Source organism: Macaca nemestrina, chromosome 1 (genome assembly GCF_043159975.1).
Source record: "Macaca nemestrina isolate mMacNem1 chromosome 1, mMacNem.hap1, whole genome shotgun sequence".
NCBI classification, from domain to species: domain Eukaryota; kingdom Metazoa; phylum Chordata; class Mammalia; order Primates; family Cercopithecidae; genus Macaca; species Macaca nemestrina.
In genome coordinates, this window is record NC_092125.1 from 98386559 (window position 1) to 98448681 (window position 62123).

At 46.3% G+C, this 62123-nt stretch overlaps 3 protein-coding genes across 10 annotated transcripts; 1 reads left to right on the forward strand and 2 right to left on the reverse strand.

The window, feature by feature from the left end:
• Positions 1–1304: 1304 nt before the first annotated feature.
• On the reverse strand, positions 1305–26771 carry LOC105498212 (Purkinje cell protein 4 like 1). Its single transcript, XM_011770178.2, has 3 exons — positions 26529–26771; positions 3032–3086; positions 1305–2417 (listed from the first exon to the last, which is right to left on the reverse strand). The coding sequence occupies exons 1-3, from the start codon at positions 26535–26537 to the stop codon at positions 2275–2277; spliced, it is 207 nt and encodes a 68-aa protein (XP_011768480.1). The 5' UTR covers positions 26538–26771; the 3' UTR covers positions 1305–2274.
• Positions 26772–26995: 224 nt separating this feature from the next.
• On the forward strand, positions 26996–56691 carry LOC105498210 (nuclear receptor subfamily 1 group I member 3). 6 transcript variants are annotated; one of them, XM_011770167.3, is made up of 11 exons: positions 26996–27446; positions 44197–44290; positions 48544–48686; positions 49792–49931; positions 50425–50555; positions 53000–53169; positions 53393–53532; positions 54862–55007; positions 55091–55219; positions 55428–55548; positions 56431–56691. In XM_011770167.3, the coding sequence occupies exons 4-11, from the start codon at positions 49825–49827 to the stop codon at positions 56558–56560; spliced, it is 1074 nt and encodes a 357-aa protein (XP_011768469.1). In that variant the 5' UTR covers positions 26996–27446; positions 44197–44290; positions 48544–48686; positions 49792–49824; the 3' UTR covers positions 56561–56691. The 6 variants fall into 6 exon arrangements, with proteins under 6 accessions (XP_011768469.1, XP_011768472.1, XP_011768471.1 ...); XM_011770170.3 differs by lacking the exon at positions 26996–27446 and having other exon boundaries at positions 44036–44290; positions 55443–55548; XM_011770169.3 differs by lacking the exon at positions 26996–27446 and having other exon boundaries at positions 44036–44290; positions 55103–55219.
• Positions 55547–60356, reverse strand: LOC105498211 (translocase of outer mitochondrial membrane 40 like). 3 transcript variants are annotated; one of them, XM_011770176.2, is made up of 10 exons: positions 60216–60356; positions 59748–59897; positions 59397–59464; positions 59003–59095; positions 58617–58718; positions 58367–58472; positions 58048–58170; positions 57852–57928; positions 57538–57640; positions 55547–57402 (listed from the first exon to the last, which is right to left on the reverse strand). In XM_011770176.2, exons 2-10 carry the CDS (start codon positions 59860–59862, stop codon positions 57263–57265), a joined length of 927 nt encoding a protein of 308 aa, XP_011768478.1. In that variant the 5' UTR covers positions 59863–59897; positions 60216–60356; the 3' UTR covers positions 55547–57262. The 3 variants fall into 3 exon arrangements, with proteins under 3 accessions (XP_011768478.1, XP_011768477.1, XP_011768479.1); XM_011770175.2 differs by having other exon boundaries at positions 59748–59997; XM_011770177.2 differs by lacking the exon at positions 59397–59464 and having other exon boundaries at positions 59748–59997.
• Between the last annotated feature and the right edge of the window lie 1767 nt (positions 60357–62123).

Genomic DNA, 62123 nt, shown 5'->3' on the forward strand with positions numbered 1-62123 from the left:
GTTTTACCATGCTGGCCAGGCTGGTCTCGAACTCCTGAGCTCAGGTGATCCACCCACCTTGGCCTCCCAAAGTGCTGGGATTACAGGCATGGGCCACTGGGCCCCACCTGACTTCTATATTCTTAAATCAAGAAGGGAAGGGTAAATATGAAGAAGTAAGGGGACTTAGAAATAGGAAGTAGAATGGTCATTGCCAGAGGCTGGGAAGAGGGGAGATGGGGAGTTATTGTCTAAAGGGTATAGGTGTAGAGTTTCAGTTTTACAAGATGGAAAGAGTTACAGAGATGGATAGCGATGATAGTTACACAGTATTACTGAACATATTTGATGCCACTAAACTGTACACTTAAAAATGGTTAAGATGAAAAATTTTATGTGCATTTTACCACAACAAAAACAATTGAAAAGGAAAAAAGGCCAGGCGTGGTGGCTCACGCCTGTAACCCTACCACTTTGGGAGGCAGAGGCAGGCAGATCACCTGAGGTTGGGAGTTCGAGACCAGCCTGACCAACATGGAGAAACCTAATCTCTACTAAAAATAGAAAACTAGCCAGGCATAGTGGTGCATGCCTGTAATCCCAGCTACTCGGGAGGCTGAGGCAGGAGAATTGCATGAACCTGGGAGACAGAGGTTGCGGTGAGCCCAGACCACACCATAGAATTCCAGCCTGGGCAACAAGAGCAAAACTCCATCTCAAAAACAAACAAACAAACATAAAACCAGATCATTCTTTGCTCAATCTTTAAACGTTTGACTTCTGGTTTTAGCATATAGAGGTAATTTCTCAGCAATTTAAGCTACTTGAAAGCCATAATTTTATGTAATTCGTGGATTAAAATTTTAGGGTAACAGTGGTGCTCTCTAGTGACCAGAGTCTTTTCCTTCCCTTCCATTTGATAAACAAGAGGGAGGGGAGGGGAGAATGTGGGAGGAAGACAAAGCAAGAAGGAAATCTAGGATAGGTCATTTGGGAATCCGGAGCAAGGTTTGTTTTCAGAGGGGTTTGTTTCAGAGGGATGTGTACCCGGCACGCGCTCAGCTGGAAGGCGAAAGGGAAAATGAGCACTCTTGCAGGTGCACCCTGGGGGCGGTGACAGCAGCACAGAGACAATGTGGGTGGCAAATCAAGGTGAAGGCAAGGTTGGTAGGGGTGGGGAAAGGGAGGGTTGGCTTCAGTCTGAAAATTGCTCAGGCAGTGTTAGTTTCTTGTGCCACCAGGCAATCAACACAGTTGCTCCTCCACCCCACTCCCTGAGGCCAGCTCAGGCTTATAATCACGTTCCTCCCAAGAGAAAACATTAGTAGAGGTTAAATGACCCCATTTGTGGGGTGATTTATTGTGAAAATTATTAAACATGCTAAAATCACATGGAGTGGCTATTCCACTTTTCCCCTGACTCCATAGTGGGGCAAATGGGAACTACAGGAGTCACTTGGTTTGTATGGCCTCTGGGGATGGCTAGACTTGGGGGGTAAGAGGTGAGCAGGTTAGCAAAGCCCCAACAATCCTTCATGTAATACCCTTTTCCCAGCAGTAACGTGTGGCTTCAGAGATTTCCCCCTTCTTCACTTTTCTTTCCTCCCTATATGTGCCGTACTTCTCATTCCCCTGCCTGTGACCCTGGAACCTCTTCTGCTTCTGCCCGTTATGGTCCTAGACTAGATGATGAGGGAGGCTTTTCCTTGACACCACCATTCCAGTCTCCCTTCCTTGGAACTAATCTACTCAGCATGCACTATTGTGATAAACTGATTGATTTAGGTCTGCTAGGGGGAAAGGGAGGCTCCAGTCCCCACTGTGGCTTAGATCCCGGGAGGGGAAGTTGGAGTTGGTGCAGAAGGATCTGAAGGGGAAAAAAAAATGTTACCTAAAGTGTGAATGCTGTAACTAGCAGAACAGTGCATATGTCCCACCCTCAGGCACCCTACTCTGAAGGCCTTCCCCTCCTTCCCACATTGTTCTTTGGGGAGACCTCTCAGCCTCGAAGCCTCTGTTCAACCCTACAGGGCAGGCATAGCTACTGATCAAAGAACCTTATCCCAAGAAGAAATTGTTCCACCCTTAGACAAGTGACTGCTGATTGAAGTCTTCATCTTCTCCATCTCTCTTGTGCCTCTACTTCTGTAATGGCTTGAGGGGGCCAGATACAAGAATATATTAAGAGTTGAACTTGCCTCAAGGAAAGGCTAGAGGGACAAGGGATAAAGATACATGGGTGTGGAGAAGGGGAGAGAAGGGACCAGGGTGAAGGTGAAGGGCAAGTCTGGCCATTCAGGAGCTGGGATCCTTTTTCCTTTTCTGAAATCGCCGGAACTTGCCCTGAATAGCAAGGGCAGCCTTCTCTGTTTCGGGTGCTGTCAGATCAATGTCAATCTCCTCCTCCTCCTCCGCCTTCTTGACATTGCCAGCTTTTCCTGCAGATAGTTGGGAGACTCATTAATGAGTTAATCTGACCTGCTCCAGACCCTTTCTCCAGGCCCCCAATACAGTGGGTAAGGTCCACCTTGTGCCAGACTCTGGGGTCCCCCAATTTTTGCTAGGCTTATGAATGCCTGATAATTCCCCTAGAAGTCTGAGTCAAGGTACTAAGGCTGGGAATTAGCTATAGTTACTTAGGGGAGCTCTGCTATTCTTGGACCAAACAACAAATGTCTTCTTTCATCACTTATTCATAAATCCTACAGTTCAAGTTCCAATGCACACTCACTTTCCTCAGCTTTCCCTCAATTTCTGATGGGGATAATGCTGGGACTTTTGATGAGTTTCTTCTTATCTTGTACCTCTCTCCCCCAACACTCCAGACCCAGTTTCTAAAATCAAGGAGTAAATACTGATAGGTTTACTTCCTACAAAAAATAGAAGGAAGCCTATAGATATAGTACTATAGTTCTAACCTAGTCCTTTGTTTCACTTATCCACATTCTTATTCCTTTCACGTCTGACTTTAGGAAATTACAGACTCACTCTACTTGTCTTCATGTCTCTGTAGTCACTTGCTCTACAAACTGCCTAGCCCAACCCCACTCACCTTTTTCCTCTGGGCCAGCTGCCTGGTTGGTTGCTGGGGACGTTTTGGTATTAAGCTGGAAAAAATATTAGAATATCAGAATATTAGATATTCATGGAAGTAATTTGAAGGCACCATCACCTCAGACCTCTTATATACTCTTAAGCCCTCCTATCACCAGGTGCATTTCCTTAGTCTTTTGAGGAAGCGAGTCTTGAGATCAGAGACCAGAGGAAAAGTTACCAAATTCATTCAACAAAGATTTATTGATGCTAGAAAGTGTAGAGGACAAAACAGACAAAGAAATTCTGCCCTCAAGGAGCTTACATTCCAGTGTATATAGAGACAAATAAAGCACATAAAATGACTACTGTGATGATAAGTGCTATGGAGAAAAGGCAGGGAAGGAGGTAGTAAGTACTAGGGTGGAAATGGAGGAATACAGTTTTAGATAGAGTAGTCAGGAAAAGCCTCTCCGAAAAGTTGCATTTGACCAAAGAGCTGAAGGAGATGAGGAAGTAAGGCTCATAGATATCTGGCAGGAGTTTTCAAGGGCTCTGGGTTGGAAGTGTGACTAGCCTGTTTGAGGAATAGCAGACCAGTGTAGTTGGAGTGGAGAGAGGAAAGAGGAAAGATTAATGGAGATGAGAACAGAGTTAACTGGGGGTGGAAGCAGATTATGTAGGGCTTTAGAAGTCTTTTTAAGGAGTTTGACTGTTACTACAAGTGAGATGAGAAGTCACCAGAGACCTCTGATTTGCATAAAAGGGAAATGAGAAAGGAGGCAGAAAAATCTGTTAAGAGGTTATTGCAGAAAACCAAGCAAGAGACGATGGTAGCTTGATTCAGCATGGTGGCGATGAAGATGGTAAATGGTTGGATTCTGGGAATATTATCCAGCTATGACCCATATGATTTGTTGATTTGATAAACAGCATTGTGAGAAAGAGATGGGTCAAGGACAATTCCAAATTTTTTTGGCCTGATGATCTGAAAAAAATACAGCTGCCATTTCCTGAGATGTAGGAAACAGGGAGAGGAGGTTTTAGGGGGAGGATAAGGCGCTTATTTTTTAACAAATTTGAGATGGCTATTAATCATCCAAGAGAAGATGCTTTTATTACCAGTTGAATATTCAAGATGAGTTAAAGAGAAGGACCTGGACTACAGATATAAATTAGGGAGCTATTGATATATGGATAGCATTTAAAGCTGTGAGACTGAATGGGATCGCCAAGAAAGTGAGTTCAGACACAGAAGAGGATAAAATCCTGAGGTATCCCAGTGATTAGAATTGTAGAAATTAAGAAAAATCAACAGGATGGAGAAGAAGCCAGGTAGGAGAAAAGCCAAGAGATTACAGTAATGTGGAAGCCATGTGAAGAAAATATTTCAGGGAGTAGAGAATGACTGTGTCTAATTCTGCAGGTAAGTGAAGTACGATGAGAACTGGATTGACCATTTGAGTTTTGCTATGGGGAGATCACTGGTGACACTGATAAGAGAATTTTCCATGAAGGAGGGGAGAAAGGGGAGGGAATGATTGTAATGGGCTCAAAAGGGAAAAGGAAGAGAGGAATTGCAGCAGCAAATATAGAAGGAATTCCAAAAATGGGGATGGGGGTATAACTTCTGGCAGATATGAGGTCACAAGAAGATTTTATTTAAAATGACAGAAATTACAGAATGCTTGTGTTCTTATGGAAACGATCCAGTAGACAAGGAAAAACTGTAGGAGAGAAAGAGGATCATTACTGGAATAGGAGAGAGGGGGTGAGATCTAGTGCATCAATAGAGGGCTGGCCTTGAATAAGAGCTAGACTAGGATACCCACAGGAACTGGAGGGAAGGCAGAGTTTACAGGCCCAGGCGAAAGCAGAGGGAACATTTGGAGGGAGACCTAATTGCTTCTATTTTTTTGAAGTAAAATATTTAACAAGGTCATCATCCAAGAGGAGGAGGGAAGACGTATTAAAGAAAGGAAGGGAGAAATACTCACCTAGGCAAGTAGGAGAGTAAATGGACTAAGGAACAGTGATAGGATTGCTAGAGACATTCAGGCCCCTCATAAGGCAGGAGGTCATGAATTTGAAGTGAGAATAATCAGCTGATATGTATGCTTTTTTCCAGGTTCCCTGCTCAGATGGAGAGTTAAACGTAATAGTAAGGCCAGGTACAATGGCATAAACCTGTAGTCTCAGCTATTTGGGAGGATCCCTTGAGCCCAGGAGTTCAAGGCCAGCCTGGCAAGACAAAGCAAGACCCTAGCTCTCTAAAAAAATAGTAATTCCCCTTCCTCAAAATTATATTAATAAGGCTACTTCATCTGGACATTCATCAGTCTCAAGGTATGGTTCATCTGGAGACAGAGCCACTCTTGCACTTGGTACCTTTGGAGTCTGTTTATTCACTTCACAATTTTAAGTACTTTATATTTAACAAAATACAAAAACTGGGTGCTTTCATAAATGTTTTCTCATCTAATTCTTGAAACAGCTTAGTGGAGTATTTATTATCATCCCCTATTTTACAGATGCAAACCTTTGTTGAATGACTGCCAGAGGTAAGGGTTTTGCTTTAAGAAACTGATAGAATCCAATTTATATTCTGTAGATTATGCTGTTTCCATCTCACTTCAATAAATACTTATCAAGCACTTACTTGTGTTCAACACTGTTTTATAAACTAAAGAGGTATAAAAGAAGCAAAAGATTCATTCAACAAATACGTCAGTGCCTAATCACATGGCAAGTATTGTTATAGGCGTTGGGCATACAGCAGTAAGCAAAAGAAAGTCCCTGCACTTATTCAACAAATACATCAGTTAGTGACAAATGCCATGAAAGAAAATAAAGCAGAGTAGTCTAGGGAAGTCTCTCTGAAGACTGACATTTGAGTAGAGGCTTTAATGACAATGTAAGAACAAGCTATGTGAATGTGTGGGAAAAGATCCTCTGGGCAGATGAAAGATCAAGTAGAAGGTCCTGAAGCAAGTTTGTGCCTGTTATGTTCAAGGAAGAGTAAAAAAATCATCACGGGCCAGATGCAGTGGCTCATGCCTGTAATCTCAGCACTTTGGGAGGCCAAGATGGGTGGATTGCTTGAGTCCAGGAGTTCGAAACCAGCCTGGGCAACATGGTGAAACACAATCTCTATAAAAACTATAGAAATTAACCAAGCTTGGTGGCATGCACTTGTGGTACCAGCTACTCAGGAGGCTGAGATGGAAGGATCACTCGAGCCTGGAAGGTGGAGGTTGTGGTGAGCTGAGATCGTGCCACTGTACTCCAGCCTAAGCAACAAGGGTGAGGGAACGGGAAGGGGAAGAGTAAAGAGAAAGAGAGATCATCATGGCTGGAGCTATGTAAGGGAGAAAATATAAGAAATGAGGTTAGGTAGATGGCCAGAATATGTGTCTTTGGAACAAGACAAAGAATTTAGATTTTTTTCTGAGCTGATGAAAAGACATTACAGGTTTGGGGGCAGAGGAAAACATGGTCTGTCATGTTTTTAAAGGATTATTCTGACAGATGGGTAGAAAAAAAGACTACTGGCTGGGTGTGGTGGCTCATGCCTATAATCCCAGCACTTTGGGAGGCTGAGATGGGAGGATCACTTGAGCCCAGGAGTTCATGACCAGTCCAGGCAACATAGCGAGACCCCATCTCTATAAAAAGAAAGAAATAGGCCGGCGCGGTGGCTCACGCCTGTAATCCCAGCACTTTGGGACGCCAAGGCGGGTGGATCATGAAGTCAGGAGATCAAGACCATCCTGGTTAACATGGTGAAACCCCGTCTCTACTAAAAATACAAAACATGGCTGGGCGTGGTGGCTCAAGCCTGTAATCCCAGCACTTTGGGAGGCCGAGACGGGCGGATCACGAGGTCAGGAGATCGAGACCATCCTGGCTAACACGGTGAAACCCCGTCTCTACTAAAAATACAAAAAACTTAGCCAGGCGAGGTGGCAGGCGCCTGTAGTCCCAGCTACTCGGGAGGCTGAGGCAGGAGAATGGCGTGAACCCGGGAGGCGGAGCTTGCAGTGAGCTGAGATCCGGCCACTGCACTCCAGCCTGGGTGACAGAGCGAGACTCCGTCTCAAAAAAAAAAAAAAAAAAAAAAAAAAAAATACAAAACATTAGCTGAGTGTGGTGGCAGATGCCTGTATTCCCAGCTACTCGGGAGGCTGAGGCAGGAGAATGGTGTGAACCCAGGATGCGGAGCCTGCAGTGAGCTGAGACCGAGCCACTGCACTCCAGCCTGTGCGACAGAGTGAGACTCCGTCTCAAAAAAAAAAAAAGAAAGAGAGAAACAGAGAGAAAGAGAGAAAGAAAGAGAAAGAAAGAAAGAAAATAGAGGGGCAAGAGAGAAACCAGGGGAAACAATTAAGAGGGTCTCACAGTGGTACAAGCAAGATGATGAGGCCCGGGGGGTGGTAGTGATGGAGATAATAGGAAGTATTAAGACTTGAGACAAGTTTCATGGTAAAATAAATTGGATCTGCCTGTATATTTTTCAGTACAGAGAGCTCTATCAAAGATTCTTTCTTTAAAGGGTGGCAGAGGACTTGGAAGTTAGTTGGAGATGAATGTTGGGTTATGAGAAGGCTTGGTAAGATGGAGGATTTTAAATGCTGATGGAAATGATTTAGTAAGGAAGAAAAAAAACTGATGATACAGGAGAGGGGATAATTACCAGAGTGATGTCTTAAATAGGCAAGAGAAAATAGATCTGGTGCATAAGTGGAGGGGTTGCCCTTTGATAGGAATACAGACAGTTTATCTACAATATAGGAATGCAGGCATAGAAACAGGAAAGGTGGCAGATGTAGAAATGTATAAAAGTTTTCTTCTGATTGTTTCCATTGTCTTAATGAAACACAAAAGACAGTTGTCAGCTGAGAGTGAAGAAGGCACAGGAAGTATTACATGTTTGAGGGAAGAGGAGAATGAGTCAAAGGATTATCTAAGAAGGAGAGTGAGTGAGCTGGTGAGATATAGGATGAGGCAGGAGGATCACTTAAGCCCAGGGGTCTAAGACCAATCTAGGCAACACAACTAGACCCTGAAGATGTAGCAGGATTACCAGATAGCACAAAGGGCACACTGGGGGTTAATGGCCATGAATTTAAGGTGAACCCAATCAAGATACTGTTCCTATCTTCCAGGCTAAGTGATTTTAGAGAAGATAAAAACCCAAATAATATTTATTGTTTATTATATATCAAACATTATCCCATTTAATCCTCTGAAATCTCTAAGATGGCACCCTATGTTATAGTTGAGGAAAACAGGCTTAGAAAGATGTTGAGGAACTTGCCCAAGTCAAATCACACAATAGGAAACAGTGAACCTGGCTTTGGAGCGCAGGTAGACCGACTCCATACTCCTAGCCAACAGGCTGTACTGTCTCCATAAGACCAAATATTGTCACATGCTGACACAAATATGCTAATATGTTAACAATTACTGAATCTAAGTGGAAGACATATGGGTATATATTTAACTATTTTTTCTTTCCTTAAGGAATTGCTTTAATTTCCTTTTTTGGACTTTTCATTGATAGTGTTTAGAGACACCATTGATTTTTAGATATTGATCTTATATCTAACAACTTTGCTGAAATCATTTATTAGCTCTAATTATTTGTTTGTTCAAGATGGGGTCTCACTATGCTGCCCGGGCTGATCTCAAATTGGTGGACTTAAGCAATTCTTCCTCCTCAGCCTCCTAAATAGCTGAGATAATAGGTTCAATGCCACTGCACCTGGCTTGAACTATTCTTTCAATTCTGGTAAATGGTTCCAATAAAACATTACGGGGAAAGAAAATCATAATTTAGAAAAAAAATTATTTAAAATGCTAATGCAATATTGTATTTGACATGGGCAAGTTTTTCAAACTCGGTTATGGTCCAAATTTTGTGTAAGATACATATGTGTGTGTGTATATATATATAAAATATTATATATATATATATTTTATATATATATACACACAGATTTTCCTTTTTTTTTTAAAGAGATTAGTCTTGCTTTGTCACCCAGGCTGGAGTGCAGCGGCACAATCATGTCTCACTGCAGCCTTGATCTCCCAGGCTCCAGCGATCCTCCCACCTCAGCCTTGCAGGTAGCTGGGACTACAGGCACACCATTACAGCTGGGTAATTTTTGTATTTTTTTGTAGAGACTGGGTCTTACTATGTTTCCCAGGCTGGTTTCAAACTCCTGAACTCAAGCAATCCTCCTGTCTCAATCTCTCAAAGAGCTGGGTTTACACGCACAAGCCACCGTGCCAGGCCCATATACATTTTCATTTTAAAATCTGGAAGAACATATATAAAGGTGTTCCTGAAACCCTATGGAATTCCTACTTGTTCCCCTTTGACCAAAAGAAAGATTTCATGACAGGAAGGACTGTTCTGAGACTTAGGAGACTGGCCCAGTTGTTACTCTTTCTCTCCCCATAATACCCCTGTGGTCAAATGTTTTTCTATTCTTAATTTTGCACATAATCGATAAAATGTCCCAATAGTTACTGAGGTGACACCTTCCACAGGAATATTGTCATCACAAGAGGTTTGTCCACACTGTAAAAGTATGACCCGGCCGGGCGCAATGGCTCACGCCTGTAATCCCAGCACTTTGGGAGGCCAAAGCAGGCAGATCCTTTGAGGTCAGGAGTTCGAGACCAGTATGGCCAACATGGCGAAACCCCATCTCTACTAAAAACACAAAATTAGCTGGGCGTGATGGCAGGCAAATGTAATCCCAGCTACCGGGGAGGCTGGGGCAGGAGAATTGCTTGAACCAGGGAGGTGGAGGTTGCAATGAGTTGAGATCACACCACTGCACTCCAGCCTGGGTGACAGAGCAAGACTCTGTCTCAAAAAAAAAAGTATGACCTAGATGGAGTATGCAGTTAATAGGATAACAGCAACTGTCCAGACAAGAGGGTCATAGGTTAAGAAGCAAGTTCTATAGTCTCATGATCTCTGACTTCAAATCCTATGCTCTCTTTTCCCAGTAAATCTCGGACTCTGATCCATGATTTAGCCATTATCCCTCTGTCTGACTCTAAGCCTATTCCCTTAATCTATCAGATCTTTTCTCTCACCCCAACCCCTCCTCTTTGAAGGAAAATCTGGACTGATTCTAAATATCTTCCCTTAGGTGGCTGTTTCCTCTACATTCCTTCTCATAACAGCAGACCTTGAGAATAAGCAGGAATGTGTGTCAGGACTAAACCACACAGGCTGCCACCTTCCCTCTGCCCTGCCAGCTGCTTCCCTCCCAAGTCTCTCCTGATATCTCTGGCTCTGGAATGGAGCAGTGGCTTAGGTGCCATCTGGTCCCCCCACCCCGGGGTTTCTAGCTCCATTTAGGTTACATTTATGAGAGATAATAATCTAAAAGTGGGGGTCTCCACTTGGGAAACCAGAAAAGGATGCTGTAAGGAGAAGAAAACTCCTATTACTCACAATGCCCCTTGAAATTTCCCTTTTACCTTCCACTGAAAGGGCTGCAGGAGCTTTTACCTCCTGACCCTCTTCTCTCTTTCTCTCTAGCCAGTTGTCAAAATAGCCACTGTAGACGCTCTTCTGGATCTAGTTGTTTATGATTTGCTGAGGTTAGGGGTGGGGGAAGTTAGATCACAAGTTGTCTGCTCCCACCCTCTATGTGGTGCTCAGTCCTTTATTAGTCCCTGATCTCTGCCTCAACCCTCCTGTTTATCTTCCAGAAATGCAGCAATTTTAGATGAATTAAGGTCCTCTGGTATATGCATCTGCAAGCCATCAGACTAACCATATTTCACATAAACAAAGGAGGCATGGAGGTCCACTCTGGGTGAACCAGAGACCATGTACTCTAGTGTTTCTCACAAAAACTCATACCTCCAGAGGAGTGAGGCTGAACTGCAAGAGCTGTAACAGGTCAGCATTTCTCAGCTCCTCATTCTAGCCAGGTATGGATCACAAACTTCTCAGGTGCTCTTCTACTCTTTTTTTTTTTTTTTTTTTTTTTTGAGACGGAGTTTTGCTCTTGTCACCCAGGCTGGAGTGCCTAGCCTTCTACTCCTTTCGATACTGAGCTTTTCCAACCAGAAATAACAACAATGAAATGATTTAGCAAATCCTTCCTTCTCCTTATAGGACCCAACTGGGGGAACTGGAAGAAATCAAGGATTTCAGAATGTCTCTTCACTTTACTTTATGAACAATCATATATAATACACTATGTGCCAGCTACTTTTCTAAGCACTTTATAAACACTAACACGTTGAATGATTATTTTAACAGCCCTATAAAATAGGTATAATTATTATTTCTATTTCACAGAGAAGGAAACTGAAGTCGAGAGGTTATCTTGCCCAAAGCCATAGAACAAACAAGCCACAAAGCTAGGATTTGAACCCAGGCAGTCTGGCTCTAGAATCCATGCTCTTGATCATTATCCTATGCTATCTCTTAATCTCCAATCAAAAGTATGAGCATGTATGTGCATGCATATACAATGCTATCTTCACATATACTCCAAAGGGAACTTGGGGAACAGGGTCCAGTCGTGCCTGCCATTATGGGGCAATTTTACATGTTATTAATATTTGACAACCTGATCCCAGACCATGCCTGTCACTCACATTTCTGCTCTGTTAATTGATCTAATCACTCTGATTCTGGTTTTCATCTTAATGTTTGCTCAGTGGGCCTCCTGACACACGAGACTGACTCCCGGAGGACAGCCACAGTTTACATATGTGTTCTTTACTCACAGAGCCAGAACCCAGCCCTTCAGAGTCTGAGAATTCCATGTGAAGGATCATTCTACTGGCTTCTATTTCAAATGCCTCCCTCACTGTCATTCAAGCCTGTTATTCCAAGTTTCTAGTGAGCTTGGAGCTTGGTTCAGTTCAGTCTCACTGCCCACACAGGACTGAATGGGATTTCTGGGGTTTTGTTTTTTTTGTTTGAGACACTCAAGCAATACTCCAGCCCTGGCCTCCTAAAGTGCTGGAATTACAGGTGTGAGGCACCTGCACCCTCCCCAGCCAGGATTAAATGTTTCTCGTTTCTCAATAGATACCAAACACTAATTAGCAACTGCGAGGCCCATCAACTCATTCTTTTCCTTAATTTATTTTCCCTAGAAGGTTTCAGTTGCTTTCCTTACCTACTTTCCTATATTTCTTTTTCTCCTTGCTTCTGAGCCTGATGTGTACCAATGTTCCATTCCATCATCTTGATGATGCTGCCAATTCCCCATGAGTACTCTTTTGTTTCCTCTGCAGCTCAAAGTTGCAGATTCTCCCTTCCCATGGGGAAGAAGGAAAAGAAGGAGAGTCTTGTTGGCTTAAGGGTCTTTTTTTCTTTAGGCTTTGAGATTGCAGAGAGGAACATGACATAGTAACCTTCTCCCTTTCCCTAATACTTTCCCCAGGAGTACCTACCCTTTTCATTTCCTCCCACTTCCAGGAAAGAGAAACACCACACATTTGCCTATCCGCCTCTTCTCAGAGCATTTGTCAGATGATGTCTTGTCCTTCTATCTGAGCTCTAGATCCCATCACCCTTCTCCTCCCAGGAATCTTGACAATCAGTTCCCTTTACTCTCTTATATATAAAGCTTCCCTCTCTCTTTAAGAAGCAAATAAATATATGACTTAGGATGTCAGTTAAAAAAATAAATAAATAAAATAAAAGCCTCCCTCAACCTGAATTTCTTTTCCAACTACCATTAGAGAGGAAAGAAGCAGGTCTAGGACAATAGGAATTGTCAATATTGAGGAAAAACTTTTGTGTTTTTTTTTTTGAGACGGAGTTTCACTTTTGTTGCTCAGGCTGGAGTACAATGGTGCGATCTCAGCTCACTGCAACCTCCACCTCCAGAGTTCAAGCAATTCTCCTGCCTCAGCCGCCAGAGTAGCTGGGATTACAGGCGCCCACCACCACACCTGGCTAATTTTTGTATTTTTAGTAGAGACAGGGTTTCACCATGTTGGCCAGGCTGGTCTTGAACTCCTGACCTCGTGATCCACCCACCTTGGTTTCCCAAAGTGCTGGGATTACAGGCGTGAGCCACTGTGCCCAGCCCAGGAATACCAATGTTAAAAGTTTAGGGAAATGCTTTAAAAAAGAAAAAAAGAAATCAGGATCTAGAAGAATTTGCTTAAAAAAAAAAAAAAAAGGTTAGGGATTACCCTGATCTGATCACTACATGTTATATGTATCAAAACATCACTCACTATGTAACTCTATGAATATGTACAATTAGGCAGGGCACAGTGGCTCACGCCTGTAACTCCATCATTTTGGGAAGCTGAGGAGGGCGGGTCACTTGAGGCCAAAAGTTCGAGAACATCCTGAGCAACATAGACTTTGTCTCTACTAAAAATAAAAAAAAAAAATTTAGCCAAGTGTGGTGGCATGCACCTGTAGTCCCAGCTACCTGGGAGGCTGAGGTAGGAGGACCAATCACTAGAACCCAGAGATCAAGGCTGCAGTGAGCTATGATCACGCCACTGCACTCCAGCCTGGGTGACAGAATGAGAGCTTCTCTCAAAAAAGAAAAAAAGAAGATCAGGCACAGTGGCTCACACTTGTCATCCCAGCACTTTGGGAGACTGAGGCAGGCTGATCACAAGGTCAGGCATTGGAGACCAGCCAGGTCAACAAGGTGAAACCCAGTCTCTACTAAAAATACAAAAATTAGCTGGGCGCGGTGGCATGTGCCTATAGTCTCAGCTACTCAGGAAGCTGAGGCAGGAGAATTGCTTGAACCCTGGAGGCGGAGGTTGCAATGAGCCAAGATTGTGCCACTACACTCCAGCCTGGAGACAGAGCAAGACTCTGTCTCAGGGGGCGGGGGAAAATAAAAGAAACAAACTACGGACTAGAAGAAAATGTTTGCAAATCAAATATCTGATAAAAGGCTTGCATCCAGAACAAGTTTTGAAAGAACTTCTAAATCTCTATAATTAAAAACACAGTTTTTTAAAATGGGTATAATATTTGAACAGACATTTCACCAAAGAAGATACATGAATGACAAGCACATGAAAAGATATATGACATCATCCTCAAGTGGGAAATGGAAATTAAAACCACAATGAGATATCACCACATATCTATTAAAAATTTTCTGTTTAGTGGTGATACCATGTGGAGGCAAAGCTATAGAGCAACTGGAACTCTCATACGTTGTTGGTGGGAATGCAAGATGGTATAGCTACTTTGGCAATTTCTTAAGCATACATTTACCACACCACCCACCAATCCTATTCCTATTTATCCAAGAGAAATTAAAACTTATGTTCACACATACATCTGTAAATTAATATTTATAGCAACTCTACTTGTAATTGCCAAAAACTGGAAACAACCTGAATTCAATGACTGGTGAGGCCCACTTGCCATCTGTAGACGGCCGTCTTTTGCTATATCCTCACATGGTAGAAGAGGAGAGGGACCTCTTCGGGGTCTCTCTTCTTTTTTTTTTTTTTGAGACAGAGTCTCGCTGTATCACTGGAGTGCAGTGGCGTGATCTCAGCTCACTGAGACCTCCACCTCCTGGGTTCAAGCAATTCTCCTGCCTCAGCTGCCCAAGTAGCAGGGACTACAGGCACATGCCACCATGCCCAGCTAATTTTTTTGTATTTTTAGTAGAGATGGGGTTTCACCATGTTGGCCAGGATGGTCTCAATCTCTTGACCTTGTGATCTGCCTGCCTCAGGCTCCCAATGTGCTGGAATCACAGGCATGAACCAGTGCACCTAGCTTGAGGTCTCTCTCTTTTTTTTTTTTTTTTTTTAGCCTGGGGTCTCTTTTATAAGGGTACTAATCCCATTTATGAGGGCTCTGTCCTCATGACCTAATCACCTCCCAAAGGCCTCACCTAGTATCATCACCTTGGGGATTAGGATTTCAATATATGGATTTTGGGGGTACACAAACATTCAGACCATTGCACACCCTAACACAGTTGGCTCTGACATGAGCAACTGTAACAACCCAAGTGGTTACTGATGCTCTTGGGATAAAAGATGAAGTTCTTTTTCATTTTTATTTTATTATTATTTATTTTTTGAGGCAGAGTCTCTCTCTGTTGCCCAGGCTGGAGTGCAGTGGCATGATCTCAGCTTACTGCAGCCTCTGCCTCCTGAGTTCAAGCAATTCTCCTGCCTCAGCCTCCCGAGTAGCCGGGATTACAGGACGTGCCACCATGCCTGGCTAATTTTTGTATTTTTAGATGGGGTTTCACCATGTTGGCCAGGCTGGTCTTGAACTTCTGACCTCAGGTGATCTGCCCGCCTTGGCCTCCCAAAATGCTAGGGTTACAGGTGTGAGCCACCACGCCCAGTCCTTTATTACTATTTTTTTGAGACAGGGTCTTACTCTTGCCCAGGCTGGAATGCAATGGTACAATCTCAGCTCACTGCAGCCTTGGCCTCCTGGGCTCAAGCAGTCCTCGCACCTCAGCTTCCTGAGCAGCTGGGACCACAGGCACACACCACTACACTCGGCTAATATTTGTATTTTTTGTAGAGATAGGTTTTTGCCATGTTGCCCAGGCTGGTCTCAAACTCCTGGGCTCAGGCAGTATTCCTGCCTCAGCCTCCCAAAGTGCTGGGATTACAGGTGTAAGCCACCACACTCAGCCCCAAATCCTTAATATGGCCTAAAAGGCTATACATTACTCAGCCTCTGATTACCTCAGTGACCTCATCTTTGGAACATACTATGTTCCTTCCCACCTCAGGACCTTGGCATATGGTTCTCTTATGCCGGCCTCCTTTTTGTGTCATTAATTCCTATTGATTGTTTTTGATCCTTTACACATGATTTACACTAAGTCTTTTTTAAATAAATGAGGGGGGCTCTCTGTTTTATTTGCAACATCATCTAAGTTTCTGAAATCAAATTTGCTTTCAGACAGTTGAGGGCCTCCATTCTGTAGCCAGTTCAGAGGTTATAGAAAAGGGATTCAGAAGCCAGGTTACTGCTTTCCTTCACATTAACATATGTGCCTGAAAAGGAGCTGAGAATGAAGGAAAGACCTTCTCATGAAGTATATTTCATATTACCTGTACTACAGGTAATATGTCTTACCTCCCCTTCCCTACCCTCAGCACCCTGCTAGATTTTATTTCCTTTGAAGCACAGTCCATGTTTTCCATTTGTTTGTGTCTAGCCTACAATAACTACAACCTGTGTCTTGTAATAGTAGGTACTTAATGGATATTTATGTGAATTAAAATTTGCTTAGGCCTTATCGTCACATAGAGGATGAGGATAAATGAAAAAAATAAAATAAAATTCTGTTAGGCTTCAAATTCCTGGGAGCAGCAATGTGGCACACTAGTCAGACAGATCTGGATTCATACCCTGGATCTGCATTGACTATCTGTTCAAATCTCAGCTCTGTCATTCCTAGCTGTGTGACATTGGGTAAATTGCTTAGCTTTGCTGTGCTCAGATCTCTCATCTGCAGGGGAGAGGTAATATCTATCTTGAAACGTAAAAGGGCAGGGCACAGTGGCTCACGCCTGAAATCCCAGCACTTTGGGAGCCCAAGGCGGGTGGCTCATTTGAGGCTAGGAGTTTCAGACCAGCCTGACCAACATGGTGAAACCCTGTCTATACTAAAAATACAAAATTAGCCAGGCATGTTGGTGCATGCCTGTAATCCCAGCTATTTGGGAGGCTGATGCAGGAGAATCGCTTGAACCCAGGAGGCAGAGGTTGCAATGAGCTGAGATCACGCCATTGCACTCCTGGCAACAAGAGTGAGACTCCATCTCCAAAAGAAAAAAAAAAAGGTAAAAGGAACCAGAGAAAATGTATGTAAAATACCTAGCACATATTGCAATAAATAGTTATTATTCCAAAGTAATATACCCTGGGGTTGAATATAAGAATAGGTTTAGGTCAAGATGCTGAGGTATTTACTGCAGGGTTAAAATACTAGTGTCAGAGAGTGGAGTTGCCACAGAGTAGTTCTTCTCGAAGTGGAACTGAAAGAGGAAGAGAATACCTGGGATTGCTCGAAGGGCCCTGGAGGCTTATTCTGCTACTGAAGGAGTTTCATAAATGCTCTTTTTTTTTTTTTTTCCTCTAAACAAGCCCTAGAAATCACAGTCTCCCTGTCTTCCCAATGTCTGCCCCCAGAAGTGCTGAGAATGGCTCTAAACCTCTGGGAACCCTGAGACATCTCTTGTTTTAAGTTATACACCACAAGGAGAAGGAGATTAGCACTCAGGAGTAAACAAACTATATCTCCTTGATTGAGTCCTTTCGTCCACTTTTGTGTCATGAAGATGATTGTGTAAGTCTATTCCCTGCCTCACCAGATAGTACTGTTGGCCGGGTGCGGTGGCTCACGCCTGTACTTCCAGCACTTTGGGAGGCCAAGGCAGGGGGATGACCTAAGGTCAGGAGTTTGAGACCAGCCTGGCCAACATGGTGAAACCCTGTGTCTACTAAAAATACAAAAATTAGCGGGGCATGGTGGCGGTCACCTGTAATCCCAGTTACTCAGGAGGCTGAGGTGGGAGAATTGCTTGAACCTGGGAGGCAGAGGTCATGGTGAGCCAACATCGCGCCACTGCACTCCACTCCAGCCTGGGTGACAGAGCCAGACTCTGTCTAAAAAAACAAAAACAAAACAAAAACAAAAATGAAACATAGTACTGTGGTAGCAAGCACCTAGACAGTCAAAATGGTAGCAACTTTGGTGCTGTTTTCCTGCTACCACTACTGGGGAACAGATACCCTATAACTCTAGGCCCAATATTCCCTGCTCCCTTCTTGGGCTGTGTTTCCTCCTTCCTTTGTGGCTTTCATCTTTAACAGTGTTGCCACAGCAACCATTGTCACCGGAAAAGGGAAGATAGTGTCGCCCCTTCTGCTCCAAGCAGTGAGTTAGAACCCTGGAAAGGATACTACTCAGATTTCCCCATATTCCTCAGCCCACTGGGCTCTTTAAAGAGAGATCATGGGCTGTTAACAGCAGCAACAAACAGGAGCAAGGATCACCTCATCATACCTAGACTACTTATACCTGTATTTGCATGACATAGTTTGGATGCTGTGTAAATAAAAACACATTATAAACACATTTTGGTACTTACTGCCAGAATTACTTAGTTTAGATGAATACGCACAGGAACTCAGAATCCTGTCCTACAGTCCAAGGCAGAAAACCTAAAAAGGGACTGAATCCTAAAAATCCTAAATACTAGCCTTTAAAAATCCCTTTCCTTGGCCGGGCGCGGTGGCTCAAGCCTGTAATCCCAGCACTTTGGGAGGCCGAGATGGGCGGATCACAAGGTCAGGAGATCAAGACCATCCTGGCTAACACGATGAAACCCCGTCTCTACTAAAAAATACAAAAATCTAGCCAGGCGAGGTGGCGGGCGCCTGTAGTCCCAGCTACTCGGGAGGCTGAGGCAGGAGAATGGCGTAAACCTGGGAGGCGGAGCTTGCAGTGAGCTGAGATCCGGCCACTGCACTCCAGCCTGGGCGACAGAGGGAGACTCCGCCTCAAAAAAAAAAAAAAAAAAAAAAATCCCTTTCCTTGCCTTTGTATTGACATAAATCCTAGGCTTCCTAAGCTCCCTGCTAGAGGTGCAGGAAGTGAAGGGGGACAGGAGTTAGTGGATCTGCTTCCAAGTGGTGACAAAGAGGCTTTGCACCCTCCCACTCCAGCCCTGGGACCCTTTTATCCCTTCTGACATATTCTCCTCCAATGTTAAATGAAGGTAACTGCTAAAAAACCTTATAGAGGCTTCTGGGATCCTCTAGTGCCCCTGGAAGACCCTAGACTGCTGTTTTTGCAGCACTGTTGGAACTGTTTCAATTCTTTCAGTGCAGCAACCAGCTGCAGTCCTTAAACAGCTTCAGAAAGACTTGCTCAAGGTCACCCTCAAGATAACAGAAAAAGAACTAGGAATCCTTACTACAGGTTCTACATACACACATTCCTCTCTTAATATATAGACTATTTCCCCAATACCCTATATCTCAGATGCATCCTAAGACAGAATTAGAACCTAAACAGCCCTAGCTCCCAAGCCCCGTTGTCTGATCCTCGCCTCTTAGCCACCCCACCCGTTTCCTGGAATAGAAGTACCCCCAACTGGAGTCAGATGCAGAATTCCTTGGCCATGCCAGCTTATGATATGCAGTGAGTCAACAGCCCCAGCCTGTTCCCCCTAGCATGGGCTGCCACAGTTTAATGAGTGGTTATTTGTGGCGCTCTGCACACAGCTTAAAGCTGTGCCTTCACCCCACACTGGGGTATAGGGAATGGGGGAGAGAGAGTAGTGCCAAAGCATCATTTATTACTATAATCTTCAATGTGCATCCCACCCATGGTTAATGTCCCAAAATAAACGTATTAATCCCCCTGCAGCCTACAAAGCAAACACTCAGCTGGAGGGCTTTGTGTGGGAGGGAGGCAGCACCAAAGACAACGGAATGGTAAATGGCACCCTTTTTCCCTGGGTGGGGTACTGGGCATGCCTTCAGGAATAAGCCTAGAGGGAAATAGAAATCAGGCTTCAGTGAGGACACTGTGACAAGGTCTAGATTTCTAGGTCCTTGTTTATGGGCACCTTTCTGGGATGCAGATCTTTTAGAAAAGTGGTTTTGAGGCTGGGCGCAGTGGCTGACACCCGTAATCCCAGCACTTTGGGAGGCCAAGGCAGGTGGATCACCTAAGGTCAGGAGTTTGAGACCAGCCTGGCCAACATGATAAAACCCCGTCTCTACTAAAAATACAAAAAAAATTAGTCAGACGTGGTGTCAGGCACCTGTAATCCCAGCTACTTGGGAGGCTGAGACAGGAAAATTGCTTGAACCTGGGAGGTGAGGTTGCAGTGAGCCGAGATCATGCCACTGCACTCCAGCCTGGGCAACAAGAGCAAAACTCTGTCTCAAATTAAAAAAAAAAAAAAAATGTGGTTTTGGATCTGCTCTCATTCAGCTTACTTTTGTAACTAAAATAATTCCAGCCGAGTCAAGCCATTTTCAGCAGCAGGTCTGGAGTATGGATTTAGAAAATCATGCACTCAGGATGCTTGAATCCCAGTAAGATTTCATCACTTACCTTGCCAGCCTCATGCATTCTTCTCATTCTTCTTTCCCCATCTTCTTGCCCTTCTTTCTCCCCCCCGCCCCAGAGACAGGGCCGTGCTCTGTTGCCTAAGCTGGAGTGCAGTGGCACGATCATGGCTAACTGCAGCCTTGACCTCCTGGACTCAAGCAATCCTCCCACCTCAGCCTCCCAAGTAGCTGGGACTACAGATGCACACTACCATATCTAGCTAATTTTTCATTTTTTGTAAAGACAGGGTCTTGCTATGTTGTCCGGGCTAGTCTCAAACTCCTGGGCTGAAGCAATCCTCCCACCTCAGCCTTCCAAAGTGCTGGGATAATAGGTATGAGCCATCACATCTGGCCTTACCATTCTCTTTCCAAAGCCTTTGAACTCCCAACTTGGAAGTCAAACGGCCAAACGAAAGAGGACGGAATATCCAGAGGCTGTTTGGTCATCGGGTGCACCAATTTTACTTAGACACCTGCTTTCCTGCAATTACGGGAATCAATGATGAACATCGAAATTAAGAACTCATGAAAAGAGGGCCTTCAGGCTCCCTACTTCCTTCACTCCTATCAGCTTACCTACTCCACCCCATTTTCTGCACCCACTTTTAAGGTGACTAGGCATCCTGCATAAGGATGGATAGTACCTGCCCTGACTAGTATTCTACCAGACTGAACCCTGTTGATAAAATATTATCTAATGTTGGTCTCTTGTCTCTCTCCTCTTGCTCAGCATTATTAGATCACACTGCTTATATTTCTTTTGTGTGTGTGTGTGAGAGACAGGGTCTCACTCTATCGCCCAGGCTGGAGGGTAGTGGTGCCATCATGTTGCCCAGGCTGGTCTCAAACTCCTGAGCTCAAACAGTCCTCCTGCCTCAGCCTCCCAAAGTGTTGGGATTACAGGTGTGAACCACCACACTCAGCCACATTGCTTATATTTCTTTTTTTTTAGATGGAGTCTTGCTATGTGACAGACTGGAGTACAGTGGTGCTATCTCGGCTCACTGCAACTTCTGCCTCCCAGGTTCAAGCAATTCTCCTGGTTCAGCCTCCCAAATAGCTGGGATTATGGGCAGCTGCCACCACACCTGGCTAATTTTTATAGTTTTAGTAGAGACGGGGTTTCACCATGTTGGCCAGGCTGGTCTTGAACTCCTGACCTCATTATCCACCCGCCTCAGCCTCCCAAAGTGCTGGGATTATAGGCATGAGCCACTGCGCCCAGCCTATATTTCTTATAGAAAGTACTTGGGGCTAGGCATGGTGGCTCATGTCTGTAATCCCAGCACTTTGGGAGGCCGAGACAGGTGGATCACTTGAGGCCAGGAGTTTGAGACCAGTCTGGTCAACATAGTGAAACGTCATCTCTACTAAAAAAAATACAAAAATTACCCGGGCCTGGTGGTACATGCCTGTAATCCCAGCTACTCGGGAGCTGAGGCAGGAGAATCGTTTGAAGCCAGGAGGTGGAGATTGCAGTGAGCCAAAATGGTGCCACTGCGCTCCAACCTGGGTGGCAGAGTGAGATTCCATCTCAAAAAAAAAAGGAAAGAAAGTATTGAGGCCAAGCATGGTAGCTCATGCCTGTAATTTCAGCATTTTGGGAGGCTGAGATGGGTGAATTGCTTGAGCTCAGGAGTTTGAGACCAGCATGGGCAATGTGGTGAAACCTGTCTCTACAAAAAATACAAAAAAAATTAACTAGGCATGGTGACATGTACCTGTGGTCCCAGCTACAAGGGATGCTGAGGTGGGAAGATTGCTTAAGCCCAGGAGCTTGAAGCTGCAGTGAGCCATGATCGTGCCACTGTACTCCAGCCTGGGTGGGTGAAAAGACACTGTTTAAAAAAAAAAAAAAAGTACTTGAAATATATTAAGGGATTGCATGCTAATTAAATAATTCTGTGGCCAGGTACGGTGGCTCACCCCTGCAATCCCAGCACTTTGGGAGGCTGAGGTGGGCAGATCACCTGAGATCAGGAGTTCGAGACCAGTCTGGCCAACATAGTGAAACCCCATCTCTACTAAAAATACAAAAAATTAGCCAGATGTGGTGACAAGTGCCTGTAATCCCAGCTACTTGGGAGGCTGAGGCAAGAGAATCGCATGAACCCCGGAGGCAGAAGTTGCAATGAGCCAAGATCGCACCATTGCACTCCAGCCAGCCCTGGCAACAGTGCAAGACTCCAACTCAAAAAAAAAAAAAAAAATTCTGTATTTACTGAAGTAAAATGTTAAAGGAGTCCTATGGAATATTCTTTTGGAATGAGAAGTCAGAAGTACTGTGCCCTAGTCTTGGTTCTAGTATAGTATAAACTTAGATAAGTTTTGGGCCCCAGTTTTCTCACCTGTAAAATGAGAATATTGGACCAGATGATCTTCAGTGTTCCTTAACAAATCTAAAATCGCATCACTAAAATGTTTTGACATTTTATTTGAGGTTTTCTTGGTGAAAGATATATTTTTCTATTTTGAAGAACTTTTTGCAGAACTAAGTTTATTTTTCTCTATGATAAAATAGACTCGTGAAAGACAATTTAGAAACATAGAAAAGTAAAAAGAAAATAGAGGGAGGCATTCATAGAACCACCACCTTGAAGAGACAATTATTCATCTTTCTTCATCCTCTCTGCCTGCAACTCTATCTCCACCACTTCCATCAGTTAGGAGCCTCCATAGGCAGAGGTGAAAGACGCATCAAGTTTGTGTATTTGGACTTCAGCCATATTACTTACGGCTGCCTGACCCTATATAGATGACATTCTAAGAGCTAAGAAATCACAGCTGTAGTTGAGAGAAGAAATCATCCATATTTCCAAGTTACAGGATGACAGTCATCCACTTCTATCAGCTAGAGGCTCCTGCCTAAGCAGCTAAAACCAGCAACGTAAATGGGAGACTAAGAAAGGGATGAGCAAGTTCTCATTTTCCTCACTCCAAAGCAGATGTTTCCAGAGGTAGAAGGCATTTCTTTTTTTTTTTTTTTTTTTTTTTTTTGAGAAGGAGTCTCGCTCTGTTGCCCAGGCTGGAGTGCAGTGGCGTGATCTCGGCTCACTGCAAGCTCCGCCTCCCGGGTTCACTCCATTCTCCTGCCTCAGCCTCCCAAGTAGCTGGGACTACAGGCGCCCGCCACCTCGCCCGGCTAATTTTTTGTATTTTTTTAGTAGAGACGGGGTTTCACCTTGTTAGCCAGGATGGTCTCCATCTCCTGACCTCATGATCCACCCACCTCGGCCTCCCAAAGTGCTGGGATTACAGGTGTGAGCCACCACGCCCAGCCGGTAGAAGGCATTTCAATAGCAGTAAGTGACTAGATTTTCTATTTTGTATATCCAATATAACCATAATAAAAGTAACATACCAATGAGAGAGATAAACTTGGATCTCCTCCAAGTCCACACCAGGTTCCCTAACAACTGGTTCACAGGAGACAACAGAATAGTATCATTCTGACTGAACTTGCCTTATTAAGAAGGTGGCAGATGCAGACACATGTGCACAGGAAAGAGAGTGTGGATCTCCAAAGTGTGATATCCCATTCTCATTAGGTAAGAAGACAGCAAGCAGGATAATGAAGGAGCATCAGGTTTAAGCTGTCCCCTAAATGAGATTTCTAGTTGATCTGTCCCTGCCCCAGTCCCTGCCAGCCAAAACACAGGACAGACACCATGAAGACTGTCACTAGTGGTCCATGACTCCCATTTCAGCAGAATGACTGCTGAACCAAGGGATTCCCCCAGCTAGGCTCCTCGCAGATGAGAAATGCAACAGGATTACAAAAGAACCTGCAATTCTGCTTTAAGCAGCCAGCTACACTGTGTGAAAAAGGACTACAGGAAGGAGCCCTCAGGGACTGAACACATCTCCCATTCCCACCCATCACTGAAACTAGGGAAAAGTTATTAAACCACAGGAGATAGAGTGTGATCCACAGCAATCAAGTCCTGCCTGCAGCTGTGAATGCAGACAAATTGGAGATGAGTCCCTGCAGCTCCTTCGTGCATGAACGCGCACACACACACTTACAGGGAAATGCTCTACTGCAGTAATGAGTGACAGTAAAGAGCCACAAAGGCAAGGCAGAGTCAGAGATCCTCCCCAGCAGCCCCACCAGAACCCCTGCATTGTTGGTTGTTCTAGGTCTGGAGACTCCTCCCTGGTTTTGTTCTTCAGTTGAATTAGGAGTCTCTTAAAGACATCCCAAATTGCCTCATTTTATGCAGTTTCTCTGAAGCAAGAAAATAAGCAGTTGGGGGAGGTGAAACTTACGTAAGATTCAAGGTACACAGGGCTTTCCTGGGCCGGGCTCTTCTGCCTGAAAGAGGAGCCCCATGGGGCTGGGCTGAGAGAAATGAAGCAGATTGGAGTCTCCCTAAGAGCTCTGGGCAACACTTCCACCTTTTACCATAGCTTTTACAAGAGGAAGAAAACAGGCTGGGTCGCAGCCCCTAGAGAAGCAGAGACCCCTTTGTGACCTGATTCAGAGACAGCTGCTCTTGGATTTTATAAGTACTCATCCCTGAGACCAGGCTCAGCTCTGTATTAGGAGACAGCTTCTATGACTAAATTGCTAGTTAAAACGAGTTCACACTGATAGCCTAGGAGGCTGGGCATACTTGGGTACACTGACAGTCTCCATCCGTGGATCCTTCTCTCATCATTCTACCGAGACCCTGATGAAGGCTAACCAAATGCAGCTGCTGAGTCAGGAGGGCGCAGACTTGACTTACCCCTCAAACACCAAATTGTTTCCTTTGCCACAAAACAGGCTTCTCATTCCACCAAATACTACCCTAAATGCCAGCCCCTGTAGTGTGTCCTACAAAGGGGCTGTGCACTTTCCCCAGAAAAAACAAGCTAACCACAATTCCTCACGTTGGCATAGCCTTCAGATCACAAACTCCCAGGGGATGGCTTGGATTACAGCTTTCAGATTTAGAAATGCTCGGGGTGGGAGGAGTAGTATGAACCCTAGACCTCAGTGAAAAGAGGGCAAAGAAAACCTCTCTTCCCACATTAGAGCTGAAAGAGGAGGTTGATGAGTTTTTTTCTTTTCTTTCTGAAAGACTGCCATCATCAGAGTCACAACCAGCTGAGGGACTGGAAATCACTTTGGTTCATCTGCAGCCCCCAGACTAGCTGAATTTTCCAGGATAAAATTAGTGAACATGGCAACCAAGACAACACAGCAGTTGGCACTAATTAGCTCCCTGGGTGACAACTTTTGGTAGGAGTCAGTAGAGATCTTCATTTTTACTATCTAAACTGGAACCTAGGCTCCAGGGTCCTATTCCTTCAGTAATCTAATGTCTTTGGGAATTCTTCTGCTAAATTTCTGTAATATTCTAATGGAGGAGGAAAAAAACAGTAAGATACTAGCTAATATAGTTTGAGTGCCAGGTCCTGTTTGAAGTATTTGGCATATATTATCTCATTTAATTATTACAACAACCAATATTATCCCCATTTTACAGATAAAAAATGAAACAAAGGTTTTGTACTTTGCCTAAGGCTACATCACAGGTAAGTTGCAGACCTACATACATATCTGACATATAGCAGAGGAGTTAGGTTCAACACAACGATGTGGGTACTAGGAAAGAGGTTGCAGAGGGCAAGCGTGTGATGCCAGTAACCAGACTGACTTCACTTGGGAAGGCTGATCCTTGTTTCTGGAGATGAGACTGTGCCTACAAATAGACAATAGGAGATGTCTTTCCAAAGTCTCTGCTTTGGCCCCCTACTCCCCCACCCCAGGAACAGTGTTCTTTGAAAACAGTAAATCAGTTAATGGACTGGGTCTGGCCACGATGAACACCACAGAGCCTGCTAGAAGACCTAGTTCGTAACAAGCACTGCAGAGGGAGGTCTATTCTTGAAGGGGAAATTTCCCCAGGAGCTGGCAGGGGCTTCTAAATACCCGAAAAGATCCCTCCAACGTTCCTGACTGAATGAGTGGAGGGCAGGATGCCACCTTTCTAAAAGGGGCATAGTGGCCCTCCCCAGGGGCCAGGGATGGAGTTCTTGTTAGATGCTACGTAAGGAACGTGAGTGCCTTACATCCCCAGGAGAGAGAGGACAGAAGCGAAGTGAGGGGGTAAGGGGAGCCAGACAGATGCAGGGGGCAGTATCCCAAGGGGATGACGAGAGCTCAGCATCCCCACTTCCCGACTCTACAGCCGATTCCAGTTACCCCCAAAAGCACCGTTCACAGTAGGGAGACTGAAAGCACCCCGTCTTCCAATCGGTTCCCAGCGCCCGGAGGTGGGAGCTTTCCTAGGAGGGCAGTGGTGCGCCCCTGGAGGGTTCTTCGCGGCCACGGTCTGCCTCACTCTCCCTCGCCTCCCTGGCATCCCGAGCCTCAGCCCCCTCCCCGCCGCAGCTCTGCCGATACCCCCGGGGGCGCGCCGCTCACCTCGCTCATCTCCGCAGCTGGACAGGGCGCTCCAGGCGCGGCACGCACAGGTGAGGCGAGGGTCCCTCGGGGCTCCGCGGGCGACAGCTGAGAGTTGCCGGGCTCTGCGACAGGGGTTACGGCTCACCAGGAGAGGCGAGTTAGTGCAGAGAGCCGCTGCTCTGGTGCTGGCACCCGGGATTCTCCGTCTCCGGCCAGGAGACCCTCTTCGACCCGTCCTGTCAGAGCCTCTCGGCGCGCCGCCTCCGGCCCCATCTTTTATACTCAGCTCGGTACCCGCCTCCAGCCCGACCAATAGAAGCTCCTCCTACCGTAGCATGACAGCCTCTTGCATCCAATGCTGGCAGGTTTAGAGGTCTGCTGCATTTCCAAACTAGGGTAAGACAGAGAGCGGGAAGGAGGGGGAGACCATCGGGGATGTGCGGACGGAAAATGAACCAGGGGGAGCAAAAAAAGAGAGGAAGGAAGGAGATGTACACGAAGAAAGCAAGGGGGGGAGTGGAATGGAAGGAGTGTGTGAGTCTGAGAAAGAGAAGAGCTGGAAGGAAATTAAGAGGGTACACGGAAAGCAGGAAACAGTGAATGAAATGGGTAAAGCCAAGAGATGTTGCAGATTAAGATTTTGTAGTAAGATAGCACCGTGGACCAGAGAACAGCACAAGAGAGGGAGGAAGGCTAGGGGAAGAGAGAGAGAGAGAGACAGAATGAGAGAGAGAGAGAGACTGGAGCAAATGGACAGTGTTCTTCCGCAAAGAACAGAGAAATTGTGAAGTGCTTGATGTTTGATGTGGAAGATCATAGATCTTAGGAGTTGGAAGACATTTTAGGATTCATCAAATCCTACTGTGTCCGGAGTTAGTTCCTTCTGGTGGGTTCTGGGTCTCGCTGACTTCAAGAATGAAGCTACAAATGTTGGCAGTGAGTATTACAGCTCTTAAAGGTGGCACTGGACCCAAAGAGTGAGTGAGTGAGTGAGTGAGTGAGTGAGTGAGTGAGTGAGTGAGTGAGCGAGCAGCAGCAAGATGTATGCTGAAGAGCGAAAGAACAAAGCTTCCACAGTTTGGAGGGGACCTGAGCCGGTTGCTGCTGCTGGCTGAGGTGGCCAGCTTTTTTTCCTTATTTGTCTGAGCCCATGTCCTGCTGATTGGTGCATTTTACAGAGTGCTGATTGGTTCATTTTACAAACCTCCAGCTAGTGCTGATTGCTGCGTTTTACAATCCTAGCTACAGAGTGCTGATTGGCGCATTTTACAATCCTCGTGTAAGACAGAAAAGTTCTCCAAGTCTCCACCCGACCCAGAAGTCCAGCTGGCTTCACCTCTCAATCTCCCCTCTAAACAGGACACCCCAACTGCTGTTGGAAATTGGGTGATTACCACGCTAGATAGGGGTCATCTATCTAGCGTGGTCATCCTGCTGGATAGGGGCAAAGAAGGGGCCCTGCAGTGGTAGTATCCTCCGGAGGGGAACTCTCTAGGCCAGCCAAAGGGTCAGTGGGTTGGTCCAGGGGTCCTCAGTAGAAGTTGTTAGTTGAGCTCATTTGGGGTTCTATTTGTAAGACCATCTGTAGTTTGATGGCATCAATCCTGGAGGAAACAAATTCAACAAGGAGGTTAAAAATACAGGGCCCAAAGGGGAGTAATAGCAAGATGGCTGTCAGGGGACACAGAAATGGGAGAAGCCATGTTGCCCACCTCCAGAGGTTGGTATAAGAGTTTGAAAGGCATTGTCTGATTTCAGAAGCCTCTTCCTGTAAACACCAGGCGGTGTCTCATGCTATCCCTGACTGGTTAGTATAAAAGCAACACTCTTCCCCTAAGAAGGTGCAAAGTCCTCCTTTCTCAGCAGTGAGGAGGTCTAAGCCTCAGCGGTTTTGGAGAGTCACTGCTGCCAAAGAGTCTATTTGGGATTGTAGAGTAAGGATAGATTTTGTTATTTCTTATAAACTGTCTGAGAAATCCTTTGAGGGTGTGTGGTAGTAGGATAATGAAGTAGATAAACCTGCTGTTCTGGTTCCTGTAGCAGCAGCCATTCCTAACCCTATAAGTAGGGGTATTAGTTGTATGGCTCTGCACTGATGGAAGCTTTGAGAGGCACTGATAGGGTCTGATTTCCACAAGATTAGAAGTTAGGATAATACGTGTTACACTGTTAACTTTTAGCAAACTACTTTTGTTGAAAACCTTGTAAGTTTGGGATTTCAATTATTCTTTGCTATTAATAAGACTTCCTTCAGCCCATATTAACTTAAAATTGGTATAGATGGCTCCTTCCTGATTCTGTAAGTACTTTCAGGTTTGGCTGAGTGCAAACAGCTCGCATGTTTGAGCACACCAATTATTAGGCAATTATCCTAACTCTGCTTCTACAAGAGTTGCCTTCTCACTTACCAAATACCCATTGTGTCTTTTTCCCTTAATCGCCCAGGAGGAACCATCTATTACCCCTTCCTGGAGGGAGTTCTTCCTAGGTCTGGTTAGACGTTTGTATGGTAATTAATTAAGATTTAGATTCCCTGTTAGGAAACCTACTGGGTTAAGGGATTTTTGATAGGAAGGCTATGGGCTGTCAGTGGCCTCAGTGCTTTTGGACTACACTGTTGTTTACACTGACAACAGGGTGGTGTTGGAGTGTTATAGGGTCACGGAGAAGACCTTCAATTATCAATTATAGGTTTTAAATTTACTCTGGCTTCTAAAGGAATAGGGCGTGTGGGGAAAAGAAAGAGATCAGACTGTTACTGTGTCTATGTAGAAAGAAGTAGACGTAACAGACTCCATTTTGTTCTGTACTAAGAGAAATTCTTCTGCCTTGAGATGCTGTTAATCTGTAACCCTAGCCCCAACCCTGTGCTTGCAGACATGTGCTGTGTTAACTCAAGGTTTAATGGATTTAGGGCTGTGCAGGATGTGCTTTGTTAAAAAAGTGCTTGAAGGCGATTTGCTTGTCAAAAGTCATCGCCATTCTCCAATCTCAAGTACTCAGGGACACAATACACTATGGAAGGCCACAGGGACCTCTGCCTAGGAAAGCCAGGTATTGTCCAAGATTTCTCCCCATGTGATAGCCTGAGATATGGCCTCCTGGGAAGGGAAAGACCTGACTATTACCCAGCCAACACCCTGTGAAGGGTCTAAGCTAAGGAGGATTAGTAAAAGAGGAAGGCCTCTTTGCAGTTGAGATAAGAGGAAGGCATCTGTCTCCTGCTCATCCCTGGGAATAGAATGTCTTGGTGTAAAACCCAATTGTATGTTCTATTTACTGAGATAGGAGAAAACCGTCTCAGGGTTGGAGGTGAGACATGCTAGCGACAATACTGCTCTTTAATGCACCAAATGTTTGTGTACACACACATCAAAGCACAGCACCTTTCCTTTAACGTACTTATGACACAGAGACCTTTACTCTCATGTTTTCCTGCTGACCCTCTCCCCACTATTGCCCTATTGCCCTGCCACATCCCCCTCTCCAAGATGGTAGAGATAATGATCAATAAATACTGAGGGAACTCAGAGACCAGTGCCGGCACCGGTCCTCGGTCCTCGGAACTCAGAGACCAGTGCTGGCACGGGTCCTCTGTATGCTGAGTATTCTTTCTCTGTACTTTGTCTCTGTGTCTTATTTTCTTTTCTCAGTCTCTTGTCCCACCTGACGAGAAACACCCACAGGTGTGGAGGGGCTGGCCACCCCTTCAAGGGTGCACTGTTTTTTCTTTTTTTTTTTTTTTTTTTTTTTTTTTTTTTTGAGACGGAGTCTCATGCTGTTGCCCAGGCTGGAGTGCAGTGGCGCGATCTCGGCTCACTGCAAGCTCCGCCTCCCGGGTTCCCGCCATTCTCCTGCCTCAGCCTCCTGAGTAGCTGGGACTACAGGCGCCCGCCACCGCGCCCGGCTAATTTTTTGTATTTTTAGTAGAGACGGGGTTTCACTGTGGTCTCGATCTCCTGACCTTGTGATCCGCCCGCCTCGGCCTCCCAAAGTGCTGGGATTACAGGCTTGAGCCACCGCGCCCGGCTGTTTTTTCTTTACTACTTCTCTCTCTCTCTTTCTCTCTTTCCTTCTCTGACTTTCTGTCTTTCTTCTCTCCCTTTCTCTTTCTGTCTGTCTCTTCCACTCCCTCTCTCAATCTTTGACTTTCTGTCTCTTTCTCTCTTTCTTTCTCTGCTGGTCTTTCCCTGCCTCTGCCAGCCGCTTATGCTGCTGTTCTCCCCTCTCCTTCTCCTTTGGCTTCGGCAGTGTAAGACTGCCACCTCCTTGGGGTTTTGCACTGCGTGCAATAACTCCATGATTTCCTTGTGATATTTGATGGGGGTTCCCCCAGAGGTTAGGAAGTCCCTTTCTTTCCATATTGCAGCATGGGCATGCAGAATTAGATAAGCATACTTGATATCTGTATACACATTTATTCTTTTTCCCTTTCCCAGTTCTAAGGCTCCGGTAAGTGCCACTAGTTCTGCTAACTGGGCACTGGTCCCTGGGGGAAGAGGCTTACTTTCAAGTACTGTTACATCACTAACTACGGCATAACCTGCCCTTTGTATCCCATTCTCCACAAAGGAACTTCCATTGGTAAATAGGTTAAGGTCAGGATTAGCTAAGGAGACTTCTAAAAGATCCTCTTGGGCGGCATAAGTCTGGACTGTAATTTGCTGGCAGTCATAAGAGATGTTGACAGTCATGCTCGATTGGTTCTCCATCCTCTGGGAGAAAAGTAGCAGGGTTAAGGGCTGCATACGTGTGTATTTGAAGCACCGGTCCCTCAAATACACAAGGAGTAGTGCCTGGTGTCTAAGCAGACAGTTGTCTGATAGCCATAAACTTCCTTTGGCACCTAGTGTGCCATTTATATCATGAGTAGTCCAGACAGTGAGATCCTTTCCTTGTATTATTTTGATAGCCTCTGATATTAAGACGGCCACTGCCACAACTACCCATAAACAGTGATGCCAGCCTTTTGCTACTATATTAATTTCCTTACTTAGGTATGCCACTGGTTGTGGGGTTGTCCTACGAGTCTGAGTAAGGACTCCAAGAGCTATTCCTGCTCTCTCTGTGACATGTAAAGAGAAGTTTTGTCCTGTGGGAAGGCTTAAGGCTGGAGCTTGTACTAGGGCCTGCTTTAAGGTCTTGAAGGCTGTTTCTGCCTCTGGTTTCCATTCTACTAGATAGGTATTTGCCCTCTGGGTCTCCTTGATTAGAGTATAGAGGGGCCTGGCTATCTCACTGTCTCCAGGGATACATAGTCAGCAAAAGCTGGTGATTCCAAGGAACCCCTGAAACTGTTTTAATGTCTTAGGGCAAGGATAAGCCAGTATAGGCTGTATTCATTCTTTGCTGAGGGCCCTGGTTCCTCTGGCTAAGATTAGGTCTAGATATTTGACTTGTTGTAGGCAGAGCTGGGCCTTTCATTTAGATGCCTTGTACCCTTGATTAGCCAGAAAGTTCAGGAGATCTAGAGTAGCCTGCTGGCATGAGGCTTCCAAACTGGTAGCCAAAAGTAAATCATCCACATACTGAAGGACCAGAGTGCCTGGACTTGAGAAGTGGCCTAGATCTTGGGCCAGTGCCTGACCAAACAGATGAGGGCTATCCCTAAACCCTTGGGGCAAGACTGTCTACGTAAGTTGGGACGTGTGGTCTGTGGGATCCTCAAAGGCAAAGAGAAACTGGGAGTCAGAGTGCAGGGGAATACAGAAGAAGGCATCCTTGAGGTCCAGAACAGTGAACCATTCTGCTTCCTCTGGTATTTGAGAGAGCAGGGTATAGGGGTTGAGTACAACTGGATATAGAGGAATTGCTGCCTCATTGATCAGTCTAAGATCTTGAACTAGTCTCCTAGAATTGGGGTGTTGCTGGGACTGCTGCATTTTCTTATTAAGCCTTGAGCTTTTAAATGTCTAGCAATGTCCTGTAATCCTTTATGAGCTTCAGGCCTTAAGGGATATTGCCTTTGATAAGGAAAAGTGGTGGGGTCTTTTAGCCTGATTTGGACTGGGTGGGCATTTTTTGCCCTTCCGAATTGTCCTTTCAATGCCCAGACTTCGGAGTTGATTCCCTCCTCAAGCAGGGGACAACAAATGTGTAACTTGTTCCCCACATTCATGTAGATAATAGCTCCAGCTTTGGCTAATATGTCCCTCCCTAATAAGGATGCGAGACTTTCAGGCATAACAAGAATGGCATGTGAAAACAGCAAAGTTGGCCGAGCATGGTGGCTCACGCCTGTAATCCCAGCACTTTGGGAGGCCGAGGCGGGCAGATAACCTGAGGTTGGGAGTTTGAGACCACCCTGCCAACATGGAGAAACCCTGTCTCTACTAAAAAATCAAAATTAGCTGGGTATGGTGGCCTGTAATCCCAGCTGCTCGGGAGGCTGAGGCAGGAGAATAGCTTGAACCCAGGAGGTGGAGGTTGCAGTGAGCCAGAGATCATGCCATTGCACTCCAGCCTGGGCAACAAGAGTGAAACTCCATCTCAAAAAAAAAAAGAAAAAGAGCAAAGTCTCCCAATTACAACTGAGGAGGTGAGAGAAATACCTGGTTACAGGCTGTCCCAGGATTCCTCAGATGGCAACGGGCCTTGAGGACAGCTGTCCAGGACAAGAGATTAACACTGAGAAAACAACGCCAGTGTCCAGGAGAAAGTCAATTTCCTGGCCCACAATGGTTAAATGTACCCAGGTGATGACATGAGCTGGCACTTGCCCCGGTCACCCTCAGTGCTGTTGTTGGATCATCTGGTTGGGGGCTTCTGGCCCAGAGAACCTTGTCCTCTGGGGCAGTGCTCCTTCCAGTGATTGCCTCAGCATAGCAGACATGGGTGAGGGGGCGGCTTGTTTCTTGTTGGACAATCTTTTTTAAAGTGTCCTTGCAAACCACACTGATAACACACCCTACCAGGTGATTGGCCTACTCCATTTTCTGTCGTCTCTGAACCACCAAGGTTTGTCTGAGGGCCATGACTAAGGCTGCGGCCTTTCTCTGATCTCACTTTTCCTTTTCGGCCTGTTCCTCCTCATCCCTATTATAGAACACTGAAGTTGCCAGGTTTAATAATGCCTCCAGATTTTGTTCAGGGCCCAGGGCTCGCTTTTGGAGCTTTCTCCTGATATCTGTGGCTGATTGGGTAATGAACTCATCTTTTAGGAACAATTGATGCTTGAGGGAGTCAGGTGACAGGGGAGTATACTTTCTTAAGGCCTCCCATAGCCGCTCGAGGAAGGCAGAAGGATTTTCTTCCTTTCCCCGGGTTATGATGGACATCATCTCCTTAGTCCTTCTAGAACACAAGTCAGCAGCAGATGTTTACGACTCCAGTCCCCATGATCTGAGTCGAGGTCCCAGTGGGGATCTATACAGGGAATGGCTTGCTGATCAATAGGGAATTTGTCCCTTTCCAGGTATCTCCAAACTCTCAGGCTGCAGCTAAAGCCACATTCTTTTCATTAAAGGCCAGGGTTTGATCTAACAATAGCATGACATCTCTCCAAGTGAGGTCAAAGGCTTACCCTAGACCCTGTGGGACATCTATGTACCTATCAGGATCATCTGAAAACTTCCCCAGATCTACCTTGATCTGCTTTTTTTTTTTTTTTTTTTTTTTGAGATGGAGTTTCGCTCTTGTTGCCCAGGCTGGAGTGCAATGGTGCAATCTCAGCTCACCACAACCTCTGCCTCCCAGGTTCAAGCGATTCTCCTGCCTCAGCCTCCCCAGTAGCTGGAATTACAGGCATGCACCACCACACCCAGCTAATTTTTTTGTATTTTTAGTAGAGATGGTGTTTCTCCATGTTGGCTTGGCTGGTCTCAAACTCTCGACCTTAGGTGATCTGCCCGCCTCAGCCTCCCAAAGTGCTGGGATTACAAGCATGAGCCACCATGTCCAGCCCTTGATCTGCTTTAAATCAAAGGGGGAGAAGGGGACATGTACCTGGGTTGGGCCAAATTCCCCTCCCCCTGCAGCTTGAAGGGGTACATAACTGATAGCCTGGGGGTTTTTGTGGTCCCTTGGAGATTTATTTGCTTGTTTCCTTCTAGGTAGGGGAGATTAGAGGAGGCTTATCATTAGTAGGAAGGGGAGCTATAGGGAGGTTAGCATATGGGGGTAAGCTGAGAGGTCTTTTCGTGGGATGTAAATTGCAGGCTTTGCATAGTTGTGGATTCTCCTTCAATGAAAAGAAAGTTTGGACATAAGGTATTTCACTCCATTTGCCTTCCCTCTTACAGGAAAGGTCAAGCTGCAGGATAGTATTATAATTTATACTTCCCTCAGGTGGTCATTTTTCCCCATCAGAGAGAGAATATTGGGGCCAGCCCATAGTGCAGAAAAAAAAATGAGCTGCCTCTTTCTCAGGATTTGAGGGTCAAATTGGTCCCAAAGGCTTAGGATGCATTTCAAGGGTGAGCCTGTTGATGCCTGAGTGTTTCCCATTTGAAAGGTTTGTTTTTCATCTCCCGCCCAAGAACCCACAATGGTCCCTGGACCCTGCTGATTGGAATAGTTGTGCTCACCGACGCAGCAGCAGAAACACTAGTTTTCCTCCTAGACCACAAAGAGGACCAAGAAAAATCTGATTTCGTGGCCTTTACCAACAACGCATTCTCAAAAACCTGTTAAGAGTCCTAAGTGTTAGGCCGGGCGAGGTGGCTCAAGCCTGTAATCCCAGCACTTTGGGAGGCCGAGACGGGCGGATCACGAGGTCAGGAGATCGAGACCATCCTGGCTAACACAGTGAAACCCCGTCTCTACTAAAAATACAAAAACTTAGCCGGGCGAGGTGGCAGGCGCCTGTAGTCCCAGCTACTCGGGAGGCTGAGGCAGGAGAATGGCATGAACCTGGGAGGCGGAGCTTGCAGTGAGCTGAGATCCGGCCACTGCACTCCAGCCTGGGTGACAGAGCGAGACTCCGTCTCAAAAAAAAAAAAAAAAAAAAAAAAAAAAAAAAAAAAAAAAAAAGAGTCCTAAGTGTTATCTCCTGGTAGTATTGGGACCTTACCCCTGTCCTATAAAGATGATATGCCCCAGAAATGGAGTGGAGGGCCATACCCCGAGGGAGGGAAGGGATCTCCAGGGTTGGAAGAGTGACGCCTTTTGTCCTCACTTCTCATCATATGAATAGGAAGGATATCATTTCTGAGGCTCCCCATATCCTAGCTTTAGGAATAGCCTTTGTTAGGCCCGCTTGTGTGAGGAGGGATCCTAAAAGGATAGTTGGTCTCCCCATCTGACATGGCTTTGGGCAAAAATTATGCCTAATTGGTGCGCCTGGGTGCCTAAAGAAAGGAACTGAGTCCTGAAATTTATACTAAAAGTCATTCTTATAGGAGAAACTAGAAAAGCACCAGAGGCAGGGAGTGGTTTTTAGAAGTGGGACTAGCCTCAGAGAAGACACACGGGAGGAAGTTGTCTGACAGGCGTTAGAACCCAGGAGGCAAGGGTCAGGATAGACAGGATAGATGGATGGGTCTCGCTTGGGCAATGTGACTTTGACAGTTCCGCTCATGGCTACAGGGTCAACTCACTTTTTGTCAGGAACCCGGACCTGAATGGGTTTCCTCTCTGTGGACCCTTGGCTCAGCCCAGAAGTACAGGAAAAGTGAAAGCTGGTTCCAGGCAAACCAATGCTCCCAACTCAGAAGAGTCGGGGGTTGTTAGAGAGCCCTTTTCCAGAAAGCCTGACACCCGTGTCTTTAGTTCGGGGGCCATGCTAGTTGCTTTTAACTGACCGACAGGTGCCCAGCGTTTAGCCCCCGAATTCTAAGGAAAAATAGAACAGACTAGCAAGTGAAAGGGGTCCAATTATACTCACCACTTGGCAATAGTCCCATCTAGGTTGCCAAGATGTGTCCAGAGTTGTTCCTTCCGGTGTTTTCTTGGTCTTACTGACTTCAAGAATGAAGCCACGGACCTTCACGGTGTTACAGCTCTTAAAGGTGGCATGGACCCAAAGAGTGAGCAGCAGCAAGATTTATTATGAAGAGCGAAAGAACAAAGTTTCCACAGCATGGAAGGGGACCCAAGTGGGTTGCTGCTGCTGGCTGGGGTGGCCACCTTTTATTCCCTTATTTGTCCCCACCCATGTCTTGCTGATTGGTCCATTTTATAGAGTGCCGATTGGTCCATTTTACAAACCTCTAGCTAGCTACCGACCGCTGATTGGTTCATTTTACAATCCTAGCTACAGAGTGCTGATTGGCGCATTTTACAATCCTCTTGTAAGACGGAAAAGTTCTCCAAGTCCCCACCCAACCCAGAAGTCCAGCAGGCTTCACTTCTCACTACCTCCCACACAATGTGAAAAACAAAAAACTCACTCCAATAAAATGAAGGTCTCCAGTGTCCCCTTGAATAGGTAAATGATGCCCCACAAAAGTTAATTTACAACTGTTTATTCATTCAATCTCAGTCTGACAATGTACTCTCCACTGTGTCAAGGCTGTGAAGCTGTTTTTAAAAAGACACTTCTTAAGACCTTGCACCTATCATTTCCATTAAAATATGCAAGTCCTGTCTCCTAGAGCCTAGCTTGTTTTTTCACACATTTTAGGTAGCAACTCACCATCTGGTGGTCCATATTTGAGTACCCAAACTAGCCAAGTGGACTCTGTCAGAGTGTATGGGGCAGATGTGAAAGATGGGCCCCACAATCCGATCTATATAATTTGTTACTAAATAGTTACTATGCTGTGGGCTGGGCACAGTGGCTCATGCCTGTAATTCCAGCAGTTTGGGAGGCCAAGGCAGGCGGCTCACCTGAGGTTGGGAGTTTGAGACCAGCCTGACCAACATGGAGAAACCCCGTCTCTACTAAAAATACAAAATTAGCCGGGCGTGGTGGTGCATGCCTGTAATCCCAGCTACTTGGGAGGCTGAGGCAGGACAATAGCTTGAACCCAGGAGGCAGAGGTTGCAGTGAGCCGAGATCGTGCCATTGCACTCCAGCCTGGGCAACAAGAGTGAAGCTCCATATCAAAAAAAAGAAAAAAAAAGTTCCTATGCTAAATAATTTTAAGGAAACAATATGATTGGGGAAGATGAGAAGAAATAGAACACCTGGTAAAAGTCATGAACTTTCCGATAACTTCAGTTGCTATACTTGTTTATCTAAATATCTAGCTTTCTGTTCTTCTTTAAAGAAATCCTTTAAATTATCATGCCTATAATACTCCTAGGCATTGTAAAACCTCTTAGCCTACTTAGAGCTTCAGTCAGCCAAGGCCACTTTCAGCTTTAGCAGTTATACCCTTTTGATGATTTCTTTCATTGCCTGTTATAACTGTGTCATTAATAGTAGAGCTTTTCTCAGTCAGCAACCATTGATCTCTTCTCAACAACCAGATTCAGGTAAGACCTCAAATAGTCCTTTCTGTAGCTAGATCCCATTTGCTTTTACATTTCCTCTGCTAAGTCAGAAAAAGAGAACATGGAAAAAAGATCACGTCTTTTCCCTCATCCACCTGAAATCCTCTGACTCTCACTTTCCAATGGGAATCCAGTTGCCTAAGTTACTAAGTTTCTAACTAGGATAGCTCCTACACACTCTATAAAACCTACGACTCCAACTTCCCCCACTGTTCTAATGAACCATTAATTAGCGTCAAAAGCTCATCTATAGTGAAGCAGACCTTTCCAAAGTTCTTAAACAGCTATGAAGATTATTAAGAGAATTCAAGATCTGAGATCAGGGATCAGTAAGCTTTTTCTGTATCAACCAGATAATAAATATTTTAGGCTTTGCAGGCCACATATGTTCTCTGTCAAGACTACTTAAGTCTCCCTTTATAGCTTGAAGGAGGACATAGACGGCCAAGCGCGGTGGCTCACGCCTGTAATCCCAACACTTTGGGAGACCAAGGGCGGTGGATCACGAGGTCAGGAGATCGAGACCATCCTGGTGAAACCCTGCCTCTTCTAAAAATACAAACATTAGCCGGGTGTGGTGGCATGTGCCTATAGTCCCAGCTACTTGGGAGGCTGAGGCAGGAGAATTGCTTGAACCAGGGAGGCAGAGGTTGCAGTGAGCTGAGATCACGCCACTGCACTCCAGCCTGGCAACAGAGTGAGACTCCATCTCTTTTTTTTTTTTTTGAGACGGAGTCTCGCTCTTGTCTCCCAGGCTGGAGTGCAGTGGCCGGATCTCAGCTCACTGCAAGCTCCGCCTCCCGGGTTTACACCATTCTCCTGCCTCAGCCTCCCGAGTAGCTGGGACTACAGGCGTCTGCCACCTCACCCGGCTAGTTTTTTTTGTATTTTTTAGTAGAGACGGGGTTTCACCGTATTAGCCAGGATGGTCTCGATCTCCTGACCTCATGATCCACCCGTCTCGGCCTCCCAAAGTGCTGGGATTACAGGCTTGAGCCACCGCGCCCGGCCGAGACTCCATCTCAAAAAAAAAAAAAAAAAAAGAAAGAAAGAAAGAAAGAAAGAGGACATAGACAATATGTAAACAAATAGCTGTGGCTATGTTCTAGTAAAACTTTATTTGTGGACACTAAAGTTTAAATTTCATGTAATTTTTATGTGTTACAAAATATTCTTCCTTTAAAAATGTTTAATATTAATGTAAAACCATTCTTAGCTCACAGGCAGCAGGCCAGATTTGGCTCATAGGCCATAAATTGCCAATCTCTGCCTCAGATGACTAAATACCCAACTATGCTCCAACAGTAAATTGTATAATAATAAATAACAATAAGTCATGCCAGGTGTGGTGGCTCACACCTGTAATCCCAGCACTTTGGGAAGCCAAGGTGGGTGGATCACCTGAAGTCAGGAGTTCAAGACCAGCCCAGCCAACATGGTGAAACACCACCTCTATTAAAAATACAAAAATTAGCTGGGTGGTGGCGGGTGCCTGTAATCCCAGCTACTCAGGAGGCCGAGGCATGGGAATCGCTTGAACCCTGGAGGCAGAGGTTGCAGTGAGCTGAGATCCCGCCACTGCACTCCAGCCTAGGGGATAGAGCAAGACTCTGTCTCCAAAAAAAGAAATAGTAATAAGTCAAAGAAGACAGGCGGGGTGCAGTGGCTCACTCCTGTAATCCTAGTACTTTGGAAAGGCCAAGGCGGGCAGATCACTTGAGGCCAGAAGTTCAAGACCAGCCTGGCCAACATGACGAAACCCTGTCTCTACTGAAAATTGGCCAGGCATGCTGGCGCATGCCTGTAGTCCTAGCTACTCGGTTGGCTGAGGCATGAGAATCGCTTGAACCCAGGAGGTGGAGGTTGCAGTGAGCCAAGATCATGCCACTGCACTTCAGCCTGGGCAACAGAGCAAGACTCTGTCTCAATAAATGAATGAATGAATAAATAAATAAGTCAAAGAAGACAGACATCAGCTGGGACCAAAATAATCAAAAACTTCCTGGGGAAAGTGAAATTTGGGTTAGGCCTTAAAGGAAGAGTAGAATATAAACAAATGGAGAACAGGAGAGAAGAAGGAGGAAAAGATGTGTCTCTCTGGTATCTGGGTGACAATAAGAAAAAAATGGTGAAAGAAAACTCAGGTTTTGAATGGAGAAATTGCAGGAGATATGGCAGGGTCCTGAGTATCAGAATAAGGAATTTAAATTTAGCCTTCATACAAATAGCACCTTTAGGTTATTCTTGCAGAAGAAACATGGGACTGATTTGACAAGAGAAACACTAAGAGCAGGAAGGCCAAGATGGGGACGCTGCAGTTGTACAAAGTGTAGGATCCTGGGTGAGTGTAGTGACAGTAACAGAAGAGAAGGCACAGCATCAAGAAACACATGACATAAGAAATCTACAAGACTTGGTGACTAGAAAGATTTAGAGGAGGATTCACAGTGACTTTGGAATTCAAGATTGGGAAATTGGGAAAAATTCTTCAATCTTTCATCAGCTGTTAAGCACACATTATGACCAGGACAGATGCCGAGTGTTGGGGTAGAAAAACCTACACGACATACAGCTTATGGTGTAGTAGGGGAGAGACAGTCCCGTGAATGCAAAGGCATGGTATTGTCATAGGTTACCTGATAGAAGTCTGGGCAAGTACAGTGGGAGTCCAGAGAAAGGAACAGAATGAAATGTAATCTGCAGAGACATCAGAAGTGACTACTCAACCTGAGCCACACAGTGAAACTCTATCTCTACAAAAAATAAAAATAAAAATTAGCTGAGTGTGGTAGTGTGTGCCTCTAGTCCCAGCTACTTAGGAGGCTGAGGCAGGAGGATTGTTTGAGCTCAGGAGGTTGACGCTGCATTGAGCCATGATGGCACCACTGCATTCCAGTCTGGGTGACAGAGTGAGACCCTGTCTCAAAAAAATAAAAATAACAAAGAGTGACTACTAAGAACAGCAAGATTTGGCCAGGCACAGTGACTCATGCCTGTAATTGCAGCACTTTGAGAAGCCGAGGCAGGAGGATCCCTTGAGCCCAGGAGTTCAAGACCAGCCTGGGCAACATAGTGAGACCCCCATATCTACAAAAAATAAAAATAAATAAATAAAATAAAAAATAAAAAGAACAGCAAGATTTCCTGGAACTAAAGTTGTAGATTTTGGAGACATTCACATACTGAGATGAGGGTAAACGAAATGAAGCATATAAACTGTGAACTGTGATGTTAAAATATTAGACATTTTTACTTTTTACCAGAGCCTCATGTAGAAATTACGCATTAGGGAAGAACATGAAAGAAGGGTAGGAAGGTTAAGATCAAGTTTAGGTCACGGGCGTGGGGGCTCACACCTGTAATCCCGACACTTTGGGAGGCGAAGGCAGCTGGATCATTTAAGACCAGGAGTTTGAGACCAGCCTGACCAACATGGCGAAACCCTGTCTCTACTAAAAGTACAAAAATTAGCCAGGTGTGGTGGCGGGCGCCTGTAATCCAAGCTACTCTGGAGGCTGAGGCACAAGGCTTGTTTGAGCCCAGGAAGTGGAGGTTGCAGTAAGCCAAGATCACACCACGGCACTCCAGGCTTGGTGACAGAGCAAGACTCCGTCTCAAAATTTTTAAAAAAAGGAGCATTTGGGAACAAAAAAACCCACAGTTTCCAGAGTTTTCGTAGTTTTTCCTAACTCATGGGCCTAGAAAAAAGAAGGATCAATTAGAGAAGAAAGAAACAAAGACCTATTAGAAATACAAATGGAGAACCGAGAATACGTAACATCATAGAGGTTAGTGAGAAAAAGTTTCAAAGAAGAGAAAGTAGTTGTTAGGAGGTCAAAAGCAGAAGGGAGGATGGTTGATTGGGAGAAACATGAAAGAAAGCCCATTGAATTCAATAGATCATAGGAGATTGGTGGTAAATTTAAAGAAAGAAGATTAAAACCAGATTATAAGGCTCAAAAGAAAGGAACTCCTCCTGTTCAAAGAAGTGTTTGTGCCAGAATATGGGAGGCTAAACAGGACACAACAGGCCCAGACTGGATATTTGGCTTGATAGATACTTGAGTGAGGTCAGCCAGATAGCAAATGCAAACATAGCAAGTAGGAACAGCAGGTAGGAACAGTTTAGAAGTATGAAAGGAGTCAGGAATAGGACTAGAAGACTAATGTGAGTCTGGCCAGGCAGGAGGATTGCTGGAGCCAAGGAGTTCAAGACCACCCTGGGCAATATAGTGAGACCCTGTTTCTTCAAAAAATAAACAAAATTAGCCAGGTGTGGTGCAATGCACCTGTAGTCCTAGCTACCTGGGAGGCCAATGCAGGAAATTCATTCTCTTGAGCCCAGGAAGTGGAGGCCGCAGTGAGTGGTGGTCACACCACTGCACTCCTGTCTGGGCAACAGAACAAGACCTGTCTCAGAGTTTATTTTATTTTGTTTTATTTTTTAATTAATTAATTATATATTTTGAGACAAAGTCTCCCTCTGTCACCCAGGCTGGAGTGCAATGGCATGATCTCAGTTCACTGCAACCTCCGCCTCCCAGGTTCAAGGCATTCTCAAGCCTCAGCCTCCTGAGTAGCCGGGATTATAGGCACCCACCATCACACCTGGCTATTTTTTGTATTTTTAGTAGAGACAGAGTTTCACCATGTTAGCCAGGCTGGTCTTGAACTCAAGTGAGCCACCCGCCTCGCCTCCCAGAGTGGTCATGTCTCAGAATTTTTTTTAAAAAAGCTATGAAAGGCCGGGTGCAGTGGCTCATGCCTGTAATCCCAGCACTTTGGGAGGCTGAGGCAGGTGGATCATGAGGTCAGGAGTTCAAGACCAGCCTGGCCAACATGGTGAAACCCTGTCTCTACTAAAAATACAAAAAGTAGCCAGGCATGGTGGTGTGCACCTGTAGTCCCAGCTACTCAGGAGGCTGAGGCGGGAGAATCACTTGAACCAGAAGGAGAAAGTTGCAGTGAGCCAAGATCAAGCCGCTGCACTCCGACCTGGGTGACAGAGTGAGACTCTGTCTCAAAAAAAAAAAAAAAAAACAAGCTTTGGAAGACAGCAGCTAGGCCGAGTGCCGTGGCTCACACTTGTAACTCCAGCACTTTGGGAGGCAGAGGCGGGTGGACCACCTGAGGTCAGGAGTTTGAGACCAGCCCGACCAACATGGTGAAACCCAGTCTCTACTGAAAATACAAAATTAGCCAGGTATGGTGGTGCATGCCTGTAATCCCAGCTACTTGGGCGGCTGAGGCAGGAGAATTGCTTGAACCCAAGAGGCAGAGGTTGCAGTGAGCCAAGATCATGCCACTGCACTCACAGCCTGGGCAACAAGAGCGAAACTCCATCTCAAAAAAAATAAAAATAAAAATAAAAAAGAAAGCAGCTAAAAGGGAAATAGAAATGTATTCAGAAGATAGTGCTAGCAAAATGCCTGGCACAAAGTAGATACCCATTACATATTTATTGAATGAATGAGCGTACTCATTCGCAAACAATAGCATGTGATGTTGCACGAAAAGAGCATGGATTTGAAATCAGATGTTAATTTGTATCCCAGTCCATTTATTCATTCCATAAATATTTATTATATATGCTTGGAGTACATAAGACCCTAAGGATCCCCAAATGACAGGTGCAGCCCTTGACTTCATCAATTCACAGTTGATTGACAGAGTCAGAAAGAAACAGACAGTTGTCCTGCAGTGTGATAAGTGCTGTGACAAATTTGTGTACAGAGGTGTAGCTCTATTAGGCTCACTGAGGTGATCTGCAGTACCCAGGCCTGAAGGACCAAGAGGATCAGGAGGATGAGGGGAGGAGGGTTTGAAAATAAGGATGTGTGAGGCAATTCCAACCAGAGGGAACAACAAGGGCAGATGTTCAGAGGTGGGTGAGCACAGCTTGTTCGGGAAACTCTAAATGCTTAAGCACATCTAGAGCCAAAGTGTGATGTGCTAGGTCAGGGGAGGGAAGTGGAGACAGAATAGGTGAAGCCAGAGTGATTAAATAGGGGCCAGATCACAAAGGACTTTGTGTGACATGCTAAAGAGATTGGATTTTATCCTGAAGGTGATGGAAAGCAAATGAAGAATTTTAAGCAGGGAAGAGACACGATCAAATTTGCATTTTAGAAATAGCAACAGCATGGAGGATGGGTTGGAAGGAGATGAGGCTGGGAGCAGGGAGAATAATTGAATAGTCTGCTGCAGCAGTAAGTGGAAAATGATGAGGGCCTAAACGCAGCTAAGAGGTAGTGGGCATGTAGAGGTCAGAAGATAGGAATGACAGGTCATGGCATTTGGTCATTTATAGGGAATGAGGAAGAGAAAGGAGACTAGGTGACTCGCCAATTTCTGGTTTGGCATCTGGGAGAAGACAGCAGTAAAAGGGGAAGGAAAGGAAGAAGGTAAGAGAATGGATATATGTTGATTTCCTTGCATGTTTCAAGCACCTTGTAAAGAATTTTACATTTTACTACTTTATTACTTTGTTTAGTCTTCACAGCAAACCTGGATAACGAGTGTTATTAACCCTTTTTTTCCAGGAAAGAAAACTGAAATTCAGAGAGCTTAACCCATCAGGTCACAATCCTCACAGGTGTTTTTCAGACCCTGGCCTGGAAGAGGCATGTTGGAAGAGGGTGAGGGTATCAGTTAACCCTGAAAGCCTGTTCACTATGGATGCCAGGGGCATCCTGCAGCAGATTCTACTCTCTGTCTGCTTTACAGCACAGACCTTGAAGCCAGGGGAGGGTTTCTGTACACAGAAGAGCAAACTCAAAGCAGTCTGTTCCAAAGGAAACCCCATCTCAAAGAACTTCAGGGTGGACTTCTGCAAGAAGAGCAAAGCTTAGTGTAATCCCCGGCCCCAGGTGAAGGGCAGCCCTGGACCAGAACATCTTTCTAGCCTAACTTCTCCCTAAGCATTCACTGCTGATGTAGGAAGAGGAAGTATGCCTCCCTTCCCTGGTCCAGTGTTGGCTCAGCCTGATGATATCTGATTCTCAGAGCCCCATGGAGCTGGGTCTCAGTCATGGCAAACAACTAGAGAAGCGGCAAAGAATAAGTAATTCAGCTAGCAAGAGCCAGTCGGAATTTGAACATAAGTCTATATGACCCCAAAGCCCATGTTCTTTCCACTTTCTCACATTGGACTAGTCATCAAGTCAGGTAATGTAGGAAAAGTTAGTTTGTGGGGGGGTTGACAATTCAATTTTAGACATATTGAATTTGAGGTGCCTATGTGAATCCAAGTGGAGTCATCTAATAAACTGTTGGGTATATTGGCCCTTGTATAAGTTATCTAAACAATCTGAGCCTCAGTTTTCTCATCTGTAAAATGACGATATTACCTATCTTACAGTGTTAACACAGGCAAGGAATTTTACATAGTACTCTGCTCATACTGGGTACACAAGAAGAATAAATTAAGGGAGCAATTAATACCTATAATATTATACATAGTCTTTACCACAACATTTGTTTGATTATGTATTTTCTTTTAAGACCTAGGAATTCAATTTATTTATTCAGTCTTCATAATTAATCTGGAAGTGTCTCTGTAATAGGGACTCTCTTTTGTCTCTCCTTCTGGTGCTAATCATGAGTGGACACTTGATAACTTATTACTGGAGTAAATTGTCAACTGTGAAAATGGATTGGCACCCAAGTATGGAGGGCCCTTGTCCTCCTCCTGTAGTCTCTCTCCCAGTTGGCAGTACCACTGTCCACTCAGTCACCCATGCCAGAAACCTGGAGTTATCTTTAATTCCTTGTCTTCTTTCTTAATCCAGGCATTATAATAGTCACCAAATTCCAATAATTTCACTTTCCACGTATTTCTCAAAACCCTCTCCTCTCCTACATCCTTCCACTATCCTAGCTCCAGCTTAATCTTCTCTTGCCTACATTATGGCTATAGCTTTCTAACTGGTCTCTTTGCCTTCAGTCCTGCCCCCTCAAATCCAACAGCCAGCAGACTAAACTATCTAGAATATAGATATGACAATGTCATTTCACAGCTTTCTCTTTCAAAGTTTCCTGATGGACTCAGTGTTTAGCCTGACACATGAGGTCTCCTGTGATCTGCCTACATCTCAGCCTTATATCGCACCTCTCCAACCTTATTTCTTCCCACTCCCAGCCTGAAATGTTATGCTCCAGCAAGAGAGGCCCATCTGTGGTTCTACCATATCTACCTTTTTGTATCTGGCTTATTGACCATCTCAGGCTGCACCCTCTGCCTGAACTGCCTTTTATATTCCCCCCCCCAGCTAACTCATCATTACCCTTTAAAAGTCAACTCAGTTGCCACACCTCCAGAAAGCCTCTCCTGCCTCTTCCTCAATACCCCTTCGCCAAAGCAGAATTAAGCGCCCTACTTTTTCAGTGCCGTAATGCTCTATGCATGGCACCATCACTGATCTGACTCTATTTCTTTATATATGTGTAAAGGTCTGTTTCCCCCATTAGCGGGAATGAGAGTAGGAGAGCATCTTACTCATCTTTTAACTCTAGTGTCTTAAGACATAGGTGGATTCTTGGTCAATATTTGTTGATTGAATAAACTAGTATGAATTGTCAGAGTCACAAAGACACCAACAGATACATACACATAAATATTCTTACCATCTCCCAAGGAACAGATCCAAGCATCTGTGCTCTCTGGAACTCAGTTTATTTCAAAATGCAAAGTTATGCATAGTTAGATGCTATACCACTTGAGATTAGGGGTTCTACCAATTCATTCTGGTAAACTAAACAAGGATCTTTTTAACTCAGTCTCTCTCTCTCTCTCTCTCTCTCTCTCTCTCTCTCTCTCTCCCTCTCTCTCTTTCTCTCTCTCTCTCTCTCTGTGTGTGTGTGTGTGTGTGTGTGTTTATGACTCTAGCCTGCACTTGGGGTTTTAACTCATCTTTAGAGAAACATTAATTATAATTTAATGCAAGTGAAGAAGCAGAAGACATAATAGCAAAACAAAGAAAAATAGGCCAGGTGCAGTGGCTCACGCCTATAATCCCAGCACTTTGGGAGGCCGAGGCAGGTGGATTACGAGGTCAGGAGTCTGAGACCAGCCTGGCCAACATGGTGAAACCCTGTCTCTACTAAAAATACAAAAATTAGCCGGGCATGGTCACTCTGTCACCCAGGCTGGAGTGCAGCAGTTCGATCTTGGCTCACTGCAACCTCTGCCTCCCGGGTTCAAGCAATTCTCCTGCCTCAGCCTCCCAAGTAGCTGGGACTACTGGCGTGCACCACCATCCCCAGTTAATTTTTGTATTTTTAGTAAAAACAGGGTTTCACCATGTTGGCCAGACCTCTTGACTACGTGATCTGCCCGCCTTGGCCTCCCAAAGTGCTGGGATTACAGGCATGAGCCACCCTGCCCGGCCCAAAAAAATTACTTTAAAAAAATAGCACTCTTTATTATTATTATTATTATTATTATTATTAGAGATAGGGTCTTGCTATGTTGCCCAGGTTGGATTCAAACTCCTGGGCTCAAACCATCCTCTACCTATCTCCAGAGTAGGGGGGATGTATAGGGCATGTCACTGTGCCCTGTGGTCATTCTGATTTGATTCTCAGCCCTCCCTAGTTAGGAAGTGAGAGGGTTCTTTGCATAAGTTCTTAATTAGATCCTAGTCTCTCTCTCTGTTTTTTTAGACAGAGTCTCACTTGTTCTGTGCCCAGGCTGGAGTGCAGTGGCATGATCTCAGTTCACTGCAACCTCCGCCTCCTGAGTTCAAGTGATCCTCCCACCTCAGCCTCCCAAGTAGCTGGGATTACAAGTATGTGCTACCATGCCCAGCTAATTTTTGTATTTTTAGTAAAGACAGGGTTTCACCATGTTATCCAGGCTAGTCTCGAACTACGGACCTCAAGTGACCCACCTGCCTCGGCCTCCCAAAGTTCTGGGATTATAGGCTTGAGCCACCGTGCTGGGCCTCTAGTCTCTTAAAAACTTTTTTTGGGGGAGCCTTATTACACCTCTTCTTTTTTTTTTTTTTTTTTTGAGACGGAGTCTCGCTCTGTCACCCAGGCTGGAGTGCAGTGGCCGGATCTCAGCTCACTGCAAGCTCCACCTCCCGGGTTTACACCATTCTCCTGCCTCAGCCTCCCCAGTAGCTGGGACTACAGGCGCCCACCACCACGCCCGGCTAGTGTTTTGTATTTTTTAGTAGAGACGGGGTTTCACCGTGTTAGCCAGAATGGTGTCGATCTCCTGACCTCATGATCCGCCCATCTTGGCCTCCCAAAGTGCTGGGATTACAGGCTTGAGCCACCGTGCCCGGCCCACACCTCTTCTTTTAGTACTGACATACTGTGTGTGAAAAAGCTTGCTCTGTCTGTCTGTCTGTCTCTCTCTCTCTCTCTCTTCCCAGCTTGTTCAGGATCTCTGTACACAGGAGGTTGCAGATGTAGCCTTAAACTCATCAATAGGGAGAATCTTGATGAGTCTAATAAGAAGCAGCTTCCAATGAGTCACAAGGTTCCCACCCACCAGAGTCCCTCCCCATGTGCCACCAACCAGCACTTTTGTCATGCTGGGAAAACCTCCCACCCAGACCTTTGCCCAGAGTCCAGGGTCTGTGCCCTAACCCCACAGTCACTGAGAGCCACTGAAGTCCACATAAAACAGACATCTCTTGTTTTCCAGGTACTAAGGGTCATAATCCCTAACTCCAATCACTGGTAACTCCTGAGATCAGAGGAAAACCAGCAACAGCGTGGGAGTTTGGGGAAAGGCATTCCATACCGGATTCTGTGGCCTGCAGATGATATACTGCCTAAGATAAGCAGGTAGGAAATCTGTTGGGAGCCAAAGACTAAATGCAATAAAGTACAGATAATGCTGGGGGCTAGGCATGGTGGCTCACGTGTGTAATCCCAGCACTTTGGGAGGCCAAGGTAGAAGGATCGCTTGAGCCCAGGAGTTCAAGACCAGCCTGGGTTACATAACAGATCCCATCGCTACAAAAAAGAAAGAAAAGAGGCCAGGCGCGGAAGCTCACGCCTGTAATCCCAGCACTTTGGGAAGCCAAGGTGGGAGGATCACTTGAAGTCAGGAATTTGAAACCAGCCTGGCCAATATGGTGAAACCCCATCTCTACTAAAAATAAAAAATTAGCTGGGTGTGGTGGCAGGTGCCTGTAATCCCAGCTACTCAGGAGGCTGAGGCATGAGAATCGCTTGAACCTGGGAGGCGGAGGTTGTATTGAGCCAAGATTGCGCCACTGCACTCCAGCCTGGGCGACAGAGCAAGATTCAGTCTCAGGAAAACAAAACAAAACAAAACAAAACAAAAAACAAAAGAAAGGAATAAGGGAGGGAGAGAGGGAGGAAGGAAAAGAAAAAATATCCTGGTGTGATGGTGTGTACCTATAGTCCCAGCTACTCAGGAGGTTGAGGCAGGATGATCCCTTGAGCCCAGGAGTGTGCGGTTACATTGAACTATGATGCACTCCAGCCTAGGTAACACTAGACAACAGAGTAAGACTGTATCTCAAAAAACAGACAAACAAATAAACAAAACAAACAAACCAAAAATCAACATAGGCAACATGGCAAAACCCCATCTCTACAAAAATTAATAATAATAAATAAACAGAAATTAGCTGGAGATGGTGGTCCAGACTTGTAGTCCCTGCTACTCAGGAGGCTGAGGTGGGAGGATAGCTTGAGCCCAGGAGGCGGAGGTTACAGTGGGCAGAGGTCCAGCCTAGGTGACAGAGCGAGAACTTGTCTCAAAAAAAAAAAAAAAGAAAAAGAAAAGAAACACACAAAAGATAATGCTGGGGATCAAGTCAAGGACAGGTTTGGTTTGGTTTGGAAAGAGACTCTGTAGAAGGGACAGAAAAGGGTCAAGCGTGGCCCAGAACTGACTGCTGACCCCTCCCACATTCAGGAGTCTGTAACAGCCACCCCAACACCTGATGTCATGGCCAGTAGGGAAGATGAGCTGAGGAACTGTGTGGTATGTGGGGACCAGGCCACAGGCTACCACTTCAACGCGCTGACTTGTGAGGGCTGCAAGGGTTTCTTCAGGTGAGAGTCTCCTCCCCAGTGGAAACAGCCGTCCAAACCAAACTCCCTATCAGTCAGCCTTTACACCCTCGCTGGTGCCTAAGCCTGTCCAGCTACATTACTCCTTTATCTGAGAGTCTAATTACCCTGTGGATGGCAACCTACATCTTGTCAAACACATCACTGTATAAACTGGCGGCATAACAGAGGGAAGGCTAAATGTTTGTCTGATGGACACAGCCCATTAGTCAAGAGCACTTATTATGTACCCACTGCCTGTGAAGCACCTAGCTAGCACTACATCAACTAGGCTTTCCGGAGTGATCCTGTGTTGCCATGGAAATGCTTGAGATGTGTTGGACCCTATCCACCCCTGGGGACCTTTGGGCACAGCTCAGATTAGTCCATTTCACCAGATTCCCAGGTCTTTTAGACCATGTCATCTCAGCCCCTCACCCATCCATGTGTCTGTTCACTGCATCCCAGACTCTAGCAACATCTCTGTATCTCACAGGAGAACAGTCAGCAAAAGCATTGGTCCCACCTGCCCCTTTGCTGGAAGCTGTGAAGTCAGCAAGATTCAGAGGCGCCACTGCCCAGCCTGCAGGTTGCAGAAGTGCTTAGATGCTGGCATGAGGAAAGACAGTGAGTTGGCCCCCTACATCCCAAGAATGCATTGACTGTGTCTGTTTGCTTTGTCCTTGTTCCCAACAGTGCATTCTCTACATAGCAGGCACCGTACTCTTTTTGAAACTAGTCGGATTATGTCAGTATTCACTCAAGACCTCCAATGGCTCCCCATCTCAAAGTACATGATCTCATGATCTAGCTCTCCCACAACACCTTTCAGACTTTATTATCAGACTCTTCCCCCTTACTCAATCAATTCTAGCTACACTGTCATCCTTAGAAACACCAAGCACACTCTTCTCCAAGGCTTTTCCACTTGCCGTTCCCTCTACCTGAAATGCTTTTGTCCTAGATATCCACATGGCTAGCTTTTTTCTTTTCTTTTCTTCTTTTTTTTTTTTTTAGATGGAGTCTCACACTCTATAGCCTAGGCTGGAGTGCAGTGGTGCCATCTTGGCTCACTGCAACCTCCACCTCCTGCGTTCAAGCGATTCTCCTGCCTCAGCCTCCTGCATAGCTGGGATTACAGGCATGTGCCACCACACCCAGCTAATTTTTTGTATTTTTAGTAGAAATGAGCTTTCACCATGTTGGCCACACTGGTCTCGAACTCCTAGCCTTAGGTGATCTGCCCACCTCTGCCTCCCAAAGTGCTCGGATTACAGGTGTGTTTTTTATTTTCTATCTCTTGAGCATAGTGCCTGTCACCTAGTAGGTGCTCAATAATTGAATTAGTTAATGTTTTCTCTGTACCAAGTGACTGTGCTATGCTCCCAAAGGATGATATAACTGGGGCTCACAGAAGTTAATTTGCCCAAGTTAATTCAACTAAAAACTTGTGCAGGCCAAGCGTGGTGGCTCATGCCTCTAATCCCAGCACTTTTGGAAGGCTGAGCCAAGAGGATTGTTTGAGGCCAGGAATTCGAGACCAGCCTGGTCAACAGAGATGCCCTCTCTAGAAAAAGAAGAAGAAGGAAGAAGTTGTACAGTCAGTATTCAAACTCAAATTTACCTGACTCCCAAAAACCTGCTTTTTCCATATCGCACAATTCTCACTGTGGAAGAATGAAAGGAAACTGTAGAAGTCAAAGGATCTTGGTCTGAATTCCAGATCTTGGTTCGATCTTGGATCTTTTGTAGAAGTCAAAAGATTTTGGTTTGAATTCAATCTACATTACTTATTTTGTGACCTTGGTCCTGCCACTGGAATCTAAGCCTGTCTACATTTCTAAAAAATATGACTGGGCTGGGTGCGGTGGCTCACGCCTGTAATCCCAGCACTTTGGGAGGCTGAGGCAGGCAGATTACCTGAGGTCAGGAGTTCGAGACCAGCCTTACCAATATGATGAAACCCCATCTCTACTAAAAGTACAAAAATTAGCTGGGCGTGATAGCATGCATCTGTAATCCCAGTTACTTGGGAGGCTGAGACAGGAGAATCGCTTGAACTCAGGAGGCGGAGGTTGCAGTGGGCCAAGGTCACGCCATTGCACTCCAGCCTGGGCAACAAGAGTGAAACCCTTTCTCAAAAAAAAAAAAAAAATATATATATATATATAGATAGATAGATAGATAGATAGATAGATAGATATGAATGATTAGTTAGGCTGGGCATGGTGACTCATGCCTATAATCCCAGCACTTTGGGAGGCCGAGGTGAGTGGATCGCTTGAGGTCAGGAGTTCGAGACCAGCCTGGCCAACACGGTGAAACCCCGTCTCTACTAAAAATACAAAAAAAAAAAAAAAAGAAAGAAAACAAGAATTAGCCAGGTGTGGTGGTGGGTGCCTGTAATCCCAGCTACTCCAGAGGCTGAGGCAGGGAGAATTGCTTGAACCCAGGGGGTGGAGGTTGCAGTGAGCCAAGACTGCTCCATTGCACTCCAGCCTGGGCGACTGAGTGAGAGACTCCATCTCAAAACAAAATAAAACAGACAAATACATATATATATATAATTTTATATATATATATGATTAATACCAGCCCTGCCTATCCTGGGGTTGTTTCATTCAGTGGGATTTAACCTCAGAAGTTTTGAAATTTTGCTAAAACACCAGGTAAGTGTTTATTTGAAAGGATTATTTGATTATTTTTGAAGGATCATTTAAAATATCACATAAGGTGATGCTCTAGATATCAAGACCCTTCCCTCTACACTGTTTCCCCAAAAGCCCTCGCACCTTTCCTCACATCTTTCCTACTTTCCTCGCCACCCTTCCCTTCTCTCCCATGGTGCAGTTTTCTGCTGTAGTTCTTCACAGGTTGGTGGAAGTGTATAGGAACCCCCTGCCTCCTGGAGCCTCTAGGACTTTAGCCAAGCCCAAGAAAACCTCAGGAATTCCCCCATTCCCCCCATCCTTCGTTGGGCAGGGTGGCTGAGGGGCCCCAGATCAGGGACCAGCAGAGAGAAGTGCTCTGCTGGTCTCAACAGCTTTGTCATGATCTCTTGCCCTGCACAGTGATACTGTCGGCAGAAGCCCTGGCATTGCGGCGAGCAAAGCAGGCCCAGCGGCGGGCACAGCAAACACCTATGCAACTGAGTAATGAGCAAGAAGAGTTGATCCAGACACTCCTGGGGGCCCACACCCGCCACATGGGCACCATGTTTGAACAGTTTGTGCAGTTTAGGGTGAGCACCGACAGGATTTGGGTTGGAATACAACGAAAAGGGCACCCAAAAAGGCTGGTCTGAGAGAAAGGGGTATATGCCATGCACCAATACTGAGGATGGATCTCCAGAACCCCGGCCTTAAGCAGGCTTCTCAGCTAGGAACTCTTCCAAGATAAGGCTGGCGAGGCCTGAAGGAGGGCCCTAGGGCCAGGGCCTCTAGCTAATGTTCTGATCGTTGCAGCCTCCAGCTCATCTGTTCATCCATCACCAGCCCTTGCCCACCCTGGCGCCTGTGCTGCCTCTGGTCACACACTTCGCAGACGTCAACACTTTCATGGTACAGCAAGTCATCAAGTTTACCAAGGACCTGCCTGTCTTCCGGTGAGTGACCTCCCCTCATCTTTCAGGAGGCAAACACTTCAGCAAGTTGTATATCCACCCCGAAAAGTCACTGACAACAAATTAACACATGCCTCAGCCTTTCCAAGCATTAGGTCTTGAATTCCCAGCTTTGTTTTTAACTGTGCCAATCAGAATTGGGAGCTCTTCTCCATCTCTGAAGTACAGGCTTGCATCTAAAGTGCCCTTGAGGTGCCGCGCAGTGGTTCACACCAGTAATCCCAGCACTTTGGGAGGTGGAGGCCGGCAGATCGCTTGAGTCCAGAAGTTTGAGACCAGCCTCAGCAACATGACAAAACCCCATCTCTACAAAAAATACAAAAATTAGCTGGGCATGATGGTGGGTGCCTGTAGTCCCAGCTACTTGGGAGGCTGAAGTGGAAGGATCACTTGAGTCCAGGAGGTTGAGGCTGCAGTGAGCCGAGATAGCACCGCTGTACTCCAGCCTGGGTGACAGAGTGAGAATCTGTCTCAAAAAATGAAAGCTAAAAATAATAATAATAGGCCAGGCACAGTGGCTCATGCCTGTAATCCCAGCACTTCGAGAGGCCAAGGCGGGTGGATCACTTGAGCTCAGGAATTTGAGATCAGCCTGGCCAACACGGTAAAATCCGTCTCTACTAAAAATACAAAACTCAGCTGGGTGTGGTGGTGTGCATCTATAATCCCAGCCTCTCAGGAGGCTGAGGCAGAAAAATCACTTGAACCTAGGAGGAGGTTTGCTGTAGCTGAGATCAGGCCACTACACTCCAGCCTGGGTGACAGAGCAACACTCTGTCTCAAAAATTAATTAATTAATAAGAATAATAATAAAGTGCCCTTGTCGGCTGGGCACAGTGGTTCACACCTATAATCCCAGCACTTTGGAAGGCCAAGGCAGGAGGATTGCTTGAGCCCAGGAGTTCGAGACCAGCCTGGGCAACATAGTAAGACCCCATCTTTACAAAAAATAAAAATAAATAAACGAAAAATTAAAAAGTGGGCCAGGCGCGATGGCTTGCACCTGTAATCCCAGCACTTTGAGAGGCCAAGGCAGGTGGATCACCTGAGGTCAGTAGTTGGACACCAGCCTGGCCAACATGGTGAAAACCCATCTCTACTAAAAATACAAAAAATTAGCCAGACATGGAGGCACATGCCTGTAATCCCAGATACTTGGGAGACTGAGGCAGGAGAATTGCTTGAACCAGGGAGGCGGAGGTTGCAGTGAGCAGAGATCGTGCCATTGCACTCCAGCCAGGGTGACAGAGCAAGACTCTATCTAAAAAAAAAAAAAAATTGAAAAGTGCCCTTGTTTCCTGCTTTCCACAGTTCTCTGCCCATTGAAGACCAGATCTCCCTTCTCAAGGGAGCAGCTGTGGAAATCTGTCATATCGTACTCAATACCACTTTCTGTCTCCAAACACAAAACTTCCTCTGCGGGCCTCTTCGCTACACAATTGAAGACGCAGCCCGTGGTGAGATGGTGCTAGAGCAGTAGGGGGCATGTGTCCTCATGGTACAGTATGTGGTCAGGTGACCTAGAGGCTCCTAATCCTAGTATCTCCCGCAGTGGGGTTCCAGGTAGAGTTTTTGGAGTTGCTCTTTCACTTCCATGGAACACTACGAAAACTGCAGCTCCAGGAGCCTGAGTATGTGCTCTTGGCTGCCATGGCCCTCTTCTCTCCTGGTGAGCATCTCCCAAAGCCCAGAGCCTTTTGCTGCACCACCTCTGCCCAAACATTCAGCTCCTTGAGTCCATCCACCCCAGGCCTTCTAGCCTAGCTGTCAAACCTGCAGACTAGGTTAGGCCTTCTAGCCTAGCTGTCAAACCTCCCAGCCTCGGTCCCTGGGGCACCATGCAGGCCCACCCCTGCCACCCACCTTGTCCTTCCCAGCTCCCTATCTTACAGACCGACCTGGAGTTACCCAGAGACATGAGATTGATCAGCTGCAAGAGGAGATGGCACTGACTCTGCAAAGCTACATCAAGGGCCAGCAGCAAAGGCCCCGGGATCGGTACGGTGGGACGCTGAGGGCTTGGAGGCCACACCAGGGCAGGAAGGGGTTGGCGAACCATTGAGCGTGGGAGGAATGTTTTTTACTGTCCTTTCCTTAGTGAATTCAGGTATCTTGGGGTCTAGTCCTTCCCCCTGGCCATCCCTGTCTCACATCGTTTCAGCCTCCAAATTACTGAATTTGGATACTGCTGTTTCATCTCACTTTTTCCAGATTTTTTTTTCTTTTTATTCAGTACAGATGCAAAGTAGTAGCTCAGAGGCTCTGGGTAATAGCATTCCTGAGATTGATGACATCCATCACCTCACTAGTCCAACTTCTCCAGACTAACGCAGGCATTTCTCTTCCCTTGGCCTTTCCTCTCCTCGCCATTGGGCCAATTCCTTTGATTTTTCATTTCCCTTGAAGTTATGGCAATTCACAGTTTCATGGCCAAAGCCAGTTCCAGGTTCAATATTTATCCAGGCTCTGAGGTATGCACCACTTCTGTTTTGCTCATTCCTCCAAGAGCTAGTTTGGCCAGAAAGGGGATGCTTTATACCATAGAACACATCCACCTTCTAGAACCTGCTCTAGAAGGCCAGGCCCTCAGATTCCACACAGTTGGAGTTCTGGCCAAGTCTGGAACTTTCTTCACACGTGGCCCTCAGAGCTCTGGGTTCAGAAAAAACTGAGCACGGTGAGAGAAGACAGTGTCAGACTGAGGCCCCCTGGAGGACCTTTGGAACCTCTGATCATCTGTCATACCAGAGCATGATTTTCTCTAATGTTCAGACCTGGCTTCACTGAGGAATAGTTCAGGGGATCAGGGCTTCAAGACAAGACTCCCAACTGCCTTATTTCCCTCCTGTTTTCCTGGCAACCCCACTACTTCCTCCAAAGGTTTCTGTATGCGAAGTTGCTGGGCCTGCTGGCTGAGCTCCGGAGCATTAATGAGGCCTACGGGTACCAAATCCAGCACATCCAGGGCCTGTCTGCCATGATGCCACTGCTCCAGGAGATCTGCAGCTGAGACCAGGCTCACTTCCTTCCCCAGATCACCTGGGACACCCTGGATACACTGGAGCGGGGAAATGCTGGGACCAAAGATTGGGCCGGGTTCAAAGGGAGCCCAGTGGTTGCAATGAAAGACTAAAGCAATAACTGCCTCTTCATGCGGTCATGGGGATAGTGGGGTTGGCCATAGGAACAAAGTTGTTCTCTGGAAGCACAGAAGATGGGAAGGAGGAAGCCTCAGGGCTGAGAGGTAAAGAAGCTCCTTCTGGGAATGGGTGGGCCCTACTTTCTGAGACCAAATATCTAGCCCTTCAGCCCTACTTTCCCAGCCTTGGGAGACTCTGGGATGGAAAAGAGGATGGTCAGCTAATCCCATGCAGGATTAACCAAAGGGAAAGGAAGAAGGAAGCCTGGAGGCAAGGAGTGCCAGGGGGAATTCAGCCATACCCCTTAATCCTTTCCCCTTAGTCCAGAGCCACAGGAGCATCGGGAAGGTGATACTGGGGCTGGTAGCAGAGGGGCGATCCTCAAACCTCTGCCTCATCAACTGCCCCTGTGGCAGCTCCAGTTCTGAGGAGGGCATGGTCCTATCCGCCACTCTGCTCCTGGGTCCTAGAGGTCACCCAGCAAGGTGGGCTCTGGAGAGGGGCCTAGTCTCTGGCCCTAGGGCACCTGACTCAGAGGTTCCAGCTGCTGTGGGGGCTGGCTCTGGACAACCTCAGCCCACAGTGATGCTGAAGCCACAATGGAATCTGTTGCGCCAGTGATTGAGGAAGGCTCCAAGGGCTAGGGTGACAGGCAGAGGGGGCATCTTCTTCTCCAGCACAGCACCTACACACCAGTTACTATCCACCAAGCCTGTTGGGGGAGAGAATACCCACTAGGTTATTTAACAGGGATTGGAGGAAATAGTCACCAGAAATAAGGTAAAGTTTCCCTCCCTCTGCATTCCCCATTCCTCAGCATAGCCAAATGTCTCCCAATAACCCTCACCTCTAAACACCATGTTGGCCTGGGGCAGAGTCAGGTGGTAACCAAAGGAGAATGTTGTGTCTTGTAGCCTTGTGTTTGCCTCAAACTCCACTCCAACCTGAACCTGAGAACCATGGGCAAGGATGAGAGAGAGATCAGTATCAGTGAAGACCAGAAGGGTCCTGACGGGGGATCAGCAGAATGAAGGCATACATGGAAATATATACACAGCGTGGTAGGAAGAAAAATAGGTCAGCAGGGCGATAGAGGTCCAGATGAGCAAAAGTTCACGACTGACTTGCTGACGAGGAGGGGAGTGAGATCAGAGGTCTCACCTGTTCATTTGCCCTGTGGTAGTAACTTGCATGGGCCCCGCCTGATCCCACATTCAATGTAGCTACCCAGTGTACAGCTGTAAAATCCAAAGTACAGAGGGGAAGGAGTATTAACTGTAGTATGACACAGGCCAGGAACCCCAGAAAAGTTCAGAATTTCCCCCCCTACCCACCACTACTTCACTTCGCCCCATACCGGAGTACTTCCCAGCCAGTGTCAAGATGGCCCCCTCTTCGCCTGGCCGCCGGTGATAAACTAGCTCTCCTCCCAGCACCAGCCGATGAGTGAGGCTCTGCAGGAAGTGAGCAACCATGATCACTGTGGGGGAACGGGGAGACATGGAGTCAGTCATAGAGACAACACCCAGACCTGCTCCCTCACCCCCAATAACCGCCACCCCAGCATGCCCAAGAAGTTCCTTTTCTACACTCCAAACTGTACAGAAGATGAAGAGGCATAGTAACATTAGCAAATGGGCAGCCAAGATAAAAAGAACCCTGTCCCAGTTCCTCACCCGACTCCCCAATCAGGTCAGGATTTCCTAGGGTCAGAGTGGCTGTGTAGTCATCTCCCCGATACTCGCCATCAAACTGCCATGTCAAGAACTTGGCCTGCTGCGTCTGAATGGCAAGAGCAAGAAGTAAAATCTCCCTCCCTCTTTATGATCATTATTGACTCTGCTCCTCCTTCCAAGCCCTCAGAGCAGGAAACCCATGAAGGAGAGAGGAAGTGCCTCAGGGGACCGAGGCAGGAATTGTGGTCACCTGGAAGACAGCCTTAGCTCGGAGCCGCTCTGCCAAGAGGATCAAGACCTGGGCGTTCAGGCTGCCACTGCTGTCCATATCCCCTACCACAGTGGGGAACACCTGTGGAAGGGTATACACAGTAGTAAGGCTGAGCCGGATGGCATCACTCGGTCTAAACCCAAATATAGAACTTCATTAAGAGTGCACAGCGCCCCCTGGTGGAGTCACAAAGACACACTCTGGGCTCTTCACAGAAAATGTTTCTCTACCCTCTCCCATTCAGAAGAGACACAAAAGTCAGGTTACGGCCCATTCCTCCCCATAACACACACAATTCCTCTTCCTCCAGACCTGGGTCCCAGATTAGCTTTTAGGGACATGACCCAGGTGTGTGGAGCCCTCACCTCAGTGGGACTGAGCTGCCAATCCCCTGCATAGGCCGCATGGAGGTGATATCCCGGCAAGCCCAGGGCACTCATGTGTATAGTGTGAGCCACCTGAGGAAAGAGGAGTCAGTGGAGAAAAGCGCATTCCTGCTCCACCTCAATCCCTTATCCCACCCTTAATCTTTTCCCCATTCAGAGGGCCTCTCACGAATCCCAAATATTCCAACATATACAGAGAGGGTCACTGGATTAAAAGCAACAAGTCCCACAGGCAGGGAGGTAAAGAGAACCCCACATCCTCCCTCGTTTGTCCCACATAGACTGGCTAGGGCTGGAGTACAAAGGAAAGGAGAAGATGATCCAGGGACAGGAAAGGGGGAATAGTAAGGAGGGGCCAGAGAAGTGGGAGCACCTGGAAATGGCTGCTCAGAACCTTGTTGACAACGAGCTTCACGCCCTCCATCTGTGCTGGGAATACATCTGAAGGGGGTAGGGGAAGGGAAGGAATAAGCACAGACAAAGAACCACTACCCCAAAAGGTAGTCTCCCCTTTCAATTCCACAGGGAACACTTTGGAGGAATTAACCTCCTTTCAAGTCCTGCAATGAAATGCTCCACTTCATTTGGGCACCTGATCCTCCCTGATGCTGCATGCCCCAGCTGTGATCTCCCCTTTCCTGCTCCCATCGCCGGACATCCAGCATTCAAGACCCTCCACTCCTCTGCCCCTTCATCTTGAGACACCCCAATGCCAAGTTCTCACCTTTGCATAGCCGGTGCAGCTCATCGAAGCTCCCAGGGTTGGGCAGGGGTTCCTCTCGGCGGGGGCTCCGGCGGGGCAAAGTCCCCATTGGTGCCAGGCCCAATGTGTTCCCCATTTTAGTCCAGAGGACGGGGAAGGGCCGGGGTTAGCCTGTGAAAGGACGCTATTGCCCCTTTACCCTCCAACGGGCCCCACCCCCCATTATCCGGCTCCCTAGTCTCAGAAACTTCCACATGGTCCGACGCTAGACCTGGAACAGGAAGAGTAGGGAAGGAGAGCACTCATGGAGAGACAACCCTAGGCACACTCCCGCCCCATCTTTGATCTCTCACCCCCACCTGTCACCCTTGTCCTCTCTCCCTTTCTCTGATCCTAGCCCCCACCACAGACCTCACCTAGCTCCCTAGTCTCTCTACTCTTGATTCCCAGGCCCCAAGACCAGGCCTGCAATGGTGCAGTATCCCTTACCATCTCAGACCATCATGCTGCCCCTTTCCCCCCGGCACACCCCGGTCATCTTGATGGGGGCAGCCATCTTGAGTGATGGCAGAACTGCAGCTTCACGCTGCATTCTTAGCGTGGCCATGAGCGCCATCTTTGAATCTGGCAAAGAAAGCTGTCAAAGACCCAACCCACCCCTGACTGGGCCCCGCCCAATCAATGAAATAATAAAAAAAAAAGCCTCGCTATCTACCACGAGCCAATGGAAAGGGAGGAAGAAAATGAGTGGCAGGTGTGACGGCCCAAGAGCTTCAGCCCTGGAGCTGCAGAGGCGGGCAGGCCTTGATTGGTGGCCCCTTAGACTTAAGTGGAAGGCTTTAGATCACTAGGCCTCTCCAAGGTCGGGAAAAAATTTGTGAGCGTGCAAGACACTAGAGGGAGCATCTTGTAGCTTGGGCCACTGAAGCTCCTTCCCCCCGTGTAGTTTCACCCTTGAGAAAAGTGAAACTACAGCTTGTAGACTGGCTTTGTGTGAAGGGTGGCAGAAAGAACCATTATGAAGACTTCTTTGGAAACCTGGTTCATTTCTATCGCTCCCCTCTTCCCAAAGAGCCCATGGGAAATCCTCCTCACAGCCCTCCACAGCACACCTCCAAATAAGTACTACTCATTAAACGCAGCACTGCCTAGAACAGGGACCCACCCTTCTCTTCTGGAGGTCTACATCTCTCGAAGTCCCCACTCTTGCCCACTTGGTGGAATGGAAACGGGTGTGAGAGTTTGGCGCAGAGCAGTAAGTTCTAGCAGAACTATTCGCTGAAAGAGCTGCTCTCTGTATTTAACCTTTCCTTCCCTGAGTCCCCAGGCAGAGTTGGCAAACAAAATCTAGGAATATGGAGCCTGGCCCCCAAATGCACTCCATCCCAGGACCGGGGCAAGCCAAAGGGCTGACCTCAAGCACTAAGCGCTCCACAGGGGAATAATTGAAGATGGAGTAAGATTTCTTGGTCTTGGAGGGTGAAGGGTGGGAGGAGGGAGAAGATCAGGAAAAATAACTAATGGATATTAGGCTTAATACCTGGGTGATGAAATAATCTGTACAACAAATCCGCATGACACAAATTTATGTATGTAACAAACCTGCACATATAGGCTGGGTGAGGTGGCTCACGCCTGTAATCCTAGCACTTTGGGAGGCCGAGGTGGGCAGATCACCTGAGGTCGGGAGTTCAAGACCAGCCTGACCAACATGGAGAAACCCCGTCTCTACTGAAAGTACAAAATTACCCAGGCGTGGTGTTGTATGCCTGTAATCCCAGCTACTTGGGAGGCTGAGGCAGGAGAATCGCTTGAACCCAGGAGACAGAGGTCGCAGTGAGCCAAGATCATGTCATTGCACTCCAGCCTGAGCAACAAGAGCAAAACTCCGTCTCAGGAAAACAAACAAACAAAAAAACCTGCACATATACTTCTGAATTTAAAACAAAAGTTAAAAAACAAAGATTTCTTGGTCTTTGGTCACTACCTCCCTCATTAGCTCTGCGCCTCCACTCTCACCTCTCAGGAATGTTCCATATACTCAGGGAGTATGCTTGGGGGGGCAAAAGGGTGAAAGATACAAATGCTTCTGATATCTATTTAACCGATTTCACCCAAATGCTTTGAACCTGAGAATGTACCTATCCCCCTCCCCTACCCCCAACAGGAGTGAGACAAGGGCCAGGGCTATTGCCCCTGCTGACTCAGTATTGGCTGATCACTGCCTAGAACTGATAAGATGATCAAATGACCAGGCACCTTCAACCTTTACCCTGGCAGAAGCCTCTTGTTCACCCCTTTTCCTGCCAGAGCCCTCCATTGGGAGGGGATGGGCGGAAGCTGTTTTCTGAATTTGTTTTACTGGGGGTAGGGTATGTTCACTGATCAGCATCCAGG

Bases quoted from the DNA above. Each gene is read 5' to 3' on its own strand.
- LOC105498212 (XM_011770178.2), bottom strand. The intron at 2,418-3,031 runs GTGAGTGGGGTT...AACTATCTGCAG, and splicing joins AGCTGGCCCAGAGGAAAAAG to GAAAAGCTGGCAATGTCAAG.
- LOC105498210 (XM_011770167.3), top strand. From the start codon at position 49,825: ATGGCCAGTAGGGAAGATGAGCTGAGGAACTGTGTGGTATGTGGGGAC. The intron at 55,220-55,427 runs GTGAGCATCTCC...TGTCCTTCCCAG, and splicing joins CATGGCCCTCTTCTCTCCTG to CTCCCTATCTTACAGACCGA. The intron at 55,549-56,430 runs GTACGGTGGGAC...CTTCCTCCAAAG, and splicing joins CAGCAAAGGCCCCGGGATCG to GTTTCTGTATGCGAAGTTGC.
- LOC105498211 (XM_011770176.2), bottom strand. From the start codon at position 59,862: ATGGGGAACACATTGGGCCTGGCACCAATGGGGACTTTGCCCCGCCGG. The intron at 59,096-59,396 runs GTGCTCCCACTT...CTCTTTCCTCAG, and splicing joins TTCTGAGCAGCCATTTCCAG to GTGGCTCACACTATACACAT. The intron at 57,403-57,537 runs GTGAGGGTTATT...CTCCCCCAACAG, and splicing joins GGCCAACATGGTGTTTAGAG to GCTTGGTGGATAGTAACTGG.